The sequence below is a fragment of the Henckelia pumila genome, chromosome 4 (assembly GCF_033568475.1).
Source record: "Henckelia pumila isolate YLH828 chromosome 4, ASM3356847v2, whole genome shotgun sequence".
In the NCBI taxonomy this organism is placed as follows: domain Eukaryota; kingdom Viridiplantae; phylum Streptophyta; class Magnoliopsida; order Lamiales; family Gesneriaceae; genus Henckelia; species Henckelia pumila.
The window spans coordinates 153,093,186-153,165,274 of record NC_133123.1 but is presented as its reverse complement, the minus strand read 5'-3'; the positions used below and the strand labels follow the sequence as shown (position 1 = coordinate 153,165,274).

Sequence of the window (72,089 nt, the reverse complement as noted above, 5' to 3'; positions counted from 1 at the left end):
TAAACTCAACACAAATGATCCTCACTTGATCTGATATGATGCTAAGTGTGTGTTTGATTAATCTGTTCTGATTGCTCTTTGAAGCTCTTAACTTTCTGATCGTGTCTCTTCTTTGATCTGGCTCACTCTTTCTTTTCTTGCTTGTCTCTTGTATTTATAGCCTTCAGAAAGTATCCGTTAAGGTGTCTGAAAAGTCTCCTTAATTTGCTCTCAGATCTTGACTTTCTGGTTCTTTGTTGGCAACGTTCAAATCTTCATTTAATGATTTTGTCTTCTAGCACAACGGCTCTTTGATCGTTGAGATCTTCAATTGATCTGCCTTTTGCTTCTTCTGCCTCTACTTCTTCAATTGATCTGCCTTAGGTAAGTTTTCAAACACCGAAACTTAGATCTTGAATTCCTAACAATTTCCCCCTTTTTGGTGTTTGATAAAACTAAGCAATTTATCTGTCATTTTCCCTCAATCGCATCAACTGATGATCTTTCCCTTTTTAGACGTTCTTTGATCTGCTCTCACTTTCTTTGAATATGTTCCCACTTAAAAGTGATTCCAAATGAATTGTTCAAATTGGATGAATTGATTGATCTGGTTGTTTGATCTGTCTGGTCTGGTCCAATCTGATTTAATCTGACGTTGATATGGTCAAAATCATCTGGTCTAGTCAAGCTTTGATCTGGTTTGGTCCGACTTTGATCTGATCGAGCTTTGATCTATTCTGGTTCATAGTTTATCTAGTCCCTTAGTTGATCTGCATCATTCCAATTGATCTGGTTTGTTTATGATTCGATCTGATCTTTTCTGGTTCGATTGATCTTGTCTGATCTGATTGAACTTTGATCTGGTATGGTTTGATTTGTCTGGTCTGGTCCAATATAATTTGATCTGGTCCAACTTTAATCTGATCTGGTATGATCTTTGATCTGGTCTGCTCCAACTTATCTGGATTCTTATCTCTTGCTCTGTATATTCGATTTGATATGTTACCACCAAGTTGATCTGGTCTGGTTGGATACATTGATATGCTTTGCCCAGTTCTTCTATTCTTCTTCTCGACTGATCTGATTTCTTCTTCAATTAAGATGCCAGATAGAATCTTCAGTCCCCCTCAATCTGTTGTGTTTCTCTCCAGATTTTGTGTTGTGTGGTGTGTTTTTTTGATCTTCAAAATCTCTTTTAGATGAAATCCCATCGAGCTTTTATTTTTCACAGTTCTTCATCTAGTCTCCAAGATTGGTGCAGACTCGCATGCTCTTTTTAGCAACAGCGCTATCGCGCTTCTAAGGGGCTCTAGTAGCACTATCGCGCTATTGAGGGGCGCTACAAACGCTATCCAGGGGCGCTACTTTCTTGTTCTGCTGAGCGACAATTTTCAAAAAATCATATCTCAAAATCTAGCCGTCGGATCAAGCTGAAATTTGGACAGAAGCTTTAAAACATCTTAAACTTCATTATGATCGGTGGAGATTGGATATAGTTTTTTATAACATCCTCAGTAATTTTCTGAAGCTTGCTGTACTGTAATTCCTTTCTCAATTCTTCTCAGTACTTGTCACCTGCAAATACAAATAAAAATATGCTATGGTACTCATATCTTATGTGGGTCCTCGATGGATTAGTCCTTTAGAAACCCAAACTTTGATTAATCTAACAGGTCGATCATTGAAAGTGTCCCATAAAGTTTTTATATTGTGTCGTGTGTGCTGGTGATGTGTATGTTAATGATAAATATTATATGCATTGTGTCGTTTGTGCATTGGATATGTATGTCTAGATTGATTGTACAAGTTAGGCCTCCAATATCTCTTTTGAACGGATCTATATTTGAAATAAGGTGGTCTATGTTGTACCTTCATAGAGTCTTGTCTTGCTTGACCATATCCAGACCGAACTAGTCTTTTCTTGATCCAGCTTGAGTTAGAACTCTCTGGTTCCACATATCCCAATCCTCGATTGTAAAGAGTTTTTGGTTGAGATATAGGTGAACTGACATGATTATCAGGTTCTATATTTTCATATATCGTACTGGACTTGACAAATTTCACATAATTTGAAGTGCTCTTGTCCAGACAGGATTGAGTACTTTTCTCAGTTGATCTGCAGTCCTTGTCATCAAAGCCGAGACATGTCTTGTCTCCAAAAGACTTTTGTGACTCTTGCATCTCAGTCAACAAAACAGAGGACTTATTCCATGTGGTTATCAGTTCAGTAATTTTAAAGTTTTCTGACTTTAACTGTTGACTTTCCACTTTCAGTCTTAAGCTCGACAATCTCTGCTTCTAGACTGATTTTCTCAACTGATGTTTCCCAATTGGGTTCAGTTGAGCAGTCCAACAGATCATTTTTCTTGGCTTTAACTTCCTCAAATGCTAAGCACATTTGTTGATACTCATTACTCATGTCATGTAATGCATTTGCTAAATCTTCTCGTGTAAATTCATCTGAGTTGAAATCAAATACCTGTTCACTGGAGAAGAGTTGATCTGATGATTGATTGCTGATATATGGTTGGTCACTTTTGGCCATGAGGCAGCTATCTTCATCTTTGTCATCAGAACTTGATGTGCTCACTGAACAACAAGATTCTTAAATAAAAGCGATTGGTTCAGTTGAGCAACGTTCGAGTAAGTCAGATGGATGGATTGGTTGACTTGTGTTCTCTTCATCATTTGATCTGGAACTATCTGAGCAACAGATTTCTTTAAGATCTTCAATCATTGGACTCCTTATCTGCTAAGCCTCCTCATCTGTTCCAAGCTTGATCAACTGCTGCCAAAGATCCTTAGCAGTGGAGCATGTCTCAATAGTTTTGGCAGTACAGTTGTCCACGGTGGTGTACCAGAAGCTTTTAGCAATCTCACTAAATGCGGCCATTTGAATATGTTCAGAGACGAGAAAGTACCTCTCTCTGATACCACTTTTTAGGATCGAAAATATCTATCTCAACTGTGAGTTCAGATGGGTTAGGAAATGAACTCTTGTCTTTCTCGTGTGTCTATGTTAATCAATTAGTGCGGAAGAGATTGACTAACATATCGAACACAGATCAAATGACTTGGTTGAATTTTTTAGGTGAGTGAATGTGTTAGGCAAAAGAGAAATAACACAGTAAATTGTTTCTGGATGTTCGGAGCTCAATCTCCTACGTCACCCCTTCTTCCACCTCGGAAGGATTCACTCTCTTCTAGAAGACTTTGATCTACACAAGTAATTTGCACAGACCCGATCCAAGATTGGACTTACACTGCTGCCTAATCTCAGAACTCCTAGACACTCAAGAACTCAGCCCTCGACTGATCCTTGTTACAAAGGTAGTGTTTTACAGAACACTCAACTGATCTGGTACAATCTTACAACTGAATAAACTCAACACAAATGATCCTCACTTGATCTGATATGATGCTAAGTGTGTGTTTGATTAATCTGATCTGATTGCTCTTTGAAGCTCTTAACTTTCTGATCGTGCTTTTTTTTTATCTGGCTCACTCTTTCTTTTCTTGTTTATCTCTTGTATTTATAGCCTTCAGAAAGTATCCGTTAAGGTGTCTGACAAGTCTCCTTAATTTGCTCTCAGATCTTGACTTTCTGGTTCTTTGTTGGCAACGTTCAAATCTTCATTTAATGATTTTGTCTTCTAGCACAACGGCTCTTTGATCGTTGAGATCTTCAATTGATCTGCCTTTTGCTTCTTCTGCCTCTACTTCTTCAATTGATCTGCCTTAGGTATGTTTTCAAACACCGAAACTTAGATCTTGAATTCCTAACAGAAGACAATTAATTAAATATTGAAAAAAAACAAAAATTGAAAAAAAAAAAAGGGAAAGAGAATGATCGACGATGTAGCAGCGGAAAAATAAAAGATGTAGCCTGCGATTTCTGTAATTCCCACTCACAAGGTTGGAAGAAATCCAACTTTAGTTTTGTAGACTCTAAAAAAAAATTTGGTCTTCTTGATTGAATAATCACCATTACAAGAAGAGCCAAAAAAATCTTTTGAAGGTAATAGAGGAATTATATGTGAAAATTTGCTTAAATTTCTACAATGAGTTTTTGAAAAAATTTAAGTACCTGAAATGAAGAAGTTTGTTGGAAGAATGCGAGGGAAGAAGAAGGTTGACGTATGATTGGAGAGAGAATAAGGACAAAATTGTGAAAATGTTGATTAGGGAGTTGAAACAAATAAATAAGTTATGTCATGAAGGGTAAAAACAATTTCACTGACATAGGGACCGAGAGAACATTTATATTTGCTATTGGGGATTTACGGCAATTCCCCCTATTTTCAATCAGTTGTACATCATCTAGGAGTTGAGAATCTGAAGCTCCAAAGGCTCGGCAATTTTCAAGATCTCAGGACCACTTTTGAAATCAACATTTCCATACCATTTGTTTCAAAAAAATTTAGATTTGACAATTCACTGTTTCTTTGAGAAAACGTCACTTTCAATGCTCTCATTCGAGATCTTCCTCACATGGTGAGCTACTGTGGCATTATCTTGCTTTGTTAGAAGTCTCACTGAATCCTCTGTATGCTTAGGGGCTTTGGAAGAACTTCCATTACTCAAGTTGTTAATAAGCCTTTAAATAAAAAGCAAAGTGAGAACATAAAAGCAAAAGGTTTGAAACCATTTGTGTTGGCGTGTTCTTGTCTTACCTCTACAATTCTGGTAAAACCATTATTCATAAAAAAATAAAATTGACAAATAAAATTGACATAGAATCACATCCATTTCCTCTTCTCCTTTGAGAAATATTGAAAGGAGATGACACCAAAACTGCGTTAAAAGCAACAAGCATGTAAAACCCATTGGAAAAAAAAAACATAAAGTGAACAAAAAGCAGATAAAGTATTCAACTAAATTGATTGAAGTATTGATCATTAGAAGAGGCATGTAAGTGAAACCGGTAAAAACTTAGGAGCCAATTTGAATAAATTGCATTCAACCAACAAATTGAAAATGATCTTGCACACACATACACATATATTTGTGTTAAAGATTTGTTGTTAGGGCTCTGTGGTAAATTGAATTGCCATAGGTAGCAGAGTCACAAGAGATTAATCCCTTTTTCAGTAAAAATTGTTCCTAGTTTATGCGTCCCAATCTTGAATGCTTTCCCTATTACCGTACACTTGTTTACAAAGAAATATAAATGGACACATAAGCTAGAACAAAGACAAACGTTATTTTTGCAAACACTTTCTTAACAAAAGACCATCATAGGATTCTTTCCCTATTAACTTGTGATGTCTAGGAGGTCTTTAAACTTGTCAAAGTCTGTACAATATCAAACACCAAGCACAACTCAAAATCTGCTCAAGATCAATCCAAACTTCAACAAGAACTTCAAGAAAAACTCTACCAACCTTGTTCAATCTTCTATCGGTTTTGAAGTCGACGTTCTTGAGTTTAGTTGCCATGTTTATGCACTGAAACAATAGCATAACAAACAAGGAACCATTATCTAAGAGTTCAGCAACTTCCAAAGCCAAAAACCATATCAAATCACTTCAATTCAAGAATTCGACGGCATTTTGGTATAACTCGGCGATTCCCGCAAATCTCTAAATCATTTCTAACATTCATATCAATTGTTCAACCTCTAAACCAACATATCAGCAGGTGTATAGATTGAATCAAAGCTGGTAAATCATAAGAACAAGAGATACAACTCAATCTTCAATCAAACTTCAAGATTAACAAAGCTAGAAGCTCAACAATACCAAATCAAATCCAACATCTGATATCTGCCATTTTCGAAATCTCAAACCTTGATGAACAAAGAAGATACTTACATCAAATCGAAGGTCTTGGCGAGAGGATTCCAGAACATCTTTCGGAATCGAATTCGGATAATCGTAGCTCAAGATATGAAGATTTGAAGATGAGTGAAAGCTTGGAAATTCTCCGGAAACTTGCTCTCGGTTTCTTGGCTTGGAAATCTGATGAAATGTGTTGATTGACACGTGCACATGCTGATACATCACTCCAATTCTGATAAGTTTAGTCATTATTGCACTTTAGTCCCTCAAGAGTCCAATAATTGCAATTCAGTCCTCAATTATTCAATTCATTCAATTTCAATCCTAATCAATTAAGAATATTAGAATTTAAATCAAAACTCCAAATATTCCCAAATTAATTATTCTCGGATTAAAATTAAATATTTTCGGGCGTTACAATTCTCCCCCACTAAGACTCGATTTCGTCCTCGAAATCTTAGTAATAACAACCAATCAAATCAAATATCAGATACAGAAAACTAAAGGAGACTCACATCAATGAAATAACTCTGGAAATCGTTGTCTCATATCTGATTCAGTCTCCCAAGTCGCTTCTTCAATACCATGACGACTCCACTGAACCTTCACAAGCGGAATAGTCTTCGTACGAAGTTGCTTCTCTTTACGATCAAGAATCTGAATCGGCTTTTCGAAATAACTCAAAGTATCGTCGAGTTCAGCTTCATCAGAGTGAAGTACATGAGATTCATCAGCAAGATACTTTCGAAGCATCGATACATGAAAGACATCATGTATTCCAGATAACGCCGGAGGAAGAGCTAATCGATAGGCAAGATTGCCTATTTTCTCCAGAATTTCATAAGGACCAATGTAGCGTGGAGACAACTTCCCTCGCTTGCCAAATCTGACTGTACCTCTGAAAGGAGAAATCTTCAGGAATACTCGATCCCCTTGTTCAAAAGACAAAGGTCGACGTCGAATATTAGCATATTTCGCTTGTCTGTCTTGAGCTGTCTTCATTCTCGTGTGAATAAGCTTCACTTGATCAGTCAGATCACGTATCATATCAGGGCCAGTGTCAGGTACTTCTGAAATATCATCCCAGTATAAAGGAGATCGACATTTTCTTCCATATAAAGCTTCAAACGGAGCCATTCCAATACTCGATTGATAGCTGTTGTTGTACGAGAATTCACAAAGAGGTAATGAATCTTGCCAACTCGTGCCAAAATCAAGCACTACAGCTCTCAACATGTCCTCCAATGTCTGAATGGTACGCTCAGACTGCCCATCTGTCTGTGGATGATAAGCTGTGCTCAGACGAAGCTGAGTACCCAAAGCACTCTGTAAGCTATGCCAGAAGTGAGATGTAAATCGAGGATCACGATCTGATACAATAGACTTCGGCACACCATGTAATCTGACAACTTCACGAACATAAATCTCTGCCATCTGATCATGTTTGTACGTCATACGATAAGGTATAAAACACGCAGACTTCGTCAATCTATCGATAATCACCCAGATAGCATCATAACCTCTAGAAGATCGCGGTAATCTCGTCACGAAGTCCATGGAAATATGATCCCATTTCCATTCAGGCACTGACAAACTCTGAAGTAAACCAGGAGGTTTCTTCCTTTCATCCTTCACCTGTTGGCAGTTCAAACATCGAGACACAAACTCAGTGATATCAGAATTCATTGGCTTCCACCAGTATCGAGTCTTCAGATCATTATACATCTTCCTACCTCCAGGATGAATACTATAACGACTACAATGCGCCTCTGTCAGTAGTTGTTGTCGCACATCAGAAATATCAGGCACTACAAGGCGATTGTGAACGTAAAGAAGGTCATCTCGAACCCGGTATTCAGATACATGCCCTGATCGGACTTTTTCAATTGAATTCTGCACATTCTGATCAAGTTTCTGAGCATCTCGAATTCTTTCCAATAAAGCTGGTTCAGCTTGCATTTGATAGAGTCGAAGAGGTTGATAATTCGTATCAAAAACTAGTCCAGATAGACAACAGTCTTCAATCAAATTCGATACACCAATCGTCGATAATGACAAAGAACATACCTTTCGACTAAGTGCATCTGCTGCTGCATTCGACTTCTCTGGATAGTACTTAATCTCACAATCAAAGTCTTTAAGCAAATCAAGCCACCTCCGCTGTCTCATATTCAATTCTGACTGTGAAAATAGATACTTCAGACTCTTGTGATCAGAATAAATCTCAAACTGCTCCCCATACAGATAATGTCGCCAAATCTTCAAAGCAAATACGATGGCGGCCAATTCAAGATCATGAATCGGATATCTGGTTTCGTGAGGCTTCAACTGTCTCGAGGCATAAGCAATCACATGTCCTCGCTGCATCAACACACATCCTAATCCTCGATGAGATGCATCACAGTAAACAGTGAAACCACCAGTACCTGAAGGAATCGTCAAGACTGGTGCACTGGTCAGTCGCTTCTTCAATTCAAGAAAACTGGATTCACAAGCTTCAGACCAGATAAAAAGAGCATTTTTCTGAGTCAACTGAGTAATCGACTTCGCAATACTAGAAAAATCTTTGATGAATCGACGATAATACCCAGCCAATCCCATAAAACTCCGGATCTCAGGAACAGATGTCGGTCTAGCCCAATTGATCACTGCTTCAACTTTACTTGGATCCACAGAAATACCATTTCCAGATATAATATGTCCAAGAAAGACAACCTGTTTCAGCCAAAACTCACATTTTGAAAGTTTAGCATACAATTTCTCGGCTCGTAAGGTTTTCAAAACTGTTCTCAGATGTTCAGCATGATCAATCAGATTCTTGGAATAGATCAGAATATCATCAATAAATATAATCACAAAATCATCGAGATACTTCTGAAACACACGGTTCATCAAAGCCATGAATACAGCTGGAGCATTTGTCAAACCAAACGGCATAACTATAAACTCATAATGGCCATACCTGGTTCTGAACGCAGTCTTAGGAATATCAGAATCCCTAACTCTCAGCTGATGGTATCCAGATCTCAGATCGATCTTGGAATACACAGAAGAACCCTGCAACTGGTCAAATAAATCATCAATACGAGGCAAAGGGTATTTGTTCTTTACCGTAGCCTTGTTCAGTTGCCGGTAGTCAATACACAATCTCATTAAACCGTCTTTCTTTCTGACAAACAGAACTGGAGCACCCCAAGGAGAAACACTGGGTCGAATGTATCCCTTGGCCAATAAATCCTCCAATTGTTCCTTCAACTCTTTCAATTCCACTGGTGCCAATCGATATGGTGCTTTCGAAATCGGTGCAGTTCCAGGCATCAGTTCAATGTTGAAGTCAATCTCACGATACGGAGGTAATCCTGGAATTTCATCCGGAAAGACGTCCGCAAATTCACTAACCACTGGCAAGTCAGCCAGGTTCAGGCTAGGTTTCAACAAATCCACTGCATAAACAAGAAATCCCTCCGCTCCTTTCTGCAAAAGTCGGGTCATAGATAATACAGAAATAAGAGGAATCTTAGCACGTGAACCCTTACCATAGAACTTCCATTCTCCAGCCATCTCAGGTCTGAATCTCACTACCTTCTGAAAGCAATTGACGGTAGCTCTGTACTTATTCAGCATATCAATCCCAATAATGCAATCAAAATCAGACATACCAAGTACGAAACAATCGATCTCAATCTCATTACCCTCATACTGTAGTACACAATTCTTTACTATCTGAATCGAGATAAGACCCCTCCCCAAAGGAGAAGAAACAGATACTACAACCGGTAATGATTCAACAGGCAAAGAATGCAATGCAACAAATTTGGCAGATAGAAACGTATGGGATGCACCGGTATCAAACAAGACATAAGCAGAATAACCAGAAATAGAACAGTTACCTGCAATCACATCATCAGGTGCTCCCTGTGCCTGCTCCTCAGTCAAAGCAAAGACATGAGCCTGCTGTCTCTGAGGTTGATTGCCTGCCTGACTTCCACCTGGTCGAGTCTGCTGCTGTGGATGTGCTGGCTGGAAGGAATGAACAGAAGAGGCTTGTCTTCCAGGTTGAGCCACTGATCGTGATGACTCTGCACCTCTTGCCTGTCCAGTACTTCTCTGAGGACACACCCTTGCAAAATGACCGGTCTGTTGGCATATATGGCACCTCCCCGATACATCTCGGCACTGATCGGTTGGATGATTTCCACCACAACTGTTGCAGAACACTCCTGACTTCTGCTTCGTACCACTGGAACTCGAAGAACTGCTCCCAGACTTCTTAAACTGTTTTCCTCTTGCTTGCAAGAACCATTTCTTTCCACTGCTACTACCACCTTCAAATCGAGAAGGTTGTTGTTGCGGAGTTGGAGCTGCAGGTTGTGACTGTCTCAGAGGCTGTGCGGTATACGAAGCTCCTCGCTGCTGTATCAAGCCAGCTTCCGCTCCCTTGACACTGTTCAAGGCATCAGCAAAGGTATTCGGTCACCTTGTGTTCACCAGTGTAAACACATCCGGACTCAGGCCATTGATAAACTGATCAGTCATAGCCTCGTCACTGTCAGCAACATGTGGAGCAAAACGTAGCAATGTAGAGAATTTTGCAACGTAGTCTTCAATATTCAAGTTCCCCTGTTTCAGATTTGCAAACTCAGCCCCTTTATCCTTGCGGTAAGACACAGGAAAGAAGCGTTGGTAGAACTCGGTTTTGAAAACATTCCAAGTCAGTACAGTTCCTCTACGCTCCAAGGCTCTCTTTGTAGTGAACCACCAGCTCTTTGCAACTTCATGCAACTGGTGCCCAATCAATCTGACCCTCCGTTCATCACCGTAGTCAAGTGAATCAAACAGCATTTCCATATCATCAAGCCATCCTTCGCATTCAACAGCATTTTCTGTACCTTTCAGAGTAGGCGGCTTGTAGGATTGAAAACGTTTCAGAAGTGTTTCCATAGGAGTTGCTGTCATATCAGTCATGTTTCTTGAAGTACTTCCCTGTTCATTACTCGGCACGGCAGTAGCTTGAGGCACTAACGGTGTAACAACTGTCGGTGGAGTATGAACTGTCTGCTCTGGCAGAGGAATAGGAACCTGTGGTAAAGTAGGAACCTGTGGTCGAAGAGGAGGTCTTCCTGGTCGTCGAGACATATCTGATTATCAAAATGGTTAGGATACCAAATCATCAAATTATCTCAGTCCTCCTCTGATCATCTTACCTCTGATCAAGACTCGGTTCTGATTCAGGTGTAAATAAAGAATCGAAGTACACATCAAGACATGCTTCCAATCAAATCCGATAATCAGGTAGCATATCACAATTAACAGATCACATGCCTCTAATCATTCCAAATATTCCAGTAAACATGTGTCTTTAATTATAGTAATCATACTTTCAAATAAAATAAATACAAGACTGTAATAAATTACTCGAAAGTAAATCATGCTATCATTTAAAACATGTAATTCAATCACGTAATTAACTCATAGCATAAATCATAAATAAGCAAAGCAGATGACTCGATCTACCCCACTCATTGTCTATCTAAGTCCAGAATTTTCTTGCTCTGATACCACCTGTTGTGATGTCTAGGAGGTCTTTAAACTTGTCAAAGTCTGTACAATATCAAACACCAAGCACAACTCAAAATCTGCTCAAGATCAATCCAAACTTCAACAAGAACTTCAAGAAAAACTCTACCAACCTTGTTCAATCTTCTATCGGTTTCGAAGTCGACGTTCTTGAGTTTAGTTGCCCTGTTTATGCACTGAAACAATAGCATAACAAACAAGGAACCATTATCTAAGAGTTCAGCAACTTCCAAAGCCAAAAACCATATCAAATCACTTCAATTCAAGAATTCGACGGCATTTCGGTATAACTCGGCGATTCCCGCAAATCTCTAAATCATTTCTAACATTCATATCAATTGTTCAACCTCTAAAACAACATATCAGCGGGTGTATAGGTTGAATCAAAGCTGGTAAATCATAAGAACAAGAGATACATCTCAATCTTCAATCAAACTTCAAGATTAACAAAGCTAGAAGCTCAACAATACCAAATCAAATCCAACATCTGATATCTGCCATTTTCGAAATTTCAAACCTTGATGAACAAAGAAGATACTTACATCAAATCGAAGGTCTTGGCGAGAGGATTCCAGAACATCTTTCGGAATCGAATTCGGATAATCGTAGCTCAAGATATGAAGATTTGAAGATGAGTGAAAGCTTGGAAATTCTCCGGAAACTTGCTCTCGGTTTCTTGGCTTGGAAATCTGATGAAATGTGTTGATTGACACGTGCACATGCTGATACATCACTCCAATTCTGATAAGTTTAGTCATTATTGCACTTTAGTCCTTCAAGAGTCCAATAATTGCAATTCAGTCCTCAATTACTCAATTCATTCAATTTCAATCCTAATCAATTTAAGAATATTAGAATTTAAATCAAAACTCCAAATATTCCCAAATTAATTATTCTCGGATTAAAATTAAATATTTCCGGGCGTTACATAACTACTTGTATAATTATTTTATATTATTATAATTTCATTAAATAAGGGTAAAATAAAAAATTTCTTTATAAAAGTTATTTTTGCAAACACTTTTTTAATATATATGTGAAAATAGACACAAGCCTAAATAAGTGGGAATAAATGAGTATATTTTTTACCTTGGACAAGAAAATATTGATATTGTTGATTACATTTGTAGTTCCTAAAATTTTCATAAATATTAAAAAAATATTAATTATTAAATGAAAAATGATAATAACTAAAGTGTCACTTTTATAGATATATATAGATATAGACATATAAATAAATTAAGACATATTTCAATTAATATAATATTTTTTTAGTTTAAGAAATGAATTAAATTTAACAATTAATATACTTTGAATAATAAATCACTACAAAAAATATTAATTATTAAATAAAAATGATAATAACTAAAGTTTCACTTTTATAAATATATATATAGATATAGACAAATAAATAAATTAAGACATATTTAAATTAATAAAATAAAATAAAATAATGTTTTAGTTTAAGAAATTTATTAAATTTAACAATTAATCTACTTTGAATAATAAATCAATGGACACGAAATTAAGATAAATTTCAATTAATTACTTTTTTAATTTAAAACATGAATTAAATATTAACAATTAATATACCTTGAATAAATAAATGGACAAAAATTAATTACTCTCTAGAAAATGAATTGGAAAACCTAAAAAAACATTGAAAATAACAAAAATATTTAATTAATAATATGTAAGATAAAGAAGGACAAATTAGAAAATTCACAATTGGAACTCATATATTTATAAGAGTAATAGATAGTATGTAAGATAAAGAAGGACAAATTAGAAAATTCACAATTGGAACTCATATATTTATAAGAGTAATAGATATTAGATAATAGATAAAGATGTTTAGGTTTTATACTCAAAATATTATATTTTATACCCGATCTTGAACAATTAGTGCTCGACTATCATGTATTCGTACCATATTTTAAATATTTTGTATCGATTTTTTATGATTTTTTAGTATTTAAACATATGTTGCAAGTTCATATTAATAAAGATGTTTAAGTTTTACAGCTAAAATCTTACTTTTTATATTCGATCTTGAACAATTAGTACTCGAATATCATGTATTCGTAACATATTTTCAATGTTTTGTATCGACTTTCACCCGAGAAAAAAATATGTAGCTCAGGGAATTTAAACAACTTATTTTCTAACACGGGACTGAACATGTATTTATGTTTGGGTTCTATGACTGAATGCCAATTTACTAAGGATATATATATATATATATATATATATATATAAATTTTCAACTGTCTAACCAATGATGTCCAACTCGTTTCCGACCACTAAAACCCGGTATCGTGTTTTAGTTATGCGAAAAAAAATAACTAAAACCCGAACGAGGTGGGAAACTATTTTTGGGCATGTGAAAAGCCCTCTCTCTTTATATATAAGGATATTGTTGTCATTTAACTAAAAAAATTAAACTTTGAAGCAATTATTCTCTAAACACTCAAACTTTTAACTTGTATTAGCTGTATATTTTTATTTTCAAAAACTCTCTACTTAAGTTTGTGGCCAACTTTAAATTAATCTAATCTAATACTATATATATATATATATATCTTAAAAGCATGAATATGAAATCTTATTGTGTATTCACGTATTTTCCCTCCCTAATGTACATTTGGTCTTTTTTGCTCTTTCATTCTATATCTATAAAATAATAATAATAATAATAATAATAATAATAATAATATAAATAATAATATAAATAATAATAATAATAATAATAATAATAATAATAATAATAATAATAATAATAATAATAATAATAATAATAATAATAATAATAATAATAATGAGATAGATTCATGCATGTATAAACTCCGATTGTGCATTAATGATTAGCATTAATGATTAACAGATTATATGAGGTTTTGTATTTTCATAAAAACGAATTTTGATAATTATATTTTATTTTGACAAAAAGCATTTCCTTTCTTACCCTTCCATTCTATATAGAATTATTATTCAATTGAAGGAAAAACTCAATTTCTTTTTCATATTGGAAAATGGGATGATTGAATAAAAAAATTATTTTTAACAATTTCGAAAATCGTTATTTGTTTAATGAAAAATTAATTTGATACATAATATATCTCTATCTAAATTGTTGATTTACTATGTTTTGTTACTTTTTATTTATTGTTACATTATCGCTGGTTGCATTCTCTATATTATATCCACATCGATGGAAACATTTTTCTAAAATTTGTTTCACATCATTTTGTTATATATGCGTTAATGCTCATTATATTATCGGTTGCTAATAACATAAGTTTAATAAAATAAATTTTTAACTATATATTTATTTTTAATTTATATTATATTTTTGTGTCAACGTGCATCGCACATTTTTTTTTGTTAGTTTTATAAATACAATGAACTGCAAATAAAATTGATGACTAAATAATGTTTAAATTAGTTATTATAATAATAATATCACTATATCAATCATTTAAAAATTTATTTAGTTATTATTCTAATTATGATATGATTTTGTTTAAATTCCTTAACTGCCTTCAACCGGAATAAAATTAAATGTTGGAATAATATTGATTTAATTCAAAACGATAAATATAGAATTCAACTTCAATCAATTCTCATATACAATAATCAAACCCCTTCCCATACTATATTATATTAGAATTAGATACATCATATCATACATGTATAAATTCCGATTTTTACATTAATTATTAGTAAATATCTTTTTGCATTAATAAATGATATTGAATATGGTTCATGAATATTTTACGTTGAATACATCAAAAAAAATTTTCTCGCTAATTAACATCTCCTTTATTACACTCGGCTCTTGACTTTTTTTTGTTCACAAGTGCATCAGTGCATGTTTTTAGTTGCCTCTTCAATCTTCATCTTCTTAAAAATAACCACATTTTAATTTCTTTGTTTCGATAAAATTTGGGAAATTCATTCAGCACACTATGAATTAGTCAAGTAAATACATGGATAATGAGTGATGCATTAAATGAATTAGTCAATCAAATACATGGATACATGGAGCAAATCAAATTAAACGACAAAGCCGATGTAATGAGATGTATATATTTTTGGTGATGTCATCGATATCATCATCCCTTGCAAACGAGTGAGCAACAAGATTTCTGGATGTGGCCGGAGAAGAAGAACATGTGCCGCATGTGGCCCGATATGGGTTACATATAATAGATCATGACCATTTTTCTTGATTGTTTCTTGATCTATGTTTTCTTTGTAGTTTGACATTTAATTTCTATGCATTGATGTGAATTGTTTATTGTTGTAATCGCATATTCATAAACAGCAAACGATTCGTGAGCTATGGATGGTCGAAAGCGATCTTCATTATCGCATTTCGGTTACAGGTTCATGGTTTTGGCTTAGTCAAGGACTCAAGGAGGATGATTTGCCAAGGTTTCTCTCCTTTTCTTGGAGCGTTGTTTGGGTCCATTCTTCTATATACTATTGTTTGCTACTATATATATGTGTGTGTGTGTGTGTGTATGTCGAAGAATTAATCCGTAGTTGAGATTTTTTTTTTTAATATGTGGTTTAAATGAAGAGCAAAGTAAAAGGTTAAGAAATGCACATGTACATACAAAGAAAGTAGCAGAGTATGAGAAAATGAAGGAAACTTCTAACCCAAACCACAACTAACTGCAAAATTCATTTGCTTTCTCAAATTCATTTACTTTCTACAAAATATTTGATTTAACTGGTGAAACGCCTACTACTAGTAAAATGCGGAAAAACTTTTTTTTTTTTTTTTTAAATAATACTATACATATACGCCCATACATATATGTATATAAAAATAACATATATTTCTTAAATAACCTGAAAAATATTAAATAAATAAATAAATCCTTAAAAATGTTTCATGCATCAATTTAAAATGATAAACAATGCTGCTGAAAAATCTCATATGCGGAATAATAATAAAATAAAACATGTTTCAAAATTCCATCATAATGGACTAAATAACTGCGACGGTCACGGGGTCCACTGCTCCTTGAGCTCATACGTCCTCACCACCGGTAGGAGCTACATAAATGTCATCATGCTCACCTGCACCATATAAGCGTAGTGAGCCTAGGGGCTCAACATGTCTAATCCTTTATAACAAGGGTTAAAATAATGCATCACGTAGATACTAATACATATACATGTACATGAGCATGCATGTAAATATTTTTCATAACATAAATGCTGAATCATAAATTATAAACATAACATAACAATCTTCAACATACATAACATAATTGAGCATGTCATAAACATAAAAAACTGAGTATGGTCATATCCATGAATGTGACTAATAACTGTGCCGACTGATCAGTCTAAAGAACCATCGTACGTGGCGGTGGATAAATCCACCTCTATGCTGGTAGTAAACTACCTCTGTGCCAGTGGTAAAACCACTTTTATGCCGGTAGTAGAACTACCTCTGTGTCAGTGGTAAAACCACTTCTATGCTGTCACATCACTTCAATTTCCATAAAAATATTTTTCATGCTCAATTCTTAATCATAAACACATCATAAAATATTTCATGTATGCATGCACTTAAAATATGTCCGTAATATATATTTAATTAATTTTAATAATAAATATACTTTTACTTAAAATAGACTTCATGCATAAAAATAATTAAATACATATTCCAAACTTAGTTTATTTTCATGGGTTGGTCCAGACTGCTGATCACTCACTCTAAGCCCATTAATCTTAACTTAAAGCCCATAATTAATAAATAATTTTAAAAATTATAATTTTTACTAAAATAAAATACTTACATGTTATTGGGCTTAAATAAAAATATTTAGGCCCAATAACTAATTAATTCATAAAAATTCCTAGACTGACCCAATAAAATCGCTGACTAGCCCAAAAATTCCGATGGGCCCACGGGCCCATAAAATTATTGGGTTAACTTAAAAATAATTTAAAAAGCCCAAATAAAATTATTTGAAAGCCCAAATAATTTTATTTCTAATTAAATGGCCCAAAAACCAATTAAAACATTAAACATTTTAAAATTAAAATACTCGAGCCCGGCCCACCTAACCCGGACCCGGACTCACCTGACCCGACCCTAGACCCTACTGACCCGACCCACTACCCTGACCCGACCCAAAACCACCCAGAACCCAAACCCAACTCCCAACCCGTAGCCCCTCCCCTCCTTCCTCGGCTGGGCGAGCAGCAGCTAATCCATGGCTGCTGCTGCCCTGCTCCGGCCACCCCTGGTCGGAGCACCACCGCCCAGACGTAGCCCACGTCTGGGCGATCTGAACCAGACCCAAAACCCGACACCATGCAGTCCATGAAAGGAGGAACCGAGCCCCTTCCCTGCTGCCTTAGAGTCGGCCGAATCTGCACTACCAGCCTTCAACTTGTTCGGCCTAGCCCAACTCAGACCCTAGCCCTGCCATGGTTCGACCTTAAGGACACTAACAGACCCTTGACCCAACCCTCAACAGCACTGGACCGATCCATGTCAGAAAAAGGCGTGAGTCATGGCAAGAAATATCAACATATGCATCAAAATATTCATACACTGCCTAAATTCGAAAAGTTCATGCTAGAAATCTGAAATAAATCATCATGCGTGAATAGTAGCGTATATGGTGTTCAAACGAAGGAATAGACATGCCTTTCACCGAGTTTTCGATTGAAATAAGATGCTTGATGCGTGTACGATGTCCGGGACGAACGGATCTTTAAACCAAACCAAAAACCTCCAAGTTTTGGTTATGGAGGCTGTTGAAATCTACTGGAATCGTGAGAATGGGGTGGGAGAAGGAAGATGTCGGCTGATGGGGTTGGGGTGTAGGGTAGGTTTAGGTTTTTAGTTTTAAAAAAATAATAGGTTAATAATTAAAATAAATAGTATTTAGATAATATACTAAAAAAACTTTATTTAAAACTCCTAATAATAAAATAAATCTGATACAAAACTCAAATCCCGAAATTTAGACTTAAGGAATTTTTAAATATTAATAAAAGTCATTAAAATGAATTATTTTGGCCAAAAAATCAATTCTTAAATTAACATATAATTAAATACTAAAATTTTCTTGACAAAATATCTTAAAATAATATTTTAAGGCTCGCAAAACTCATAAAATAATTTTGGCTAAATATTTTGGTATCTCGTCCGTCCACGGTCCCGTCTACGCGATCAAAACCAATAATTCCTTAAAAATCTAAAAAAATACCATAATTGCGGGTTAAGTGCTAAAATAAATTTAAATCATGCATATAATTCACATAAATTTCATTTAACCCAAATATAAATTTTTAAATAATTAATTTCCCTAATTATGCATGCGAATTCACGTGTTGAAATTTCCGGGTGTTACAATTGGATTGTTAATAAATTAATATTTGAATGTCAATGAATTATATGTTTTTTTCTTATTTAAAAAATTCCACATGTAGAATAGAACCTACATAGTTTGCTTTGGATAGTTACAGTCGTTCTTATAAATAGGGGGAAAATTAGGAAGAGTACTTTAGCAAATTATAAATTACTACTTTAGTTAGGTACCATTTGTTTTGCATTATTATTAATCTATGTATAAATCTCATCTCATGTTTTTTTTGTCATATTATTTATTTATTCATTAATTATATATCTTACATCAATCAAATCATTAATTATTTATCTTACATCAATCAAATCATTAAATTTAAATTACTACATTACTCTTTATAAATAATAATAATATCCATATTTTATTAATTATTAAAAAGTCAAAATGGTAATTTACTATTTTTATATAAAATTTAATCAATCAATTCAAACATACTATAATCTATCAATCAAATCAAATATTATATTAACTATTACGATAAAACCATAATACATGATACTGATCTTTAATTGTCTTACCTCTACAATTCCGGTAAAACCATTACTCATAAAAAAATAAAATTGACATAGAATCATCCAATTCCTCTTGTCCTTTGAGAAATATTGAAAGGAGATGACAACAGAAACTGCGTTAAAAGCAACAAGCATGTAAAACTCATTGGAAAAAAAACATAAAGTGAAAAAAAGCAGATAAAGTATTCAACTAAATTGATTGAAATATTGATCATTAGAAGAGGTGTATAAGTGAAACCGGTGAAAACTTAGGAGCCAATTTGAATAAATTGCATTCAACCAACAAATCGGAAATGATCTTGCACACACACACACACACACAGATTTGTGTTAAAGATTTGTTGTTAGGGCTCTGTGGTAAATTGAATTGCCATAGGTAGCAGAGTCACAAGAGATTAATCCCTTTTTCAGTAAAAGTTGTTCCTAGTTTATGCGTCCCAATCTTGAATGCTTTCCCTATTACCGTACACTTGTTTACAAAGAAATATAAATGGACACATAAGCTAGAACAAAGACAAACGCTAACGATATGCATATAATAATATAACCTTCATAAGAGATACATAGCACAGACCAAGTTCGGGATATGTATATCTTGTAAGATTGTGCCAACAGTCTCCATTGGGGCTAGACCCAACAACATTTTATGATACTATCTTTCAAAATCTGAATCTAAAATTTCCTTTTGAACTACAAAACTCAGAAGTGAACTCACGAAAGGCCATTAAAGATCAGTATCATGTATACCATACACCATCAAACAGAAATCAACAAAGAACTCCAATAGTACGACAAAAAATCATACATTTGTACACGAGATTTCCTTTATATATAGATCAAATGTGACACAGAGCAGGTGCTTCCATGCGCACATGGAGCGCTCTCTCAGACTTGGGCTCTTTCATTTTTCTGCCAAGTTAAACAATGGGGACAATTGAGCACAATGATGAATATTACAGCACATGCCATAAAATTGAAAAACAATCATATAATTTTCCCAGTGTCAGTTGAATTATTAGCAATCACAAGTAGCAGCAAAAAATGTAAAATGTAATAAATGGATTTGCAACATGCCGCTTAAAGGATAATTACCCTGTCTTGCTATGTTTGTCTAGTCTGCAGACACATATCAAACCAAATGAGGACCTCTATTGTCTTTCAAATCTCTTAAATTTAAACTTTTAATGACAGCTACCAAAGTTTCTACTGAAGTTTCTACGGAAGTTGACTGAAAAATATTGAAGTTATTTATGGGATAGTATAACCTATGATACTAATTTCAGTATTGAAACAGACATAATCAAAACCAGGCCTTTCAAAACAGATTATGTCAACGCTCCAATCTCATTTTGTGAACATAAATATTAAGAGCAAAATAGTCAAAATTCAAGCTCCGTTAATATTGAATGAGATTAGCATTGACAGATAAAATCAACTCCACTTGAAATTATGCATTTCGGTTTCCATTTTTGATTGGCCGAGATGCAATTAAGGCAAGAAATAATATATGACCTTTAATTTGTCAAGATGGAAAGAGGCTGGAACAACATCATAAACAACATATTGAAAACCTCAGGGAAATGATATTTCACAAAGAGAAGAATATATGTTAGTATAAAAATTTGAGCGTCGAATATCAATCAATAGGTTCACAAGAATTCAAATACCAAACAAAATACGAATCACGGAATTGCATGGGCTTTGATGGGATTTGGAATTGGAAATATCATTTTAGTGTTTGGCAAAAAGAGATTTCAAAACAGTATTGATATTTGATGGGATCTGGAATTTCATGGGATTGAGGTTTACAAAACTAATAAAATTATTTTTAATATTACATTTATATAAAATAGTTATAAATTTTAAGTATTCTTCAAATTTTTTTTTATATAAAATATCATTTATATAAAATTTATAATATCAAATTCTAAAATATATTTTAGCTTTTTGCCAAACACCATAATGAAATTTCAATTCCGTGTATTTAAAATTCAATTCCAATTCTAAATCCAAATCCAATTCCAAATTCTATTTTTTTAGGCACATCTAAACACACACTGGAACGAGAATAATAAGTAAAAAAAAAAAAAACACCACTGGAACGAGAATAACTAAATAAATCTGTTACCCCGAGAAAATATTTCAACCCGAGCCCGTTTATAATGGGTCTACCAGATATGACCAGTCTGGTATTTTATGGGCCAACCTGGGCTGGGCCTAATAGGCCGCATGCATCTTTTTCGAGTTCAAGTAGGACTCTGATATATATGAGATAAGCCTGAATCTTTTCAAATATTCACGAGATAGAGATAAATTTATAAAGGGACCAATGGATGAAGAGTCCTAGTCCAGGACATCTTATAATTATATTAGGTAACTTATTATTTTTTCCCTATAAATACAGGTATTGTTATGGTTGTATCAATCATCATTCATTATTCATTACTCACTTTCACTTTCACGCACTCATATCTCCTAGTTTTCATATTAATCATACTCTCTGCCTTCAAGACACTGACTTAGGCATCGGAGGGGTCACGCCGAAAACACTTTCGGCGCACCCCCGGACCTAGTTGTTTCTTGCGCAGATTTCATTGATACCCGACCCGACATGTTTCATAAAAGATTTGGAGGATCCATTCTACCAGACCGAACCCGAGGTAAAATTTCGACATCATCAATTGGCGCCGTCTGTGGGAATTTGAAAACAAAGTGTTAAGATGATGAGTACAAGAAAAGAGAAGAAGAAAAAAATTTCGGATTCTCGCATGGCTTGCGCATCAGCAACTTGCGAAAATCATAGAAATTAATTGAACCGTCGGATCGGGCTCAAATTTTGCAGACATATTTATTAATATGTTTTCTAGGATCTGAACGGTGAAGATCGTGATTGGATGCTTGTATAATCAGATCTAGACCGCCGAACAGACGCTGCTCGCTCGCACAGCTTCTATGTGTTCTTCGCATGACTTTCATAGCAGAATATTTGAAAAAATCATAAGAATTAATTGAACCGTCGGATCGGGTTCAAATTTTGCAGACATGCTTATTAATATGTTTTATAGAATCTGAACGGTGGAGATCGTGATTGGTATCTTTTAGAATCAGATCTGGACCGCCGAACAGACGCTGCTCGCTCACACAGCTTCAATGTGTTTTTTGCATGGCTTGCACATCAGAAACTTGAAAAAATCATAAGAATTAATTGATCCGTCGGATCGGGTTCAAATTTTGCAGACATGTTTATCAATATGTTTTCTAGAATCTGAACGGTGGAGATCGTGATTGGTATCTTGTAGAATCACATCTGGACCGCCGAACAGACGCTGCTCGCTCACACAGCTTCTATGTGTTTTTTGCATGGCTTGCACATCAGAAACTTGAAAAAATCATAAGAATTAATTGAACCGTCGGATCGGGTTCAAATTTTGCAGACATGTTTATTAATATGTTTTCTAGAATCTGAATGTTGGAGATCGTGATTGATATCTTGTAGAATCAGATCTGGACCGCCGAACAGACGCTGCTCGCTCACACAGCTTCTATGTGTTTTTTGCATGGCTTGCACATCAGAAACTTGAAAAAATCAATTGAATTAATTGAACCGTCGGATCGGGTTCAAATTTTGCAGACATGTTTATTAATATGTTTTCTAGGATCTGAATGGTGGAGATCGTGATTGGTATCTTGTAGGATCAGATCTGTACCGCCGAACAGACGCTGCTCGCTCACACAGCTTCTATGTGTTTTTCGCATGGCTTGCATATCAAAAACTTGCAAAAATCATAAGAATTAATTGAACCGTCGTATCGGGTTCAAATTTTCCAGACATATTTATTAATATGTTTTCTAGGATCTGAACGGTGGAGATCAATTTTTGATCCCTAAATCAAGTCGGTTCTTTGATCAAAGAATAGAAGATGTTATCTTGCTATACATCCAAAGTCATGTCATCGACAACGCATGAACGAGATAAGTATTTCAATCATCTTTATGTTTGAATTAAATAATTAAATTTTTATTTATTATCATTATTAATAATATTATGATGCATCTTCTACTATCAAAATTACATGTTTGTTTTTTTGTGAACAAATTTGTTGGACTTCTCTTCCCATGTATTTTTGTTTGGGTTATTTTATATCATATGGACATGCAATCACGCTGTAAGGCCCAATTACATCATATGGGCGTTCAATTTCGCAGTAAGGCCCAATTACATCATATGGGCGTGCAATCTCGCAGTAAGACCCAATTACATCATATGGGCGTGCAATCTCGCAGTAAGGCCCAATTACATCATATGGGTGTGCAATCTCGCAGTAAGACGCAATTACATCATATGGGCATGCAACCTTGCACTAAGGTTCAATCCATGGCTCAACACTTTATAAGTCCGGGCAGGTCCGTCACTATAAACCCACTCCGGTGGTACTCAAAGCCCACGTCAGTGGCCCACATCAGTGGTTTACAAAGCCCAGACATGTCTGGCACTCAAAGTCCACCTCAGTGGCCCACATTCAATGGTTTACAAAGTCCAGGCAGGTCCGGCACACAAAGCCCACGTCAGTGGCCCACATCAGTGGTTTCAAAGCCCAGGCAGGTCTGGCACTCAAAGCCCACGTCAGTGGCCCACATCAGTGGTTTCAAAGCCCGGGCAGGTTCGGCATCAAAAGCCCACATCAGTGGTTTCAAAGCCCAGGCAGGTCTGGCACTCAAAGCCCACATCAGTGGCCCACATCAGTGGTTTACAAAGCCCGGGCAGGTCCGGCACACAAAGCCCACATCTGTGGCCCACATAAGTGGTTTACAAAGTCCAGGCAAGTCTGGCACTCAAAGCCCACGTCAGTGGCCCACATTCAGTGGTTTACAAAGCCCGGGCAGGTCCGGCACACAAAGCCCACGTCAGTGGCCCACATCAGTGGTTTACAAAGCCCAGACAGGTCCGGCACTCAAAGCCCACGTCAGTGGCCCACATCAGTGGTTTACAAAGCCCGGGCAGGTCCGGCACACAAAGCCCACGTCAGTGGCCCACATCAGTGGTTTACAAAGCTCGGGCAGGTCCGGCACACAAAGCCCACGTCAGTGGCCCACATCAGTGGTTTACAAAGCCCGGGCAGGTCCGGCACACAAAGCCCACAACAGTGGCCCACATCAGTGGTAATCAAAGCCCGGGCAGGTCCGGCACACAAAGCTCACGTCAGTGGCCCACATCAGTGGTTTCAAAGCTCATACAGGTCTGGCACTCAAAGCCCACGTCAGTGGCCAACATCAGTTGAAACATCCTAGAACTTCTAGTGAATTTTTTTTATTTTTAAAATAACTCTCTAACTATAAAATAATAATTATAAATATATATATGCCCATACATATATATATCGTACTAAAAAATAATTTTACTTAATTTAAAATACATATACACAATAAATACAATAAAAGTACTCGCATGCAATTAAATACTTAAAATTAATTACTAAATAATCATTCATAAGATTGTCATAATAAAATTCCTAAATAATATTTTTTTCACCAAGATTAATGAAAACTTAGAAAATAAATACTTAAATCTAAAATTCATGCATATACGGAAAATCTATAATAATAAAACATATGCGAAAATAAATGTTCTAGTCTCAACAAAAATTCATCTTAGAGCAATGGTCACGGGTTCTAGCCGCCTGGATACTCATACGCCCTCGCCGCCAGTCGGGAACACATTAACTTCATTAATATTCTGCTCACCTGCACCATTTAAATCTAGTGAGCCTAGAGGCTCAGCGCGTTCTATCATTACATAACAAAATGAAACCACACACAAGCACACATCATATGAAATACGTGAATAATAATTATACGTGCATGATCTTAAAATTATATGCATATAAACATAAATAAATAATCATACTTCTAAATCATCATGCTATAACATAATTCATCATACTTTATAATTTTCGTAAAAATAACATATCATGATTTCTTAGTTCTCAACAGGTCGTATCCATGTCGGTGGCATCATACTGAGCGATTGATCAATCTATAAACCAACGTACGCGGCGGTGGGGTTTCCACCTCTGTGCTGCCACTCACCAGCCCTCTCAGCTGGATCCATAAGCTCATCATACTTATACATCATTAGGAAGGTCACCGGGCCCAGGAATCCCGGCATCCAACCACATCACTTTCCACCTTCACTTCAACTTCCATAAAAATATATTTTTCTTAACATGCATTTAATTAAACTTATCATAAAAATTCTTACATGATGCATGAACTTAAAATTCTCTTTATTTCTTTATTTCATGAAAGTTTGTCCGTAAATATATATTTAATTTATTTTCTTAAAAATCTTACTTATATAGCTAATAAAATACATGCATGAATTAAATCTATATTTACGGACATTTTATTTTCCAATGACATGTTCGAGCTGTTGACCACTTAACTTAAACCCATAAATTTCTAGACTGACTCAAAAACCCAAAAGCCCAACCTGACCTGGCCCATTAAGTTCATGGGCCCCCAGGCCCATGAAAAACTCATGGGCTCACTAAAAACATAATTTAGGCTCATCAACTTATTAACTTAAAGTTAAATTAATAAAATTATTAACTAACCATTAACTTATAAATTTGACTGATAATTACTAAACCCGACACAACTTGGCCCAATAATTCTCATGGATCATACGGCCCATGACAAATTAGTGGGCTCACTTCATTAATTATTTAAGCCCAAAATTAATATTAAATTAGTGTAATTAATTAATTAAGTCAAGCCCAAACCCATTAATTATTAACTAAATCTCTTATTTAATTTAAAATAAAAATATCTGAGTTCAACTAATATAACTCAGACCCGGACCAAACTAACTCGACCCATTATATTTTAGACCCGACCCGGACTCGAAAAGCGGAGCCCGGCCTGCCAAAACACAAGACACAACCCTAGCTTACCTCTCCCTAAGCCCAACTCGAGGCAGCCCTGAGCGGCTTCAGAAAATCTGATCGTGCCGCCTGCTCAAGCCACCTTTGGCCGTGAAACCACCTCTCATACTTAGCCAACACCCAAACGGTTCTAACCCAACAAATTTGACCTCAAACCAAGGTCTGTGGAAGAAGAACGAACCAAAACACTCTAGACCTAGTTTCTGCTCACGCGCAGAACGCGAGCAGCCACTTCCGGCCGTTCGGCCGCCAATCTCCGGCCAGCACCGGCCGGAGAACCACCTGGAAAACCTTTCCCAAGGTCTTGGGGTTCTAACCTAACTGGAATCACCCTAAAATACGCTCTGTGGACCGAGAACGAGCAAATCTCCCAACCTCGCTCAACCTACGCGACCTGCTGCGCATCAGAAGATATGGCCGAATCCAGGATGGCTCCAGCCCTTCCAGCCGTGAACCACCTAGCCAAAACCAACCCTTAGGAACCCACCTAGACCCATGAACGATCAGCCAGCAGTTCGAACCCAAGACATGTCCAGAAATAGTGCAAAACCGAGCCATGAAGTGCAAAAACGTGAGGAACATGCATGAACTTTAATGTTTTCTTTTCTAGATCAAAACACATGCAATAACAGATCTTGTAAGCATAAAATATTTGTAATATGATTTAAATGGTGGCCAAGAATGGATTCGAGACGTGCCTTGTTGAAGATTTGGACAAAACGTTGAAATCGACGCGTATCGGGCTCGCCGGGACGAACGGATCTCCAAACCAATATAAAATCTTAAAAGATCGGCTATGGGGCTGTGAAAAATATTGCTGGAATGATGAAGATGATGGAGAAAGGTTGAGGGAGGCGGCTAGGGAGTTTACGTGAGGTTAGGGAGGAATTAGGGTAGAATATCTTAGGATAATATTTGGGTAGTCTAGGTTAAATATTTAAATAAATACTTTGGATAGATAATTACTATAATTTAAACTTAAAAAAATACATGATAATTTGCTAAAAACTTAATAATATCGAAATAATAAAATATGAGATTTTTAAAGGTTAATAAAAGTCATTAAAATAACTTATTTTGGGTAAAAACTAGCACATAAATAAATATATATCTAAATACCATAATTTTCTTCAAATTATATCTTAAAATAATATTTTAAGGCTCCTAAAAATCTCATAAAATATTTTGGGTGAAAACAACATCTCGTCCGTCCACGGTCCCGCCTACGCGATCATAAAATAAACTTTCTCAAATAAATTCATAAATCACTTCATACAGATTTAAATGCCGATTAAAAATATTTAAAACATGCAAATAAATCACATAATTTAAATAATCACTCATAAACATAATTTAACACATTTTCACATTATTTTAAAATTATTAAATCCCCTAGTTATGCATGCGGGTTTACGTAGCAAATTCTCGGACGTTACATCAGTGGTTTCAAAGCCCGGGCAGGTTCGGCATCAAAAGCCCACATCAGTGGTTTCAAAGCCCAGACAGGTCTGGCACTCAAAGCCCACGTCAGTGGCCCACATCAGTGGTTTCAAAGCCCGGGCAGGTCCGACATCAAAAGCCCACATCAGTGGCATCAAAAGCCCACTTTAGTGGCATCAAAAAGTCCACATCAGTGGCATCATAAATCCACGTCAGTGGTATTCTCCAAAGCCCGACCAAGCTCGGCATCATGTAATCCCACGCAACTCGTGGTTATCTTAAAAGTCCGATCCGCTCGGCAACATCAATTGTTATATACAGCTCTTTATTTGAGCTCGGGGTCCGGTCTACAATCTTGGTCTAAACTCATTCTTGTTTTAGACCAGTTCGGGAGGTACTATTGTTACCCCGAGAAAATATTTCAACCCGAGCCCGTTTATAATCGGTCTACCAGATATGACCAGTCTGGTATTTTATGGGCCGACCTGGGCTGGGCCTAATAGGCCGCATGCATCTTTTTCGAGTTCAAATAGGACTCTGATATATATGAGATAAGCCTGAATCTTTTCAAATATTCACGAGATAGAGATAAATTTATAAATGGACCAATGGATGAAGAGTCCTAGTCCAGGACATCTTATAATTATATTAGGTAACTTATTATTTTTTTCCTTATAAATACATGTATTGTTATGGTTGTATCAGTCATCATTCATTACTCACTTTCACTTTAACGAATAAACAAAAAAAATTTGCTCAGAAGTATAGACTCACCTCTGGACATAGAAGAATTTTGTTTTTTTAAAAAAGAAACATGAGAAATTACCTCGAAATCGGTCCAGAAGCTGCCAAATGCACGAGGATACAACAAGATTGTCTCCAACAAGAACGAGAAAGACGGATTTGGGGCGAAAAGCTAAGAGCAGTTGAGGCTTCTAGATCTGCATTGAGATTGAAATAGTATTTTTCAAAACATGAACATCTTCATTAATTCAATAGGATGTCTAATTGAATACAAATAAAATGTTCTGAAGCACGTATTTCTAAATAGTATTTAAAAAAAAAACAATTTATGTATTATATATTTGGTATACCAAAATAAGAATAATTTATTTATAACTTACGTCCAATTGGAAATTCATCATGTTATCACCATAGAAGGTTCTGGTCCTTTGAAGTGGCCGCAACGTAAGCCCTTTCACGACTACCTGAAGGTCGTAATTTCCAAGGTTTTGTTGGTCCTTTTGTATCTTCCTTGCAGAAGAATTGACTGATGCACCACATTGTACTACTGAAATTGATCCAAGTGTTGGTATTTCTCCAATACCAAATGGGATTTCCTCCAAGCATGCAACAAATTCGAGTTGAAGCTTCTCAAGGCTTGGGAAGTGAGAGCTGTCTGCTATCCACTTCTGAAGATTTGTCTTACAAATTATTAATGACTTCAATTCGAGGAATTGTCCTTCCACAGGATTCCATTCAACCCCTATGACTGCATCATATAACAAATTCAGAACTTCAAGTTGAGGCATTGCGCCAACCACCGTCAAATCTTCCCAAGACATGTTGCACCCTGTTAAAGTTAACTTCTTTAGCGACCTTGGAAAGCAGACATTTTCCCCCACATCAAACTCACCGTCTAAAAAAAATGTTTCGAGATTGCGTAAAGGGGTGAGATTGTAAACTTCAGGCTCATCCCATCTACTTTCCCACCTGAAAGTGATTCCCAGTTTCTTTAAGTTTGGGATTCTACCAACAACCTCATCCGTACACCTCAGATTCCTCGTGGTATAAAGTGTTTGCAGGTTTTTCAGCACATTGTTTTGGCTTTGGTGCTCTGAGGATCAGGCAAACAAAAGTCTGCACGTACCGTTTTTAGATGCCTGAGTTGTGGCATTTCCCATATTTCAGCTGGTAGATTTATTGCCTCATCAGTTAGATAATAACCAGAGATGGTGATACTCTGCAGATTCCATAGTAGGGATATAGATTCCAGAGGACTCCATGGCATTAGATGGGATGAAATCGCCAAATCAATGTATCTCGAATTAACTAGTTGTGGGATTACTTTGCAGGAATACAGACCATCCGTTCTGAGTACTCTTAGCAGACTAGAACAAATAAGCAGCTTTGTTGATGTGGATTTTGACCTGTTCTTGACACAACTCTTCATCATTGTCGATGATTCTGCTTTGATTGTTGAGGTTATGCCTCATATTGACACAAATAAATTTCTCCTTTTGAGCTTCCCTGAGGCATAGGTCTCTTAAGAGATCATGAATGGCGCAAGTTTTGATTCTGTTCCTAGACCCGTAATCATGAACCTGAATCAGATTTCTATCTATCAGATCTTTTAAATTGTCCTCTGCAATTTCCTCCAAACTTCTACATCTTTTCGGTTTAAGAATCCCATCCGCTACCCATAGTTTAAAGAGCTTTGAAATTTTAATCCTACTGTCTTCCCGAAATATCGCCATATAAAGGAAACATGGTTTTAGATGAACAGGTAAGTGCTTATAACTTAAAGACAATATCTCAAAACAGACCCCATCACCTCCCATATTCAATGCCGTATGTGTATGATTAGCAACGTATTCCCAATATTCAATCGTTCGACTAGACTTTGCAAGAAGTCCACTTATAACAACAATGGCTAGAGGAAGTGCTCCACAATTTCTCACAATTGTCTTGCCTACTTCCTCGAACTCGGGAGGACAACTTTCTTTTCCAAACACCTTATCACAAAACAAAACCCAACTTTTCCAAACACCTTATCGTCTAGAAAATGTAGTTGATGAGGGGCACATGAATGAAAACCATTGGCCACATTCGTTAGTCTCGTAGTGACCATCACTCGACTACCATTGTTATTATCCGGAAAAAACCTCTTTATCCCATCCCAAACCTCAATACTCCACATGTCATCCATCACAATGAAATATCTTCTACCAAACAAACTTCTATGCAAACGTAATCCTAATTCCTCATCATTCTCTCGAGCGATTTCTTTGCCTCCTCCCGCAAGAACTCGAATATTATTTAATAGGCCAAGAAGAATTTCGTGGACACTGTATTGTTGAGATATTGTAGCCCAAGCATGAAGATCAAAGTGGTTCACAATTACTGGATTGTCGAAAACATTTTTTGCCAGGGTAGTCTTTCCAATGCCACCCATCCCGACAATAGGAATAATCTGGAGATTTGATTCGTCTCCAGTGAGTGTCTCCATTAGTTGAATCAAATCTTCATCAAATCCCACCATAGTATTCTTGCTTTTGGAAGCATCTTGTACGAAAGAACCAGCCGGCGCACTGTTTCTTGGCTGCTGCACGATTTTTATCCCTTGAGTTTCTTTAATCTTCATCACGTCTATCTTCATAGAATCGAATTCATCAATTACTTTCTGCAAATCTCGACTGAACAAAGTGAAGCTCCTCAATACACTTGGGAGGCCCATTTTCTTGAAAAATTGGTCGAAATTACTAAACATCCCCCTCGTTCTCCTTTCGGGTTCAGAAATTGGGAGAATATGATCCACCACGCGGCTCTCAATGATATCTTCTGCTGCATATGCTGATCTTGAAATTTGTTCCTCCAATGCCTGAATCTCGTCCCCGCTTACTGGCGAAAAATCCTCGAGAAATTCTTGCAGGAAAGTGATATTATGAAGCAAAGAATCGTTCTGGGCTTTGTTAAGAACATCTATTTGGAGCTTTGGGTGTTGCAATAACTGGTCAATAGTATTTGCGAGAGAAAGAAGAGATGCATAAGCTGCCATTACTGATACCTCAGTGGCCAAAATCAATCTGTTGGTTTCTCTCTGTAGTAAAGTCAACTTTTATCTTCATTTAAAAAATAAAAATAAAAAGTTTTCCGAAATGGCTTGTAAATCTTGTAATCGATTATATTTCTCCATCTTAATAAATTTACAAGTTTGCTGTCAAAAAAAAAGTTCAACTTTCTGCGTTGGCCCACAATTATTACTATAAAAGTATCCCAATAATTGAGTCCAGTCAGAAATAATTTTTCAAAATTCGACATAAATGCATTAATTCTCTGTGCAATTTGCTCAAAAATCTTCAAATACAAACATTTTTTGTTTTGGGATTTCTAGTCATAAAATGTGGTACAAAACCATACAAAATGTGGTATAAATTACAAAAATTATGGTACAAAAAAGTTGCTAGGAAGTGCAGAGCAAAACATGTTTGCATTGGGTATTTTTGAACAATTTTCACTAATCTTTTACCTACTATAAAATATGGATGTATGGTTAAAATTTTTGCATTATGTATATACATATTTATTTTTTTGTTTCATATGAATGATATGTTAATGAGGGTTATATAATTAAAATTACAAGAAAGATAAGAACACAAATGAGAAAATACACAAGACAATTGATTGGGTGTAATAATTTCTCACGTTTAACTTTCACCTTAATAGAAGTTATTTAATTCTATAACTTCCATTTTTTACTATTGATTTTGTCAAATTATCTAAAAAAGTATCATACATAAATTTTATATGTTATTATATGATTTTTTTTTTTTCATTTCATCCATGTATTTGCAAGATTCTAATATAAATTTTTGTAATATTATTTTATTAATATTCAATCGACGATTGAATAACCTACTATAAAAGTATGAATGTAAGGGCAAAATTTTTGCATTGTGTATATACATGTTTATCATTTTGTTCCATATGAATGAGATGTTAATGAGGGTTATAAAAGTAAAATTATAAAAATGATAGGGACAAAATGAGAAAATACACAAGACAATTGATTGGGTGTAATAATTGATTAGATGTATTAATTTCCCACATTCCATCTTAATTGAAGTTATTTAATTCTATAACTTCCATTTTTTTATTATTGATTGCAATATTTTCATAACCGGACCGGTGATCGAACCGGTCTACCTTAAAAAAAAGGTCCAACCGGTTCGACCGTTTTAACCGGACGGTCGGACCGAAAACCGTTTATATAATATAATATAATTAATAATATCTTTTAAATTTTAAAAATCTAAAAGATGTATATAAATAAACAAAAATATATTTATCATAGTTTAAAAAATAAATAACTATATAAATATATTCAAAATATTAATTATTGTTATATATACTATATTTTTAAAAATAAATTAATTAATTAAAAAATAAAATAATAGAAAATTAATATTTTTAACGAAGTACAAATTTCAAATAATCATGTGTATATATATAATAAAATATTAAATTAAGATTTTAAAATTAAAAAAACAATTTTAAAAAAAATATAAAAAAATTCGAAAACCGGTTCAACTGGTTTTCTGGCCAGTTCTTGGGACCGGTTCTTGGCCGGTTCGACCGGTTTTGACCGGTTCGACCGGTTGAAACGTTAAAACGGTTTTTAGGGGTATTCCGGACCGGACCAGTGACCGATCGAACCGGCCGGTCGGGTCCTATTTTTAAAACATTGATTGATTGATTGTGTCAAATTGTCAAAAAAATTATCATACATAAATTTTATATGTTATTAAATGAATTTTTTCATTTCATTCATGTATTTTCAAGATTATAATATAAATTTTTGTAATATTATTTTATTAATATTCAATCGAAGATTTAATAAATTATTCAAAATGATAGTAAAAATTATATAGTATTTTCACTATAATTATTTATTTACGTTGCAAAATTTTTCAAAATATTTTAAGTAACTAGACAAATATTGAATATTATGATTGTGTTTAATAATTCTATATTCATATTATTTTGTTTATAATTATGGCATTAGTTTGGACGTTGTTTACAAAATAGTTACATTATTTCAAAGAAAAACATTGGTCATGTCAATTTATTATTGTATAGCTTATAAACTAATAATTACATATTTCTTTACGAAAGATACACTCTAATATAAAAATAAATTACACGAGGACAATTCAAATAGTACATTAATAAAAAGTTTTGCAACATAAATAAATGATTATCGTAAAAACTATATAGTATTTTCAAAATAATTTAAGTAACTAGACAATTAATCAAAATTTCAATATTTATTATGATGATTTATTTCAATGTTCAATGTGTTTGATAATATGTTCTATACTTATATTATTTTTTTCACGATTATGGTATTATAATATTTTTTATTTGGTTAAAAATTTGAATACACAATAATGGTGTTAAAAATAAAATAAAATCATCTTAAACAAATTTATCAAAATCAAACAATATAATCGAGGAACATTAATTTTTTTATAATTTTTAAATAAAATAATAATATAATTATTATAAATTTAATACTCAACTTAGTATCATTCGTACGTCTTGCGTGCATATATGTAAATTATTTGTGTTAAATAATTATCGTGTTACTTTCTAAATGTTACGATGAATTGAATAATTAAAATTTAGATAAATGTAAAAGAATATTTAATTTAAAATTTTATTAAATTGTTGTTGGTAAAAATACTAGTAATCTTGGGATATATTGAGTATATGCGGGTGAATAAAAATATCTATAGAAAAATTAGTCGATGCAAGAGTTTGACTCTTTTTTTTTAAAACGTTATTGCCCCGCCCCGGTGCTTACGACTATTGGCAATATGTTTCCCAAGATACAACGACTACGACTTTAAAATAGTAGCACTACAAATTTTAAAGTCACACGAACTTTGAAATATTTAGAATGCTATGAATTCGAATTTTACTCGTTCAACTTAAAAATTCAATCCCAAAATTTTTTGTCTTGTAAAATTTGGATCTAAGTGTTTTGATTAAAATTCGAAAACACCTCTCGAATTTAATTCTAAAGATCGAACTAAGCGCAAAAAGCTGAGAAAATTTGAACCAATATTTTATGTCATGTAATTCAGATTTTAAGCGCTAAAAGCTTAAAATTCGCAGAAGAATTAAACAAGAGAGAAGAAGAATAGATGAGATGATTGATATGTTTTGAATGCAAATAAAGGGTCATATTTATAGATGTTGAAAAACTTTGTTAGAAATATAAAATCTTTTACCATTGGAACAATGTGAAGCGGTTTTTTAGCGACGGTTTTTAAAACCGTTCATAAGTTTAGCAATAGAGACGTTTGAACAAAACCGCTCCTAACGTGTTAAATTATAAGCGCGGTTTGAAATATGCCCCTAATGAATACTTGTAGCATCATTTTGCATAAATCGCTCATATCAACCGCTCCTCCTATTACCTTAAATTTTAAGAGCAGTTTGTAAACCACTATAATTGAATACTTTATAGCAACGGTTTGTGTAAAACGCTGCTATAAAATAGCTTCTATTACTTTAATTATTAAGAACAGTTTTTAACCACTCATATTTAACTAATTAGAAACATTTTCTATAAACCTCTTCTATAAATTACTTCTATTGGCTTAATTTTCATGATCTATTGGCAAACCGCTCCTATTAAATACATTTAGCAACAATCATGTGTAACTGATGTTAAAGAGATAAACATATAGCGACTCCTAAATGTTACGTAAATTTATGAAAGGTGACACAATCTTTTCCATTATGGTGTATTATCATAAATATCCTAACCCAAATTTCCCTAAAAATTACTTACTATAATATAATCCATAGAGTTCTTTATATAAATTTTTTTATGAACTTAATTTTTTATATATACAAAAAACAACCATATAAATATGCAACATGATCAGCTTATAAAGTTGTAAACATATACTATGAATGGTAGCATACATGAGGACCCAATTTCTAGTTAAAAAATTATGAAACAATCACGATTAATTAGTGTCAACAGTGAAAACGAGTTAAAATTTTATGTTTAGGACTCCCAAAGTTTCGGCATTAGCTCCTCATAAGTAAGATATACCGAGGAGTTCAAATAACTCAAAAACAATAATATGCTCAAGATATCATCTAAATCCCCATACAACACTCAAACAATCGATATTTTCCTGGAGTAATCTACATTTACTTACTTACTCTGCTAGGAGAGTGATTGAGCCTATCACTTGGACTATTGTACACTCTAAAATTTTGGAATTGCACCATTATCAGCAAACATTAATTTTGGTAAAGCGATAAGCGTCCAGTCCTGCAAGCCAAGATCATGGATTTGATTATCATAGATTGAAAAAGGTGTCATTACTAGCTAAGAGAAACATTGTTGAGATACAAGAATTGTTCTTGTTAAGAAAATGATCAAACCATTACACTTTGACTACTTTATGGTTTAAAAGATTAAATATTGCAGTCGTTACTAATTTGTATTAGTTTATAATTTTTAATAAAGCGACAAGTGCTCGTTTCTACAAAATTCTACTTACCAATTGTAAAACAAATTGATAACTCTCCGATGTGTGCTTTTAAAGTTTGTTTCTTGTGTGAGCTATATGATTTTCATAATAATTTTTTATGTTATCGGTGATAATAATTTAAGAATTCAAAATTGTAGATGAAGATATAAAAAATTTTATTAGATACGATAATTATGGATGAGATACAAATGGATCTTTAATTTATTGCATTTTTATTAAATGAAAATATATTTATTTATATTTATATATATAAAATAACCATTAAAACTCTATTATGACTGTCTCATGAATTAATTTTACGAGACAAATCTTTTACTAAATTCGACCATATTTTTTATAATGTCAATCATATTACTTTTAACTATATGACTGCGTTTACTTAGTGAGATGAGATTACATATGAATAAATCATACTAGGACTATTAAAATGACTTTAAAGGATGTGAAATACTATGGATAAACAGTAACATGTTTACTTTGAGTTATTAATTTTGAGATTAAAATAATGATTGAGGGACGAATTACATTTTTACCCTCCACCTATGATAAATAATCTTAAGTTTACTTTTGTATTCATAAAATTTGGATTGTATTATTATTGAATATTTTAAATTATTATTGATTCACATGTGATATATTTTCATTTAACAAAATTATTGGGTATAAAAATATGTATTTTTCATAGTTACATAAAATTGATAAATTGAAGAAAAAAAATAATCTTCTCATGAACGAGGAAAGTAAGATGATATATGATACATCAAATGCAATTCAAAACATTTATCAAATGCATCATAATACGATAAACTATGTTATGCAAGAAACAAAAATAACATTAAAAAAAAACTAAACTAACTTTCTAGTCATAAATACAGTAAGATTGTAATTAATTTTGAAACTTAAAATTGCATAAAAAATTAATTTAACAATTAAAAACTTTTATAAGAAGCATGAATATCCTATAGATAAAATAAACATAATATGTTATTGATATCTATAAACAAAATCCAAAGATAGAGTTATAAAGAAGCATGAAAATAACAAATCAAGGGAGGGTAGATTAGGTTTTATGTGGATTTTTTTCCACAAAAATATATCAGGATGAGTTATACCTTGAGAAAAGAAGGATGATATATCACGTGAAATGAGGGTTGAATGACGGGCTTTCAGATTTGTGAAAAATTAACTTTTAGTAAGTAAACAAGAGATAAGGTTGGATTAATAAACTCATCCTAGGTTTATCAAGCCGACCCATCTGCCATCCAATTTTCAATAGGAGTCTTCCATTATTAAGCCCGAGGCCAAAGAGGATGACAACGCCAACACTTGAACCAGGGGAGTTCTGTTTTAATTTTGCATTTCGTTATCATTTTGTTATTTGTGTTGTGTGTTGTGTTTTTAGTGCTAGAGCATTGAGGGCAATGCTTTAGATAAGTGTGGGGGGTGCATTCAGTGTTTTGTTGTTTGTTTTGCATTGTGTTTGTTGCGTACATGCATATAGTTCGTAAATTGTTTCATGAGTGTTTTGTGTGCATAAGTAAATGATGATTTCTAGCCTTTCTAGCCTATGACGAGATAGTTGAAAATTGATGATTTTTGAAAAATTTTAACTCTTGATTGGATTTGAGAAACCGTATGTTGTTTGTTGAATATTCTTAAGCACGCATGTTTAACCAGTGAAGTGTAGCGATGTATTAGATATTGTGGATGTATGTTGGACCATTGCACGACAATAGGTGTTTGTGAAACTTGATAGTGTTTGAATCTTGATGATTTCTTTGATACGGCATAAACGATCTTGGGCGCACCTAGAAAAAAAAATAAATATTTATACAACTCCATCCGGGCCTGAAAATGATTGAAATCCTAATCCTAAAAGATCAAATTCAAGGCTAAGTATGCGGATAAAATGGGGTCGATGCTCCATTCGGGCTATAGACGAGGGGATTGAAATTCTAATCATGTTTTAGTTATAGCTAAGTATGCAGGTAATTATTGGGGCTAAAGCAATACCGGGTGCAAAATCCGGAGGTGCGCAATTATTCTCAAGGAAGTTGTGTTGTGTTGAAGGATTGTTGAGAGGATAGTTCTTGATGGTGAGGCTTGCACTGAATTGTTATAGGTCAGCGAACAGTCTTGAAACTTTGTTCTTTTGAAGTTTCATGTAACTGGGGTAACATGGCACACACGCACGTTTGCATTCGACTGAATGTGTATCATTGATGATTGAGAGTCGCTATGAACTTATTTTTAGATGAAAGTGGTTTTCTCTGAGGCTATGATATGAGTGATTCGTCCTTACTTATGTGTTTGTTGTTTTTCATTTTGTTTTTGCATGACTTGCTCGAGGGCGAGCAAGGATTAAGTGTTGGGGTATTTGATGGGCATGTTTGTGTTGCATATTTTAATATCATTGTGTTGTTGTTTTGTATGCGTTTTAATTAAGCATTGTGTTCATATTTCATACATCGTGTCTACATTACACGCTCCCGTGTTTATTGTATAGGACGTAGCATTTTGTCGAGAAAAAGATGGAAAAGCTATTGCGCGATAATGAATTACGGAGCAACAATAATCAGAAAATCATATTTAATTTTATAGAAGTCTAAATCTGATCTTCACCGTACAGAATAAAGTTCAAGATGTTTTAAAGCAGCTGTCCAAATTTCAGCTCAATCCGACGGCTAGATTTCCAGATATGAATTTTGAAAAATCGCTGCTCGCTGGGAAAAAAGTTGCTCGCTCGATCCGCAACATCTTGCAGATCGAGCGGCCGCTGTATTTGCAAAACAGTAGGTTAGGGAAAGTTGCTCGCTCGATCTGCAACATCTTGCCGATCGAGCGAGAGGTGCTGTTCGGGAAAAAATCTGTAATTTAGGAATTTTTATTATTAAAGACTCTAACCTTAATTAAAAGATATATCTTGAATTTTAGAGTCAGTTATTGATTTTGGAAAGAGAGAGGAGACGCAGAAGAGGCTCAAGAACCATCTTGGCGGCTAGGTTTTATCTTTCTTGTTATTATATTTTAATTCTTCTTGTTTTTATTCTTGGTTGAGGAAGACGAACCCTTGAATTTATTTATCTTGTGAGATTCAGATTTTGATTGTTTAATTCGAATTGCGTATCAAGAGTTATTCTAAATTGATTTTCATACTGCTAAATTGGAATTCAAATCCGTAATTGTTTGAAACTTTTGATTTGTGAAGAAACTACAATTAATAATCGTCCGCTTGTGAGATTAGGAATTGTAGGATAACAATTGACTAGGCTAAATTTACCCTCTTGTGTATGTGTTGTCTAGATTTATCAGTTTTACTAGTTTGAATGCTGCCGTGGGTTTAAATCTGATCTCTTGTATTGGGTTAATTCATTGGTAAGGGTTAATTTAGAACGCTTGTGTCTAGTTAACTAAAATCAAGGTGAAACAGGAATTAAATTTTCAATGATGAATACTCGATGTGAATTAATTATTTTTAGAGAATCGATGATCGAGTGAATGATTTCAATGGTGTAGTCGACCGATACCAAGTCTCGTTATTTTATTGATTTTCTTATTTTAATTCTTGCATAGTAGTTATTCTAAAATTTTCAAATCCCCTTTTATTTATTTCAGTATTTTTAATAATACAAATAAATTTCACTTTCCTCGTGAGAACGATCCCTACTCTCGCTACTACATGTTTATTTAGTTAATCTGAGTTGGGTTAATTTGGGTGCGATACGACTAAGCGCTACCAATTAGCTAACACATAATATAGGTTTAAGATACACACAAAAATGATTTTTTTAAGCCAAAAGCTAACAATCACTTTTTTTTATACTACAAGAAAACATGCCAATTAGCGACGAGAACTCAATAATCGTGCCTAAATTTAACGACTACTTAATCTAAAACGTCGCTAATAGCGACTACTATATATAAGTGCGTCGTTAATTTAAATTAACGACGACTTTTTGCAATTGCGTCGCTGCAATTAGCGACGATTAGTTTAAGAACGTCGCTAATATAGAAGGCGACGTTCACCATCGATGCATTCCGTCGCGATTTAGTATGAACTTCAATGTCACGGTCCGTCGTTAATAATGTACATGATCACATTAGCGACGAGAACTCAATAATCGTGCCTAAATTTTTGTATTACTAATATTATGTATTTATAAATTACTTATGCAAATAAATTAAATATGGTTTATTATAAATATAGTTCCTTAAATATTTGAGAAATGAATATTATAGGTTGCAGCCTCATAGCCACAAAATATCTGCCTTTATCACTTCGCAAATCAAATTGAGCATATGCGAGGAAGGTCATCGTTGGAAGTTAGTTGGGCCGGCACAACAACAGTGGTATTGGGATCAGTTTGTGGTACGTTTCAAATTAAAATAAGCACCATTGCACAATATTTGTCTTATTTAAATGACAATTAATTTATCTTTATGTATTGTAGGCTTCTTACAAGTGGAGTCCAAGATTTGATACACGAGTTAAGAAGGCTTGGAGTGTCACCATAGCATCCCTTTACCGAAAGACGGTGCATGCTTGGCGGGAAGCGGATCGAAAACCAAAGTGTCTAGCGGCAGACACTTGGAGAGCTTGGAAGCAGGTATGGGCTTCAGAGGATTTTCAAAAAATTTCAGGTATTTTCAAGGGGAATCGTCACAGTGAGCCAGCTGGTCCGGGAACTGGGATGACTAAGCATACAGCAGGTTCACGTTCGTTTGTTGATCACAATCGAACGATGATATGATCGATGTATTTGTACATATATATACAACTTGTTTACTACTATTTAAATTTAAAATTATTGAAGTTTTTATTGGATTTACAATAGCGTGCGGAGCTTGGTAGGGAGCCAAACTCGTATGAGTTGTTTCATCGGACGCACACTAATAAAGCGGGTCAATTTGTCGATCAGAGATCTCGATCTTTCAATGTAAGTATACGTGTTATAATTTTTTTACTTGTGTTTGTTTCAAATTTATAATATTGTTTCTAAATTAGATTTGAAATTAAATTAAATTAATGATGTATTCTATTAGGATGCGTTCGAACGCCAGCGTCAGTTAAGATCATCCAACTCTCAGGATACTCCCATCTCTTGTCCAGAGATGAATCAGGTTTATCTGGAGGTAGCCGATGGTGTGCAGAAGGGGGGAAAGTCTATGGTTTAGGGCCACAGTCAGTTGGTTTGTATCCTGAGGCTACTGCGCAGCGAGGACGCCAGAGTAAGGCTTCTTCCAGTGCCGCTACGAGAGCGGAAGTTGAATTGCAAAGAGAGGAGATCATGCGTCAGATGAACGAGGAGAAAACAAAGCTCCGTGATCAGATCAAGACACTGGAGAATACAGTTTGTGCCTTGGTGGCTAGTTTGGACCCGGGAAAGAAGAAAAAATCCGTCACTGCGGCCCATTTCACACACGTGTCTGGCACGTATGGAAATCAGGAGGATGACGATGATGAAGGAGACTACTTGTTGTATGGGGATGACGAGGAGGATGATGACGAGACCCAGCCCCCTTAGTATCTGAAGTTTCAGGGTTTGAAAAACAATTAAATATGTATTTTGGTGCATGCTAACTTGTCTGTTAATTGCTAGTAATGTGGAGCAACAATGAACCAATCTAATCTGTGTGTTTTGGATGAACATTTTATATATTTAGCTATAAAATATTGTAACAATAAATATGGTATATAGTATTAAAAAACCAATAACAAATAATAGTATCATATTAAAAAAGCAAAAAAAAATTTAAAAAAAAATACTATTGCCATATTTAGCGACGAATAATTTATATTCTAGTCGCTGAATTAGCGACGTTTTACAAACTCTTCGTCGTTATTAACGACTAAAACATCGTTATATATGTCGCAATTAGCGATTATCTAAAGGAAATAATACGTCGCAAATAGCGACGAACTACATGTAAATTTGTTACTAATTGCGGCGAATTGTTTTAGTTATTTCGTCGCTGATTGCGACTCTTTTTTTTCTATTTTCGTCGCAATTTGCGACAGAATGATTTAACAACCGTCGCAATTAGCGATTAAATAAAATATTTATGCATACCGCTAATAGCGACGAAAAATTTCAGGTGTGTCACTAATTGCGACGAAAAAAAAACATGAAGATCGTCGCAATTAGCGACAACTGTGTTCTTGATGAACGTCGCTATTAACAACAAAATATATATTCGTCGCAATTAGAGACAACTTTAGTAACGTCGCAAATTGCGACGAAATGACATTTAATGCGTCGCTATTAGCGACGTTTTTTTTACATTTAGTCGTTAATAACCAACGACGAAGATTTTACTGACGATTTTATTATTCGTCGCTAAATCGTCGCTATTTTAAATTTAGCGACGGTTAAGGGCCATTAAATTCGTCGCTAAATGCCGAAATTTCTTGTGGTGTTAGTTATTGCAAACACTCCAAAATAGATTCATATCCCTATCATGATCTGCACAACGTGAAATGAAAGCACATATCCCATTTTCCCATAATTTTTTCACTACTTGAAATGAAATCATGATCTGCCAAAACCAAACCAGAATTTATACAGTAGCTGTATTTTTTCAATTTTGTAAATTTGAAATGCGCACATGGAGCGCTCTCTCAGACTTGGGCTCTTTCATTTTTCTGCCAAGTTAAACAATGGGGACAATTGAGCACAATGATGAATATTACAGCACATGCCATAAAATTGAAAAACAATCATATAATTTTCCCAGTGTCAGTTGAATTATTAGCAATCACAAGTAGCAGCAAAAAATGTAAAATGTAATAAATGGATTTGCAACATGCCGCTTAAAGGATAATTACCCTGTCTTGCTATGTTTGTCTAGTCTGCAGACACATATCAAACCAAATAAGGACCTCTATTGTCTTTCAAATCTCTTAAATTTAAACTTTTAATGACAGCTACCAAAGTTTCTACTGAAGTTTCTACGGAAGTTGACTGAAAAATATTGAAGTTATTTATGGGATAGTATAACCTATGATACTAATTTCAGTATTGAAACAGACATAATCAAAACCAGGCCTTTCAAAACATAATCTAGGTTTAAGAAACACACAAAAATGATTTTTTTAAGCCAAAAGCTAACAATCACTTTTTTTTAGTTATTGCAAACACTCCAAAATAGATTCATATCCCTATCATGATCTGCACAACGTGAAATGAAAGCACATATCCCATTTTCCCATAATTTTTTCACAATTTGAAATGACATCATGATCTGCCAAAACCAAACCAGAATTTATACAGTAGCTGTGATTTTTTCAATTTTGTAAATTTGTAAATTGTGTCATTCCTGGATGTTGATGCATGTTAAGTCTTCTTCCTTTTAAAAAAAAAAACATCGTGAGACTATTCGATATAAGTAGAGAAATTAACTATTTAGTCAAAATTCAAGCTCCGTTAATATTGAATGAGATTAGCATTGACAGATAAAATCAACTCCACTTGAAATTATGCATTTCGGTTTCCATTTTTGATTGGCCGAGATGCATTTAAGGCAAGAAATAATATATGACCTTTAATTTGTCAAGATGGAAAGAGGGTGACGATTTTTCTGTGTTCTGAGTTCAAGAACAAGTCATACGGCTGGAACAACATCATAAACAACATATTGAAAACCTCAGGGATATTTCACAAAGAGAAGAATATATGTTAGTATAAAAATTAGAGCGTCGAATATCAATAGGTTCACAAGAATTCAGAAGAATATATGTTAGTATAAAAATTTGAGCGTCGAATATCAATAGGTTCACAAGAATTCAAATACCAAACAAAATACGAATCAAGGAATTGCATGGGCTTTGATGGGATTTGGAATTGGAAATACCATTTTAGTGGTCGGCAAAACGAGATTTCAAAATTGGATTGACATTTGATGCGATTCTATGGGATTTTATTTAACTCAGTGAAATTCATGGGATTTCATGGGATTCGAGTTTAATATTAAATTTATATAGAATAGTTATAAATTTTAAGTTTTCTTCAAAATTTTTTACAAAATATCATTTATATAAAATTTATAATATCAAATTCTACTATATATTTTAGCTTTTTGCTAAACACCAAAATGAAATTCCAATTCGATGTATATAAAATTCAATTCCAATTCTAAATCCAAATCCAATTCCAAATTCTATTTTTTAAACGCTTCTAAACACAGTGGAACGAGAATAACTAAATAAATCAAACTTTAACATATAAACAAAGAATATTTGCTCAGAAGTATAGACTCACCTCAGGACAGAGAAGAATTCAAAACAAAACAAAAAAAACATGAGAAATTACCTCGAAATCGGTCCAGAAGCTGCCAAATGCACGAGGATACAACAAGATTGTCTCCAACGAGAACGTGAAAGACGGATTTGGGGCGAAAAGCTAAGATCAGTCAAGGCTTCTAGATCTGCATTGAGATTGATTAAGATCCGAAAGACTATTATACGGTAATTGATTTTTTTTAATGGGTTAACTCGTATCACGTACTAAATATGGTATATGAATATATATTTGAGACAAACAAAAAAGAAAACGTGAAGAATATAATTGGAACGGATGGAATATTTAGAATACCAAAATAAGAATAATTTATTTATAACTTACGTCCAATCGGATATTTATCCTGTGATCAGATAAGTGTCTGGTCCTTACAAGGGGCCGCGCCATAGGCCTTTTCACGACTACCTGAAGGTCAGAATTTCCGAGGTTTTGTTGGTCTTCTTGTATCTTCATTGCAGAAGAATTGACTGATTCACTACATAGTGCTACTGAAATTGATCCAAGTGTTGGTATTTCTCCAATACCAAGTGGGATTTCCTCCAAGCATTTAACAAATTCGAGTTGAAGTTTCTCAAGGCTTGGGAAGTGAGAGCTGTCTGCTATCCACTTCTGAAGATTTGTCTTAATAATTATTAATGACTTCAATTCGAGGAATTGTCCTTCCACAGGATTCCATTCAACCCCTATGACTGCATCATATAACAAATTCAGAACTTCAAGTTGAGGCATTGCGCCAACCACCGTCAAATCTTCCCAAGACATGTTGCACCCTGTTAAAGTTAACTTCTTTAGCGACCTTGGAAAGCAGACATTTTTTCCCACATCAAACTCACCGTCTAAATAAAATGTTTCGAGATTGCGTAAAGGGGTGAGATTGTAAACTTCAGAGTCATCCCATCTACTTTCCCACCTGAAAGTGATTCCCAGTTTCTTTAAATTTGGGATTCTACCAACAACCTCATCCGTACACTTCAGATTCCTCGTGGTATAAAGTGTTTGCAGGTTTTTCAGCACATTGTTTTGGTTGTCGGTGCTCCGAGGATCAGGCAAACAGAAGTCTATACTTACCGTTTTTAGATGCCTGAGTTGTGGCATTTCCCATATTTCAGCTGGTAGCTTTATTGCCTCATCAGTTAGATAATAACCAGAGATGGTGATACTCTGCAGATTCCATAGTAGGGATATAGATTCCAGAGGACTCCATGGCATTAGATGGGATGAAATCGCCAAATCAATGTATCTCGAATTAACTAGTTGTGGGATTACTTTGCAGGAATACAGACCATCCGTGCTGAGTACTCTTAGCAGACTAGAACAAATAAGCAGCTTTGTTGATGTGGATTTTGATTTAATGCATATCAATGAACGGGTACATGATACTAAATTCATGTCCTCAATGACCTGTTCTTGACACAACTCTTCATCGGAGCTTGACATGGAAGAAGCACTTGGGATCACTATGCATAAGAGAATCCCACTTTGCCTCGTCGCTTCGCGGCGGCGGACAAATGTTTTTAGCTGAACTTAATGCATAATGCTCCCGATAATCGCTAGATATGCGGTAAAACCACGTTAGACAAGAACACGTTCACATAATCACATAGTATCCCGCATTGAATAAATGCATAATGGCCGTGAGAAAATGGCTTTTAGGTCACGCTTGACACGAGTTCACGTGATTTTTTATTTTTTATTTTTTAAAATCGCCTTCAAGTTCCTCTGTTCTCTCGCACGTCTCTCTCAAATTTTAGTGACTCTTGCTATGTATCCAATTATCCACACTAATATATATAAATATTAAATGACAGTACCTCAGTGACAGTGATCCATGCGTTGAGTGTGTTGTGTGTCTATTCTGAGCACGGTTTAAAAAAATATATATTGTTACTATTAACTAGTTATAACATTTGATAAAGCGCAAGTGCATGCAGTCCTACATCATGTATGTTTTTTTTAAGCAACCATGTATGTTTTTGGAGTTATTTTGATGTGTTGGAAATAAATTTGAGCAAATTAATTACTCTCTATATTCCATAATATTAATATCTTTATAAATTGGGGCATAAAAAATATTTTAACTAGTAAATGATACACATGCATTACGTGTGTAATATAATACATAAATTTTAATTATTTCTTCTATACATATAATTAATAATAGGCGTAGATGATTTGATTCGTCTCCAGTGAGTGTGTCAATTATTTGAATCAAATCTTCATCAAATCCCACCACCATAGTACTCTTGCTTTTGGAAGCATCTTGTACGAAAGAACCAGCCGGCGCACTGTTTATTGGCTGCTGCACGAATTTTATCCCTTGAGTTTCTTTAATCTTCATCACGTCTATCTTCATAGAATCGAATTCATCAATTACTTTCTGCAAATCTCGACTGAACAGAATGAAGCTCCTCAATACACTTTCTGCGTTCCCCCTCGTTCCCCTTTCGCGTTCAGTAATTACCACGCGGCTCTGAATGATATCTTCGGCTGCATATGATGATCTTGAAATTTTTTCCTCCAATGCCTGAATGTCGTCCCCGCTTACTGGCGATAAATCCTCGAGAAATTCTTGCAGGAAAGTGATATTAAGAAGCAAAGAATCGATCTGGGCTTTGTTAAGAACAGCTATTTGGAGCTTTGGGTGTTGCAATAACTGGTCAATAGTATTTGCGACAGAAAGAAGAGATGCATAAGCTGCCATTACTCATACGCAGTGGCCAAAATCAATCTGTTGGTTTCTCTCTGTAGTAAAGTCAACTTTTATCTTCATTTATAAATAAAAATAAAAATAAAAATAAAAAAGACTTTCAAAAAAAAAAAAAAAAAGTTTTCCGAAATGGCTTGTAAATCTTGTAATCGATTATATTTCTCCATCTTAATAAATTACAAGTTTGCTGTCAAAAAAAAAGTTCAACTTTCTGCGTTGGCCCACAATTATTACTATAAAAGTATCCCAATAATTGAGTCCAGTCAGGAATAATTTTTCAAAATTCGACATACATGCAATAATGTATAGGGCAATTTGCTCAAAAATTACCAAATACAAACATTTTTTGTTTTGGGATCCTTAGTCATAAAATGTGGTACAAAACCATACAAGATGTGGTACAAAACCATACAAAATATGGTATAAATTAACAAAAATTATGGTACAAAAAAGTGGCTAAGAATTGCAGAGCAAAACATGTTTACATTGAGAATTTTTGAGCAATTTTCACTAATCTTTTACCTACTATAAAATATGGATTTATGGTTAAAAATTTTGCATTATGTATATACATATTTATCTTTTTGTTCCATATGAATGATATGTTAATGAGGGTTATATAATTAAAATTACAAGAAAGATAAGAACAAAAATGAGAAAATACACAAGACAATTGATTGGGTGTAATAATTTCTCACGTTTAACTTTCACCTTAATAGAAGTTATTTAATTCTATAACTTCCATTTTTTACTATTGATTTTGTCAAATTATCTAAAAAATATCATACATAAATTTTATATGTTATTATATGATATTTTTTTTCATTTCATCCATGTATTTGCAAGATTCTAATATAAATTTTTGTAATATTATTTTATTAATATTCAATCGACGATTGAATAACCTACTATAAAAGTATGAATGTAGGGGCAAAATTTTTGCATTGTATATATACATGTTTATCATTTTGTTCCATATGAATGAGATGTTAATGAGGGTTATAAAAGTAAAATTATAAAAATGATAGGGACAAAATGAAAAAATACACAAGATAATTGATTGGGTGTAATAATTGATTAGATATATTAATTTCCCACATTCCATCTTAATTGAAGTTATTTAATTCTATAACTTCCATTTTTTATTATTGATTGCAATATTTTCATAACCGGACCGGTGATCGAATCGGTCTACCTTAAAAAAATGGTCCAACCGGTTCGACCGTTTTAACCGGACGGTCGGACCGAAAAACCGTTTATATAATATAATATAATTAATAATATCTTTTAAATTTTAAAAATCTAAAAGATGTATATAAATAAACAAAAATATATTTATCATAGTTTAAAAAATAAATAACTATATAAATATATTCAAAATATTAATTATTGTTATATATACTATATTTTTAAAAATAAATAAATTAATTAAAAAATATAATAATAGAAAATTAATATTTTTAACGAAGTACAAATTTCAAATAATCATGTGTATATATATAATAAAATATTAAATTAAGATTTTAAAATTAAAAAAAAACAATTTTAAAAAAAATATAAAAAAAATTCGAAAACCGGTTCAACCGATTTTCTGGCCAGTTCTTGGGACCGGTTCTTGGCTGGTTCGACCGGTTTTGACCGGTTCTGAGCGGTTGAAACGTTAAAACGGTTTTTAGGGGTATTCCGGACCGGACCAGTGACCGGTCGAACCGGCCGGTCCGGTCCGATTTTTAAAACATTGATTGATTGATTGTGTCAAATTGTCAAAAAAATTATCATACATAAATTTTATATGTTATTAAATAAATTTTTTTTCATTTCATTCATGTATTTTCAAGATTATAATATATATTTTTGTAATATTATTTTATTAATATTCAATCGAAGATTTAATAAATGATTCAAAATGATAGTAAAAATTATATAGTATTTTCACTATAATTAGTTATTTACGTTGCAAAATTTTCAAAATATTTTAAGTAACTAGACAAATATTGAATATTATGATCGTGTTTAATAATTCTATATTCATATTATTTTGTTTATAATTATGGCATTAGTTTGGACGTTGTTTACAAAATAGTTACATTATTTCAAAGAAAAACATTGGTCATGTCAATTTATTATTGTGTACCTTATAAACTAATAATTACATATTTCTTTACGAAAGATACACTCTAATATAAAAATAAATTACATGAGGACAATTCAAATAGTACATTAATAAAAAATTTTGCAACATAAACTATATAGTATTTTCAAAATATTCAAAATATTTTAAGTAACTAGACAATTAATCAAAATTTCAATATTTATTATGATGATTTATTTCAATGTTCAATGTGTTTGATAATATGTTCTATACTTATATTATTTTTTTCACGATTATGGTATTATAATATTTTTTATTTGGTTAAAAATTTGAATACACAATAATGGTGTTAAAAATAAAATAAAATCATCTTAAACAAATTTATCAAAATCAAACAATATAATCGAGGAACATTAATTTTTTTATAATTTTTAAATAAAATAATAATATAATTATTATAAATTTAATACTCAACTAGTATCATTCGTACGTCTTGCGTGCATATATGTAAATTATTTGTGTTAAATAATTATCGTGTTACTTTCTAAATGTTACGATGAATTGAATATTTAAAATTTTAGATAAATGTAAAAGAATATTTAATTTAAAATTTTATTAAATTGTTGTTGGTAAAAATACTAGTAATCTTGGGATATATTGAGTATATGCGGGTGAACAAAAATATCTATAGGAAAATTAGTCGAGGCAAGAGTTTGACTCTTTTTCCTTAAAACGTTATTGCCCCGCCCCAGTGCTTACGACTATTGGCAATACGTTTCCCAAGATACAACGACTACGACTTTAAAATAGTAGCACTACAAATTTTAAAGTCACACGAACTTTGAAATATTTAGAATGCTATGAATTCGAATTTTACTCGTTCAACTTAAAAATTCAATCCCAAAATTTTTTGTCTTGTAAAATTTGGATCTAAGTGTTTTGATTAAAATTCGAAAACACCTCTCGAATTTAATTCTAAAGATCGAACTAAGCGCAAAAAGCTGAGAAAATCCGAACCAATATTTTATGTCATGTAATTCAGATTTTAAGCGCTAAAAGCTTAAAATTCGCAGAAGAATTAAACAAGAGAGAAGAAGAATAGAAGAGAAGATTGATATGTTTTGAATGCAAATAAAGGGTCATATTTATAGATGTTGAAAAACCTTGTTAGAAATATACAATCTTTTACCAATGGAACAATGTGAAGCGGTTTTTTAGCGACGGTTTTTAAAACCGTTCATAAGTTTAGCAATAGAGACGGTTTGAACAAAACCGCTCCTAACGTGTTAAATTATAGGCGCGGTTTGAAATATGCTCCTAATGAATACTTGTAGCATCATTTTGCATAAACCGCTCATATCAACCGCTCCTCCTATTACCTTAAATTTTAAGAGCAGTTTGTAAACCACTATAATTGAATACTTTATAGCAACGGTTTGTGTAAAACGCTGCTATAAAATAGCTTCTATTACTTTAATTATTAAGAACAGTTTTTAACCACTCATATTTAACTAATTAGAAACATTTTCTATAAACCTCTTCTATAAATTACTTCTATTGGTTTAATTTTCATGATCTATTGGCAAACCGCTCCTATTAAATACATTTAGCAACAATCATGTGTAACTGATGTTAAAGAGATAAACATATAGCGACTCCTAAATGTTACGTAAATTTATGAAAGGTGACACAATCTTTTCCATTATGGTTTATTATCATAAATATCCTAACCCAAATTTCCCTAAAAATTACTTACTATAATATAATCCATAGAGTTCTTTATATAAATTTTTTTATGAACTTAATTTTTTATATATACAAAAAACAACCATATAAATATGCAACATGATCAGCTTATAAAGTTGTAAACATATACTATGAATGGTAGCATACATGAGGACCCAATTTCTAGTTAAAAAATTATGAAACAATCACGATTAATTAGTGTCAACAGTGAAAACGAGTTAAAATTTTATGTTTAGGACTCCCAAAGTTTCGGCATTAGCTCCTCATAAGTAAGATATACCGAGGAGTTCAAATAACTCAAAAACAATAATATGCTCAAGATATCATCTAAATCCCTATACAACACTCAAACAATCGATATTTTCCTGGAGTAATCTACATTTACTTACTTACTCTGCTAGGAGAGTGATTGAACCTCTCACTTGGACTATTGTACACTCTAAAATTTTGGAATTGCACCATTATCAGCAAACATTAATTTTGGTAAAGCGATAAGCGTCCAGTCCTACAAGCCAAGATCATGGATTTGATTATCATAGATTGAAAAAGGTGTCATTACTAGCTAAGAGAAAGATTGTTGAGATACAAGAATTGTTCTTGTTAAGATAATGATCAAACCATTACACTTTGACTATTTTATGGTTTAAAAGATTAAATATTGCAGTCGTTACTAATTTGTATTAGTTTATAATTTTTAATAAAGCGACAAGTGCTCGTTTCTACAAAATTCTACTTACCAATTGTAAAACAAATTGATAACTCTCCGATGTGTGCTTTTAAAGTTTGTTTCTTGTGTAAGCTATATGATTTTCATAATAATTTTTTATGTTATCGGTGATAATAATTTAAGAATTCAAAATTGTAGATGAAGATATAAAAAAATTTTATTAGATACGATAATTATGGATGAGATACAAATGGATCTTTAATTTATTGCATTTTTATTAAATGAAAATATATTTATTTATATTTATATATATAAAATAACCATTAAAACTCTATTATGATTGTCTCATGAATTAATTTTACGAGACAAATCTTTTACTAAATTCGACCATATTTTTTTTAATGTCAATCGTATTACTTTTAACTATATGAATGCGTTTACTTAGTGAGATGAGATTACATATGAATAAATCATACTAGGACTATTAAAATGACTTTAAAGGATGTGAAATACTATGGATAAACAGTAACATGTTTACTTTGAGTTATTAATTTTGAGATTAAAATAATGATTGAGGGACGAATTACATTTTTACCCTCCACCTATGATAAATAATCTTAAGTTTACTTTTGTATTCATAAAATTTGGATTGTGTTGTGAAAAAGTAAAAATTTATCGTAAAAAGTAAAAACTCCAAAACTCAAAATATATCAAATACTACACTTTATAATTCTTCTCTCTAAACTTGTGTTTTTTCTTCACAAATATTGAGGTCTATTTATAGACCATCAATTAAGAAATGTCCAAGAAATAAATATGTCATCTATTACATAATCAAAAATTAAAATATCATCACATCACCATCACAATAATTTTCAATCTAATTTTAATATATATTTTACAATACTTTCCCTTGTGATGATGATCGTGATATTACGTGTTTGTATACTGCCTCGTTAAAAACCTTACTAGGAAAAACCCAGTGGGATAAAAACCATAGCAAGGAAAAAAGAGTGCAGCCACGTAAACTCCCCCTCATGTTAACATGAGTGATTCTTCACATATTCCGTAGATTGCGCATCCCAATGTTGTATATATGCTTTCTGAATATCGTCGTGGGAAGTGCCTTTGTGAAGAGATCTGATGAGTTCTCACTTGATTGAATATAACAGATATCAATATCTTTATTCTTCTCAAGCTCTTGAGTGTAGGCAAAGAACTTTGGGGGGATATGTTTGATTCTATCACTTTTGATGTATCCTTCTTTCATTTGAGAAATACATGCAGCATTGTATTCATACAACGTCACAGGCTTCTTGTCTACTGATAATCCACAAGAAGTTTGGATATGTTGTGTCATTGATTTTAACCATACACATTCACGACTTTCTTCATGTAATGCAATAATCTCGGCGTGATTTGATGAAGTTGTTACGAGTGTTTGTTTCTGTGAACGCCAAGAAATTGCGGTGCCTCCACGAGTAAATACATATCCGGTTTGGGAACGTGCCTTATGTGGATCAGATAAATATCCAGCATCAGCATAACCAATGATACTTTGATTGGTGTCTTTTGAGTACAAAAGTCCCAAATCTGTCGTTCCTCGTAGATAACGGAATATATGCTTAATTCCGTTCCAGTGCCTCTTTGTTGGATATGAACTGAATCTTGCCAATAAATTTACAGCAAAAGATATATCAGGTCTAGTGCAATTTGCAAGATACATAAGGGCACCAATGGCACTTAGATATGGTACTTCAGGACCAAGAATAACTTCATCATCTCCACATGGACGAAATGGATCCTTTTCTATGTTTAATGATCTTACAACCATTGGAGTACTTAATGAATTTGATTTATCCATATTAAAATGTTTAAGGATCTTTTCTGTATAATTTGCCTAGTGAACAAAAATTCCACATTCTTTTTATTCGATTTGCAAACCCAGACAATACTTGGTTTTTCCAAGATCCTTCATTTCGAATTCTTCATTCAAGTACATCATAACTTCTTGAATTTCTTTATTCGTTTCAATGATGTTTAAATCATCAACATATACAGCAATAATTACACATCCGGATGTTGTTTTCTTGATGAAAACACAAGGGCATATTGGATCATTTACATATCCCTTTTTCATCAAGTGCTCACTTAGCCGATTATACCACATTCGACCGGATTGCTTTAACCCATATAATGATCTTTGCAATTTTACAGAATAAAATTCTCTGGGTTTTGAACTTTGTGCTTCAGGCATCTTAAATCCTTCAGGGATTTTCATGTAAATATCACTATCAAGTGATCCGTATAAGTAAGCTGTAACAACATCCATAAGACACATTTCCAAATTTTCAGACACTGCCAAACTTATCAAATATCGAAACGTAATTGCATCCATAACAGGAGAATACGTTTCTTCATAATCAATTCCAGGCCTTTGAGAAAAACCTTGTGCAACAAGTCTAGCTTTATATCTGACTATTTCATTTTTCTCATTTCGCTTTCGAATAAAAACCCATTTGTATCCAACAGGTTTTACACCTTTAGGTGTGAGGACTATATGTCCAAAAACATTACGTTTATTCAGCGAATCTAATTCAACCTGGATGACATCTTTCCATTTGGCCCAATCATGACGAGTTTTATATTCACCAAAAGATTTTGGTTCATGATCCTCATTTTCATTTATGATGTCACAAACCACATTATAAGAAAATATCTCATCAATATCTTCTATGTCTTTTCGGTTCCATATTTTTCCAATAATAATATAATTGATAGAGATTTCACGATTCTCGTCAGTTTGTGGTTCTGACAGAATATTTTCATCATCAGGTGATTCTTCTCGAACACCATTTTCTATTTTATGATCGTCGTGTTTCTCTATGCCTTTTCTTTTCCGAGGATTTTTATCCTTGGAACCGACTGGCCTTTCACGCTTCAAGCGTTTTATGACATCATGAGTGTCTTCAATTTGTTTCTTTGGAATTTCAATTCGAGCAGGGGCATTTACAGCATGTATATATGATTTTGTTACCCCTTTTGTGTCTGCAAATGCATCTGGCATTTGATTTGCAATTCTTTGCAAGTGTACAATTTGTTGTACATCTTTCTCACATTGTTTGGTCCTTGGATCCAAATGTAACAATGATGGTACATACCATGTGATTTCTTTTTCGATGTGTTTCTTTTCTCCCCCTAACACTGGGAAGATTTCTTCATTAAAATGACAATCAGCAAAGCGTGCTGTAAACACATCGCCTGTCTGAGGCTCAAGATATCGAATGATTGATGGACTATCATAACCGATATAAATACCGATTTTTCTTTGTGGACCCATTTTTGATCGTTGAGGTGGTGCAATAGGCACATACACCATACATCCAAAAATTCTCAGATGAGAGATATTTGGTTCTTTACCAAATGCAAGCTGCAATGGGGAGAATTTATTATATGCACTTGGTCTGATGCGAATTAATGCCGCAGCATGTAAAATTGCATGTCCCCATATAGAAATAGGGAGTTTTGTTCTCATAATCATTGGTCTAGAAATCAATTGTAGACGTTTAATCAATGATTCAGCTAATCCATTTTGTGTATGAACATGAGCTACAGGATGTTCAACAGTGATTCCCATTGACATACAATAATCATTGAAAGTTTGGGATGTAAATTCTCCAGCATTATCAAGTCTTATTTTCTTGATTGTATAATCCGGAAATTGATTCCGCAATTTTATTATTTGAGCCATTAATCTTGCAAATGCCACATTCCGAGTTGACAATAAGCATACATGTGACCATCTGCTAGAAGCATCGATCAATACCATAAAGTATCGAAATGGTCCACATGGTGGATGAATTGGCCCACAAATATCACCCTGAATACGTTTAAAAAATATGGGTGATTCTGTTTGGATTTTAGCTGGCGATGGTCTTATAATAAGTTTTCCAAGAGAACATGCTTTACATTGAAACTTATTATTCTGAAAGATCTTCTGGTCTTTCAATGGATGACCATGCGTATTTTCAATAATTCTTCGCATCATTATTGAACCAGGATGTCCCAATCGATCATGTCAATTTGTTAATATTGAAGAACTATTAACCACCATATTTGATTCGATTGGCCTTATATGTGTATAATGCAATCCAGTAGGGAGCATTGATAATTTTTCAACCACATATTTCTTTCCTGATTTATAAGTGGTAAGACACATATATTTCTGATTTCCATCAGTTATCGTCTCAGTATCATACCCATGAGAGTATATGTCATTAAAACTCAACAAATTTCTTTTCGATTCTGGTGAATACAAAACATCATTTATCAAAAATTTTGTACCATTAGGTAACAAAAAATGTGCTTTTCCACAACCCTCAATCAAGTCTACAGGACCTGATATTGTATTCACCATTGTTTTTGTTGGTTTTATTTCCAAGAAATATCTTTCATCTCGCAGAATAGTGTGTGTGGTACCACTATCTGGTATGCAAATTTCCATGGTATTATTTCCATGTTTGCTCATAGCATTTTCCATATCAAACTTCACAAAAATACAATAAAGAAAAATTAAGTACAATACAAATGCAAAATATAACATGCTTTATAATACAAAAATGCATAAAAAAATACAAATTTGTTACAATATAGTCCCACCAATCTTTTAATCAATGTCTTCGAAATCATTCAAAAAATCTGCAGCATTGAAACTAGTTGAACCAATTAAATGGTCACTATTTTCAACAAAATTGGTCTCTTTTCCTTTCCCCTTTGTCGATTCTTTATAGAGCTTACATAGATGTTCAGGGGTTCGACAAATATGTGACCAATGTCCTGGAGTGCCACATCTATAACAAACACTCTCAGATCTTTTTGAGTGATTTTCATTTTCACTCGTATTTTCATGCTGCCTTTTTGGTGGGTGGTTCGTGACGTTCTTTTGAGTTGAGTTATTGAAATAACTACCTCGATTATTTTTATATCCACGACCACGACCGCGATAATTTTTACGTCCACGTCCACGCCCACGTCCTCGACCACGACCAAAATCTTGTATATGCCTTTGATTTTGGTTTTCATTTTTAATTACGACATTTGCTTCTGGAAATGCCGTTGAACCAGTGTGTCGGGATTGATGATTTCTTACCAACAATTCGTTGTTCTTTTCCGCCACAAGAATACATGCGATGAGTTCAGAATATCTCGAAAATCCACGCACTCTATATTGTTGTTGCAGAGTTATATTCGATGCGTGGAAAGTGGAAAATGTTTTCTCAAGCATTTCCATCTCTGTGACTTCAAGTCCACAGAATTTCAATTGAGAGACTATTCGATACATCGCAGAATTATAATCACTGACTTTTTTAAAGTCTTGGAATCTCAACATATTCCATTCATCACGGGCGGTCGGGAGTATAACTTCTCTTATATGCTCAAATCTTTCTTTCAGCCCTTTTCATAAAATCATTGGGTCTTTTTCTGTGAGATACTTACATTTCAATCCTTCATCAAGATGTCTACGTAAGAAAATCATAGACTTTGCCTTTTCTTGTGAGGATGATATATTATTTTCTTTGATGGTATCACTTAGACCCAATGACTCAAGATGCATCTCTACATCGAGAGTCCATGGCATATAATTTTTTCCAGTGATATCGAGCGCAACAAATTCAATCATTGCCAAATTTGACATGGTGGTACTAGAAAAATAACAATGCATTTTATTAGTTAATTTCCATTAATATGACAATACAAAATAATGGATAAACGAAGATTATAAGTGCGTATACAAATAGAGAAAAAATAGGTGGTGGAAAATTGCTGGTGAGTACAAAAATCGTGAGCATGATGATCATAGTCGTTATGAAAAATATCCTTAGAAAAGCCAAAAACTCCATCTTCTTCTTTTTCGAGAAAAAAAAAATCGAGGAGAAAATGTTTTTGAGATGAAGAATGAATTTTGGTATGATTGAAAATGAGTTTGAGTGAACATATTTATAGGGCAAAAACTAGCCGTTTATGACCGTTTGTGACCGTTGGGGGTAAAGAAAAAATCGAGTATGTGTTGAATAAAAATTCATGATAATCATGTAATGCATATAATGATAATCATAATTAAATAATTATGTATATCATATCACATTATTATAATGAGGTGTCATAGACTACTTTTATATAATATTGTGAAATTATACAAATATGGTTAGTGCATATATACGCAATAAAATATATATCATATCACGTTATTATAAGGTCAGTGTCATAGACAACCTCTTATATAATAACATGAAATTATATATAGTTAGTATATATACAAAATAAATATATATCATATCACGTTATTATAAGATTAGTGTCATAGACAACCTCTTATATAATAACATGAAATTATATATAGTTAGTATATATACAAAATAAATATATATCATATCACGTTATTATAAGGTCAGTGTCATAGACAACCTCTTATATAATAACATGAAATTATATATTAATATAGTTAGTATATATACATAATAAATATATATCACGTTATTGTTTAAAAACCTTAGAGGCTTTTATACTTGTTGTATCCCTTACCGGGAGTGTGGGATGTCGTCTTAACATCCTCCCAGGATTTATAACAAGTTTTGAAAAAAAACTTATTTTTTTCATAACATGATATTATATATTAAATATATACACAATAAAAATATATAAACAGTAAAATAAAAATTCTTACTTGTTGAATATTTTTGACTTCTTCTTGTATTTTGGAGCGTCGGAAAATATAGAGAACTTTCAAGCGATCGTGCTGATAACGTGTTGTGAAAAAGTAAAAATTTATCGTAAAAAGTAAAAACTCCAAAACTCAAAATATATCAAACACTACACTTTATAATTCCTCTCTAAACTTGTGTTTTTTCTTCACAAATATTGAGGTCTATTTATAGACCATCAATTAAGAAATGTCCAAGAAATAAATATGTCATCTATTACATAATCAAAAATTAAAATATCATCACATCACCATCACAATAATTTTCAATCTAATTTTGATATATATTTTACAATAGATTGTATTATTATTGAATATTTTAAATTATTATTGATTCACATGTGAGATATTTTCATTTAACAAAATTATTGGGTATAAAAATATGTATTTTTCATAGTTACATAAAATTGATAAATTGAAGAAAAAAAATATTCTTCTCATGAACGAGGAAAGTAAGATGATATATGATACATCAAATGCAATTCAAAACATTTATCACATGCATCATAATACGATAAACTATGTTATGCAAGAAACAAAAATAACATTAAAAAAAACTAAACTAACTTTCTAGTCATAAATACAGTAAGATTGTAATTAATTTTGAAACTTAAAATTGCATAAAAAATTAATTTAACAATTAAAAACTTTTATAAGAAGCATGAATATCCTATAGATAAAATAAACATAATATGTTATTGATATCTATAAACAAAATCCAAAGATAGAGTTATAAAGAAGCATGAAAATAACAAATCAAAGGAGGGTAGATTAGGTTTTATGTGGATTTTTTTCCACAAAAATATATCAGGATGAGTTATACCTTGAGAAAAGAAGGATGATATATCACATGAAATGAGGGTTGAATGACGGGCTTTCAGATTTGTGAAAAATTAACTTTTAGTAAGTAAACAAGAGATAAGGTTGGATTAATGAACTCATCCTAGGTTTATCAAGCCGACCCATCTGCCATCCAATTTTAAATAGGAGTCTTCCATTATTCAGCCCGAGGCCAAAGAGGATGACAACGCCAACACTTGAATCAGGGGAGTTCTGTTTTAATTTTTCATTTCGTTATCATTTTGTTATTTGTGTTGTGTGTTGTGTTTTTAGTGCTAGAGCATTGAGGGCAATGCTTTAGATAAGTGTGGGGGGAGCATTCAGTGTTTTGTTGTTTGTTTTGCATTGTGTTTGTTGCGTACATGCATATAGTTCGTAAATTGTTTCATGAGTGTTTTGTGTGCATAAGTAAATGATGATTTCTAGCCTTTCTAGCCTATGACGAGATAGTTGAAAAATGATGATTTTTGAAAAATTTTAACTCTTGATTGGATTTGAGAAACCGTATGTTGTTTGTTGAATATTCTTAAGCACGCATGTTTAACCAGTGAAGTGTAGCGATGTATTAGATATTGTGGATGTATGTTGGACCATTGCACGAAAATAGGTGTTTGTGAAACTTGATAGTGTTTGAATCTTGATGATTTCTTTGATATGGCATAAACGATCTTGGGCGCACCTAGAAAAAAAAATAATAAATATTTATACAACTCCATCCGGGCCTGAAAATGATTGAAATCCTAATCCTAAAAGATCAAATTCAAGGCTAAGTATGCGGATAAAATGGGGTCGATGCTCCATCCGGGCTATAGACGAGGGGATTGAAATTCTAATCATGTTTTAGTTATAGAGTATGCAGGTAATTATTGGGGCTAAAGCAATACCGGGTGCAAAATCCGGAGGTGCGCAATTATTCTCAAGGAAGTTGTGTTGTGTTGAAGGATTGTTGAGAGGATAGTTCTTGATGGTGAGGCTTGCACTGAATTGTTATAGGTCAGCGAACAGTCTTGAAACTTTGTTCTTTTGAAGTTTCATGTAACTGGGGTAACATGGCACACACGCACGTTTGCATTCGACTGAATGTGTATCATTGATGATTGAGAGTCGCTATGAACTTATTTTTAGATGAAAGTGGTTTTCTCTGAGGCTATGATATGAGTGATTCGTCCTTACTTATGTGTTTGTTGTTTTTCATTTTGTTTTTGTATGACTTGCTCGAGGGCGAGCAAGGATTAAGTGTTGGGGTATTTGATGGGCATGTTTGTGTTGCATATTTTAATATCATTGTGTTGTTGTTTTGTATGCGTTTTAATTAAGCATTGTGTTCATATTTCATACATCGTGTCTACATTACACGCTCTCGTGTTTATTGTATAGGACGTAGCATTTTGTCGAGGAAAAGATGGAAAAGCTATTGCGCGATAATGAATTACGGAGCAACAATAATCAGAAAATCATATTTAATTTTATAGAAGTCTAAATCTGATCTCCACCGTACAGAATAAAGTTCAAGATGTTTTAAAGCAGCTGTCCAAATTTCAGCTCAATCCGACGGCTAGATTTCCAGATATGAATTTTTCAAAATCGCTGCTCGCTGGGAGAAAAGTTGCTCGCTCGATCCGCAACATCTTGCAGATCGAGCGGCCGCTGTATTTGCAAAACAGTAGGTTAGGGAAAGTTGCTCGCTCGATCTGCAACATCTTGCCGATCGAGCGAGAGGTGCTGTTCGGAAAAAAATCTGTAATTTAGGAATTTTTATTATTAAAGACTCTAACCTTAATTAAAAGATATATCTTGAATTTTAGAGTCAGTTATTGATTTTGGAAAGAGAGAGGAGACGCAGAAGAGGCTCAAGAACCATCTTGGCGGCTAGGTTTTATCTTTCTTGTTATTAGATTTTAATTCTTCTTGTTTTTATTCTTGGTTGAGGAAGACGAACCCTTGAATTTATTTATCTTGTGAGATTCAGATTTTGATTGTTTAATTCGAATTGCGTATCAAGAGTTATTCTGAATTGATTTCTATACTGCTAAATTGGAATTCAAATCCGTAATTGTTTGAAACTTTTGATTTGTGAAGAAACTACAATTAATAATCGTCCGCTTGTGAGATTAGGAATTGTAGGATAACAATTGACTAGGCTAAATTCACCCGCTTGTGTATGTGTTGTCTAGATTTATCAGTTTTACTAGTTTGAATGCTGCCGTGGGTTTAATCTGATCTCTTGTATTGAGTTAATTCATTGGTAAGAGTTAATTTAGAACGCTTGTGTCTAGTTAACTAAAATCAAGGTGAAACAGGAATTAAATTTTCAATGATGAATATTCGATGTGAATTAATTATTTTTAGAGAATCGATGATCGAGTGAATGATTTCAATGGTGTAGTCGACCGATACCAAGTCTCGTTATTTTATTGATTTTCTTATTTTAATTCTTGCATAGTAGTTATTCTAAAATTTTCAAATCCCCTTTTATCTATTTCAGTATTTTTAATAATACAAATAAATTTCACTTTCCTCGTGAGAACGATCCCTACTCTCGCTACTACATGTTTATTTAGTTAATCTGAGTTGGGTTAATTTGGGTGCGATACGACTAAGCGCTACCAATTAGCTAACACATAATATAGGTTTAAGATACACACAAAAATGATTTTTTTAAGCCAAAAGCTAACAATCACTTTTTTTTATACTACAAGAAAACATGCCAATTAGCGACGAGAACTCAATAATCGTGCCTAAATTTAACGACTACTTAATCTAAAACGTCGCTAATAGCGACTACTATATATAAGTGTGTCGTTAATTTAAATTAACGACGACTTTTTGCAATTGCGTCGCTGCAATTAGCGACGATTAGTTTAAGAACGTCGCTAATATAGAAGGCGACGTTCACCATCGATGCATTCCGTCGCGATTTAGTACGAACTTCAATGTCACGGTCCGTCGTTAATAATGTACATGATCACATTAGCGACGAGAACTCAATAATCGTGCCTAAATTTTTGTATTACTAATATTATGTATTTATAAATTACTTATGCAAATAAATTAAATATGGTTTATTATAAATATAGTTCCTTAAATATTTGAGAAATGAATATTATAGGTTGCAGCCTCATAGCCACAAAATATCTGCCTTTATCACTTCGCAAATCAAATTGAGCATATGCGAGGAAGGTCATCGTTGGAAGTTAGTTGGGCCGGCGCAACAACAGTGGTATTGGGATCAGTTTGTGGTACGTTTCAAATTAAAATAAGCACCATTGCACAATATTTGTCTTATTTAAATGACAATTAATTTATCTTTATGTATTGTAGGCTGCTTACAAGTGGAGTCCAAGATTTGATACACGAGTTAAGAAGGCTTGGAGTGTCACCATAGCATCCCTTTACAGAAAGATGGTGCATGCTTGGCGGGAAGCGGATCGAAAACCAAAGTGTCTAGCGGCAGACACTTGGAGAGCTTGGAAGCAGGTATGGGCTTCAGAGGATTTTCAAAAAATTTCAGGTATTTGCAAGGGGAATCGTCACAGTGAGCCAGCTGGTCCGGGAACTGGGATGACTAAGCATACAGCAGGTTCACGTTCGTTTGTTGATCACAATCGAACGATGATATGATCGATGTATTTGTACATATATATACAACTTGTTTACTACTATTTAAATTTAAAATTATTGAAGTTTTTATTGGATTTACAATAGCGTGCGGAGCTTGGTAGGGAGCCAAACTCGTATGAGTTGTTTCATCGGACGCACACTAATAAAGCGGGTCAATTTGTCGATCAGAGATCTCGATCTTTCAATGTAAGTATACGTGTTACAATTTTTTTACTTGTGTTTGTTTCAAATTTATAATATTGTTTCTAAATTAGATTTGAAATTAAATTAAATTAATGATGTATTCTATTAGGATGCGTTCGAACGCCAGCGTCAGTTAAGATCATCCAACTCTCAGGATACTCCCATCTCTTGTCTAGAGATGAATCAGGTTTATCTGGAGGTAGCCGGTGGTGTGCAGAAGGGGGGAAAGTCTATGGTTTAGGGCCACAGTCAGTTGGTTTGTATCCTGAGGCTACTGCGCAGCGAGGACGCCAGAGTAAGGCTTCTTCCAGTGCCGCTACGAGAGCGGAAGTTGAATTGCAAAGAGAGGAGATCATGCGTCAGATGACAAGGAGAAAACAAAGCTCCGTGATCAGATCAAGACACTGGAGAATACAGTTCGTGCCTTGGTGGCTAGTTTGGACCCGGGAAAGAAGAAAAAATCCGTCACTGCGGCCCATTTCACACACGTGTCTGGCACGTATGGAAATCAGGAGGATGACGATGATGAAGGAGACTACTTGTTGTATGGGGATGACGAGGAGGATGATGACGAGACCCAGCCCCCTTAGTATCTGAAGTTTCAGGGTTTGAAAAACAATTAAATATGTATTTTGGTGCATGCTAACTTGTCTGTTAATTGCTAGTAATGTGGAGCAACAATGAACCAATCTAATCTGTGTGTTTTGGATGAACATTTTATATATTTAGCTATAAAATATTGTAACAATAAATATGGTATATAGTATTAAAAAACCAATAACAAATAATAGTATCATATTAAAAAAGCAAAAAAAAATTTAAAAAAAATACTATTGCCATATTTAGCGACGAATAATTTATATTCTAGTCGCTGAATTAGCGACGCTTTACAAACTCTTCGTCGTTATTAACGACTAAAACATCGTTATATATGTCGCAATTAACGATTATCTAAAGGAAATAATACGTCGCAAATAGCGACGAACTACATGTAAATTTGTTACTAATTGCGGCGAATTGTTTTAGTTATTTCGTCGCTGATTGCGACTCTTTTTTTTCTATTTTCGTCGCAATTTGCGACAGAATGATTTAACAACCGTCGCAATTAGCGATTAAATAAAATATTTATGCATATCGCTAATAGCGACGAAAAATTTCAGGTGTGTCACTAATTGCGACGAAAAAAAAACATGAAGATCGTCGCAATTAGCGACAACTGTGTTCTTGATGAACGTCGTTATTAACAACAAAATATATATTCGTCGCAATTAGAGACAACTTTAGTAACGTCGCAAATTGCGACGAAATGACATTTAATGCGTCGCTAATTGCGACGTTTTTTTACATTTAGTCGTTAATAACCAACGACGAAGATTTTACTGACGATTTTATTATTCGTCGCTAAATCGTCGCTATTTTAAATTTAGCGACGGTTAAGGGCCATTAAATTCGTCGCTAAATGCCGAAATTTCTTGTGGTGTTAGTTATTGCAAACACTCCAAAATAGATTCATATCCCTATCATGATCTGCACAACGTGAAATGAAAGCACATATCCCATTTTCCCATAATTTTTTCACAACTTGAAATGAAATCATGATCTGCCAAAACCAAACCAGAATTTATACAGTAGCTGTATTTTTTCAATTTTGTAAATTTGTAAATTGTGTCATTCTAGATGTTGATGCATGTTAAGTCTTCTTCCTTTAAAAAAAACATCGTGAGACTGAAATCATTGAACACACATGCTCTATATTTTAATAATAATAATTATTTTTAATACTCAAGCTCTGAATCTATTCGATATAAGTAGAGAAATTAAACTATTTAGTCAAAATTCAAGCTCCGTTAATATTGAATGAGTTTAGCATTGACAGATAAAATCAACTCCACTTGAAATTATGCATTTCGGTTTCCATTTTTTATTGGCCGAGATGCAATTAAGGCAAGAAATAATATATGACCTTTAATTTGTCAAGATGGAAAGAGGGGGACGATTTTTCTGAGTTCAATAACAAGTCATACGGCTGGAACAACATCATAAACAACATATTGAAAACCTCAGGGATATTTCACAAAGAGAAGAATATATGTTAGTATAAAAATTAGAGCGTCGAATATCAATAGGTTCACAAGAATTCAGAAGAATATATGTTAGTATAAAAATTTGAGCGTCGAATATCAATAGGTTCACAAGAATTCAAATACCAAACAAAATACGAATCAAGGAATTGCATGGGCTTTGATGGGATTTGGAATTGGAAATACCATTTTAGTGGTCGGCAAAACGAGATTTCAAAACTGGATTGACATTTGATGCGATTCTATGGGATTTTATTTAACTCAGTGAAATTCATGGGATTTCATGGGATTCGGGTTTAATATTAAATTTATATAGAATAGTTATAAATTTTAAGTTTTCTTCAAAAATTTTTACAAAATATCATTTATATAAAATTTATAATATCAAATTCTACTATATATTTTAGCTTTTTGCTAAACACCAAAATGAAATTCCAATTCGATGTATATAAAATTCAATTCCAATTCTAAATCCAAATCCAATTCCAAATTCTATTTTTTAAACGCTTCTAAACACAGTGGAACGAGAATAACTAAATAAATCAAACTTTAACATATAAACAAAGAATATTTGCTCAGAAGTATAGACTCACCTCAGGACAGAGAAGAATTCAAAACAAAACAAAAAAAACATGAGAAATTACCTCGAAATCGGTCCAGAAGCTGCCAAATGCACGAGGATACAACAAGATTGTGTCCAACGAGAACGTGAAAGACGGATTTGGGGCGAAAAGCTAAGATCAGTCAAGGCTTCTAGATCTGCATTGAGATTGATTAAGATCCGAAAGACTATTATACGGTATTTGATTTTTTTTAATGGGTTAACTCGTATCACGTATTAAAATTCGTTTCACACAAGTGTCTTATATTTGAGACCAATTATTAAATTGGAAGATTCAACATAATCAGGCAAAAAAAATAATAAAACAGAAGATAATTGATGAATAACATAATAATGACATGTTGAAAATGTGTGATAAAATATCAAGAAAAAAAAAGAAAAAAAAGTCGAAATATCTAACAAGTAATAATAAAGATACAAATATTTAACAACTCATAAAAGGAAAAAAAAAATTGGAATATGTATTTATTGGCATAATTAGCTACATTTATCATCACATGTATGTGTTTCAAAAAATTTCAAAACATGAACATCTTCATTAATTCAATCGGATGTCTAATTGATCACAAATAAAATGTTTTGAAGCACGTATTTCTTAATAGTATTAAAAAAAACAATTTATGTATTATGTACTCCCTCCGTCCCATATATATTGTCTTCTTTGGATTTTCACACATATTAAGAAAAAAGTATTGGAAAAACAAATTTTATATAAACTTCATATTTTATCCCTATTCAATGTATTAAAAATGATTGCACAATTTTTAAGGTGTAATTAATAGAGTTATATTAGTAAAAAAATGTAAAAAATATTACTAAATATGGTATATGAATATATATTTGAGACAAACAAAAAAGAAAACATGAAGAATATAATTGGAACGGATTGAATATTTAGAATAGCAAAATAAGAATAATTTATTTATAACTTACGTCCAATCGGATATTTATCCTCTGATCAGATAAGTGTCTGGTCCTTACAAGGGGCCGAGCCATAGGCCTTTTCACGACTACCTGAAGGTCAGAATTTCCGAGGTTTTGTTGGTCTTCTTGTATCTTCATTGCAGAAGAATTGACTGATTCACTACATAGTGCTACTGAAATTGATCCAAGTGTTGGTATTTCTCCAATACCAAGTGGGATTTCCTTCAAGCATTTAACAAATTCGAGTTGAAGTTTCTCAAGGCTTGGGAAGTGAGAGCTGTCTGCTATCCACTTCTGAAGATTTGTCTTAATAATTATTAATGACTTCAATTCGAGGAATTGTCCTTCCACAGGATTCCATTCAAGCCCTATGACTGCACGATCCCTCAATGTCAGAACTTCAAGTTGAGGCATTGCACCAACCATCGTCAAATCTTCCCAAGACATGTTGCACCCTTTTAAAGTTAACTTCTTTAGCGACCTTGGAAAGCAGAAATTTTTTCCCACATCAAACTCACCGTCTAAATAAAATGTTTCGAGATTGCGTGAAGGGGTGAGATTGTAAACTTGGGAGTCATCCCATCTACTTTCCCACCTGAAAGTGATTCCCAGTTTCTTTAAATTTGGGATTCTACCAACAACCTCATCCGTACACTTCAGATTCCTCGTGGTATAAAGTGTTTGCAGGTTTTTCAGCACATTGTTTTGGTTGTCGGTGCTCCGAGGATCAGGCAAACAGAAGTCTATACTTACCGTTTTTAGATGCCTGAGTTGTGGCATTTCCCATATTTCAGCTGGTAGCTTTATTGCCTCATCAGTTAGATAATAACCAGAGATGGTGATACTCTGCAGATTCCATAGTAGGGATATAGATTCCAGAGGACTCCATGGCATTAGATGGGATGAAATCGCCAAATCAATGTATCTCGAATTAACTAGTTGTGGGATTACTTTGCAGGAATACAGACCATCCGTGCTGAGTACTCTTAGCAGACTAGAACAAATAAGCAGCTTTGTTGATGTGGATTTTGATTTAATGCATATCAATGAACGGGTACATGATACTAAATTCATGTCCTCAATGACCTGTTCTTGACACAACTCTTCATCGGAGCTCTGATGAATAATAAGCCGACGCTTATTGTCGATGATTCTGCTTTGATTGTTGAGGTTATGCGTCGTATCGACACAAATAAATTTCTGCTTTTGAGCTTCCCTGAGGCATAGGTCTCTTAAGAGATCATGGATGGCGCAAGTTTTGATTCTGTTCCTAGACCCGTAATCATGAACCTGAATCAGATTTCTATCTATCAGATCTTTTAAATTGTCCTCTGCAATTTCCTCCAAGCTTCTACATCTTTTCGGTTTAAGAATCCCATCTGCTACCCATAGTTTAAAGAGCTTTGAAATTATAATCCTACTGTCTTCTGGAAATGTCGCCATATAAAGGAAACATGGTTTTAGATGAACAGGTAAGTGCTTATAACTTAAAGATAATATCTCAAAACAGTGCCCATCACCTCCCATATTCAATTCCGCATGTGTATGATTAGCAACGTATTCCCAATATTCAACCGTTCGATTAGACTTTGCGAGAAGTCCACTGATAACAACAATGGCTAGAGGAAGTGCTCCACAATTTCTCACAATTGCCTTGCCTACTTCCTCGAACTCGGGAGGGCAACTTTCTTTTCCAAACACCTTATCACAAAACAAAACCCAACTTTGATCCTCGTCTAGAAAATGTAGTTGATGAGGGGCACAGGAGTGAAAACCATTGGCCACATTCGTTAGTCTCGTAGTGACCATGACTCGACTACCATTGTTATTATCCGGAAAAAACCTCTTTATCCCATCCCAAACCTCAATATTCCACATGTCATCCATCACAATGAAATATCTTCTACCAAACAAACTTCTATGCAGACGTGATCCTTGTTCATGATCATTCTCTCCAGCGATTTTTTCACCTTCCCCTGCAAGAACTCCAATATTCTTTAATAGGTCAAGAAGAATTCCGTGGACACTGTATTGTTGAGATATTGTAGCCCAAGCATGAAGATCAAAGTGGTTCCCAATTACTGGATTGTCGAAAACATTTTTCGCCAGGGTAGTCTTCCCAATGCCACCCATCCCAACAATGGGAAGAATCTGGAGATTTGATTCGTCTCCAGTGAGTGTCTCCATTAGTTGAATCAAATCGTCATCAAGTCCCACCATAGTATTCTTGCTTTTGGAAGCATCTTGTATGAAAGAACCAGCCGGCGCACTGTTTCTTGGCCGCTGCACGATTTTTATCCCTTGAGTTTCTTTAATCTTCATCACGTCTATCTTCATAGAATCGAATTCATCAATTACTTTCTGCAAATCTCGACTGAACAGAGTGAAGCTCCTCAATACACTTGGGAGGCCCATTTTCTTGAAAAAATGGTCGAAATGACTAAACATCCCCCTTCTTCTCCTTTCGGGTTCAGAAATTGGGAGAATATGATCCACCACGCGGCTCTCAATAATATCTTCTGCTGCATATGCTGATCTTGAAATTTTTTCCTCCAATGCCTGAATCTCGTCCCCGCTTACTGGCGAAAAATCCTCGAGAAATTCTTGCAGGAAAATGATATTATGAAGCAAAGAATCGATCTGGGCTTTGTTAAGAACACCTATTTGGAGCTTTGGGTGTTGCAATAAATGGTCAAGAATATGTGTGAGAGAGAGAAGAGATGCATAAGCTGCCATTGCTGATATCTCGGTGGCCAAAAATCAATCTGTTGGTTTCTCTATTTTTGTAAAGTCAACTTTCTGCGTTGACCCACAATTACTAAAGCAACACCCCAATAATCGAGTCCAGTTGGATATCATTTTTCAGGAATAATTTTTCAAAATTCGACATAAATGCATATTGTAGACTTCCCCTCTTCGCACACAATCCTCTATTAAAAAAAAGGAAAAGCAACATGTGTTACACGTTGGATTACACACTTAAGATGAAATTACAAAATTATTCCTTCATTTTATTTGAAAAAATTCTTTCCAAAATACATCAAGGATATTTATGTAATGTCAAGGGTAACATGTAACGTGTAACTCAACGTATAACCATCTGTGTAAATGTAACATCACCCAAAAAATATAGCTTTTAAGTCATTCATTTTTCAAAAAATAAACTGAAAACCCTTGTATCAGAAATTGCCGTAACACACGTTTATAATGTATAGTTGGTCATACTTTCTTTACTTTTATTAACCAAAATCACTTATAAAAAAATAAGCTGAAAACCTCATGCGTCAGAAATTGGGGTAATCCATGCTTATAATCCATGTAGTTGGTCATACTTTCTTTACTTTTATTAATCCAAATTACTTAAATACCCTCAAATCTTTAAATATAATTAATTTTTGATGGGTTTTTTTTCTTATATTTGTATTAACCCAAATGACATAATATTTCAACAAATGCAAACGATCATACTTTTTCTTTAAATAAAATGGAAAAATAAAACTATTTGAAACATTATACAAAATAGGGGTACTAAATAATATATATAATTGTGCAATTGATTTAAAAATAAAATTGTATACTATTTTTTTAATAAAAAAAACAACTACAATATATGATTGATTATTAGATTTTGAAAAACTAAAGTGAGGGATATAGAAATAAATTAATATTTTTTATTTGGTTAAGAATTCGAATACACAATAATGGTGTTAAAAATAAAATTAAATCATCTTAAAAAATTTATTAACATCAAAAAATATAATCGAGGAACATAATTTTTTTTATAATTTTTAAATAAATTAATAATATAATTATTATAATTTATTTTTTCATATTCTTCCTTATCTTAGGATCATTGTATTGAGTGTGATTTGATTTTTATATTGTTAAAAATTTGATTTTAAAAAAATACATCAGTACTTACACTGAAAGACTTCTCATTATAAATATCTAATAAAATAGTTTAATAACAAGTATGATAAATTTAATAGTTTAAAATTAATGAAAATTTTAATAAAAACTTGAATGATATTAAAATGTATTTACTACGTCAATGAATGTTGAAATTTTTAATTCGCATTTGAGGTCAATCATATTTTGTTTACCAACATTTTTTTAGATTGAATTAAAATTTTATTTTTTAAAAAATATTATTTCTTTCTTATTATTACTATTTTATATATTAATATATATGTTATGTAATGTATTATTTTGATAATGCTATAATAATTTATTTACTATGTAAATTTTATTAATATTATCATTATTATTTATATTATGTTTTTTAAACAAAGTTACAAAATAATAAAAATAACGTGTTTGGTTGGCTGTTAGCAAGTTGGTGAATTTATTATTTCAAATTGTGGTGTTTTCCCATTTTATAATATTAAAACTTAAAATAATTCAATTAAAAATAACATGTTGAATCATAATACATGGAAAAATAAATCGACAAATATTATATTTCAAATATTTGAGGATATATTTATGTCCTTTGAGGTAATAAAAAGTCAAAAAAAAATATGAAAATTGCATTTGAGACGCGTATTACACCAATTTCTTATGCAAGGGATTTTCAGCTTATTTTTTGAAAAACAAAGGACTTAAAAGCTAATTTATTTTTTATAGAGGCTTTTATGTTATATAGAAATTTACAAAGGGGCCGAATACCATTAACCCATAGTTACTGGTGGTATATGGATGCACCGTGTGCTTGTGCAATTATTTGTTTTCTCAAAAATAATTTTGAAGTTTAATATTTCGGTTAATTGGAGATAAATCCCTAACCAAAACTTAAAGTTTGTGTTCAATCCTCAACTCAGAAAAACTTATTCCGAAATCCACGACCCTCTTCAAAACTCCCTAGCAACTAATTCACACATATTTTCCCTTTTTTTATTTTCTCTTCTCCTTCTTTTTCTCTCTGTCGTTCCCTGTATTTTTTTTCTCCCTTATCACCTTCTTTCTCCTCCCAACCCAGACGTAAACCTATTGCAGAGAATAAAGAGAGGCTAAAACCTAACCGCGGCCAAAGCCCATAGGCCGACCGACGACGCCATTCCAAAAAAATAGGAAGTTTTTTCAATTTCTTGTGTTTGTGATCAATTTTCTCGTTAATTAATATTGTTTTTACTCTAGATGTCGTTCGAAAATATTTTTCTTTCTCGATTGCCCGTTGGTTATTGTGCGATATTTACAAGTGTTTGTCTACCCCAATATACAACATGAACCCAGACCTAAAAACTCCATTGATGGCTTCATGGGAAAGACAATGGTACACCGATACCCACTGGATTACAAATACCACGATCGACAAAACCCAAGGTTGTGCCTATTTATATCGGTTTCACTTTAATTTATATATGTTGGTTTTTTATTTTATTTGGCAGTTTTTTTTTTAAGAATTGCACTAGTTTTTCTTGATATTGTGTTGTGTTGGTTTCAAAGCTCTTTATATTTGAATGAAATTTATGAAATTTTCCTAGAATTTAGAATATAAATCATTTAGCTAAAGTATTTGTCACATTTTTGTTCTTATTGTGTTTGTCTTTCGATTTGATTTGTGCATATTTCTCCTTTATTTATATTCATTTTTTCGATTTTTGGCAATTTTCTT

General features: G+C 33.5%; 2 protein-coding genes and 1 pseudogene across 2 annotated transcripts; all 3 read right to left on the bottom strand.

Annotated features, from left to right (window-relative positions):
- Positions 1–19,873: 19,873 nt before the first annotated feature.
- Positions 19,874–31,463, bottom strand: LOC140863636 (putative late blight resistance protein homolog R1A-3; annotated as a pseudogene).
- Positions 31,464–42,440: 10,977 nt separating this feature from the next.
- Positions 42,441–45,651, bottom strand: LOC140863635 (putative late blight resistance protein homolog R1B-16). The gene is made up of 3 exons (XM_073267203.1): positions 44,557–45,651; positions 44,245–44,359; positions 42,441–42,578 (listed from the first exon to the last, which is right to left on the bottom strand). The coding sequence occupies exons 1-2, from the start codon at positions 45,619–45,621 to the stop codon at positions 44,354–44,356; spliced, it is 1,071 nt and encodes a 356-aa protein (XP_073123304.1). The 5' UTR covers positions 45,622–45,651; the 3' UTR covers positions 42,441–42,578; positions 44,245–44,353.
- Positions 45,652–65,541: 19,890 nt separating this feature from the next.
- Positions 65,542–69,211, bottom strand: LOC140865574 (putative late blight resistance protein homolog R1A-3). Its single transcript, XM_073270254.1, has 2 exons — positions 66,485–69,211; positions 65,542–65,688 (listed from the first exon to the last, which is right to left on the bottom strand). The coding sequence occupies exons 1-2, from the start codon at positions 69,209–69,211 to the stop codon at positions 65,683–65,685; spliced, it is 2,733 nt and encodes a 910-aa protein (XP_073126355.1). The 3' UTR covers positions 65,542–65,682.
- Between the last annotated feature and the right edge of the window lie 2,878 nt (positions 69,212–72,089).

Coding starts and splice junctions, on each gene's coding strand:
- LOC140863635 (XM_073267203.1), bottom strand. CDS start 45,621: ATGAATTTAGTATCATGTACCCGTTCATTGATATGCATTAAATCAAAA.
- LOC140865574 (XM_073270254.1), bottom strand. CDS start 69,211: ATGGCAGCTTATGCATCTCTTCTCTCTCTCACACATATTCTTGACCAT.